The sequence below is a fragment of the Nelusetta ayraudi genome, unplaced genomic scaffold (assembly GCF_046127955.1).
Source record: "Nelusetta ayraudi isolate G7.1 ecotype Tasmania unplaced genomic scaffold, CSIRO-AGI_Nayr_v1 ptg000034l, whole genome shotgun sequence".
Taxonomy (NCBI): domain Eukaryota; kingdom Metazoa; phylum Chordata; class Actinopteri; order Tetraodontiformes; family Monacanthidae; genus Nelusetta; species Nelusetta ayraudi.
Genome location: NW_027466084.1, coordinates 3,179,241 through 3,249,240, shown reverse-complemented (window position 1 = coordinate 3,249,240; position 70,000 = coordinate 3,179,241). Strand labels below are relative to the sequence as shown.

General features: G+C 42.7%; 5 protein-coding genes and 1 long non-coding RNA gene across 16 annotated transcripts in view; 4 read left to right on the top strand and 2 right to left on the bottom strand.

The window, feature by feature from the left end:
• The window catches only part of rgs9a (regulator of G protein signaling 9a), a 13,049-nt gene extending 7,195 nt beyond the window's left edge, over window positions 1-5,854 (top strand). The window contains exons 10-17 of the mRNA XM_076032508.1: window positions 1,136-1,165; window positions 1,345-1,406; window positions 1,525-1,638; window positions 2,474-2,589; window positions 3,547-3,634; window positions 3,714-3,852; window positions 4,822-4,904; window positions 5,243-5,854. Of these exons, the coding sequence (XP_075888623.1) occupies window positions 1,136-1,165; window positions 1,345-1,406; window positions 1,525-1,638; window positions 2,474-2,589; window positions 3,547-3,634; window positions 3,714-3,852; window positions 4,822-4,904; window positions 5,243-5,399 (789 nt within the window). The 3' untranslated portion in view covers window positions 5,400-5,854. The remainder of the gene's footprint in view (window positions 1-1,135; window positions 1,166-1,344; window positions 1,407-1,524; window positions 1,639-2,473; window positions 2,590-3,546; window positions 3,635-3,713; window positions 3,853-4,821; window positions 4,905-5,242) is intronic.
• A 2,324-nt stretch (window positions 5,855-8,178) lies between these two features.
• LOC142892502 (uncharacterized) lies at window positions 8,179-11,887 on the top strand. Its single transcript, XM_076032718.1, has 3 exons — window positions 8,179-8,388; window positions 9,033-9,852; window positions 11,202-11,887. The coding sequence occupies exons 1-3, from the start codon at window positions 8,242-8,244 to the stop codon at window positions 11,885-11,887; spliced, it is 1,653 nt and encodes a 550-aa protein (XP_075888833.1). The 5' UTR covers window positions 8,179-8,241.
• A 6,986-nt stretch (window positions 11,888-18,873) lies between these two features.
• LOC142892181 (uncharacterized) lies at window positions 18,874-20,990 on the bottom strand. The gene is made up of 3 exons (XR_012927379.1): window positions 20,854-20,990; window positions 20,673-20,740; window positions 18,874-19,134 (listed from the first exon to the last, which is right to left on the bottom strand). It is a non-coding gene; the product is annotated as an uncharacterized LOC142892181 (long non-coding RNA).
• A 10,949-nt stretch (window positions 20,991-31,939) lies between these two features.
• LOC142892369 (histone acetyltransferase KAT7-like) lies at window positions 31,940-55,000 on the bottom strand. Of its 11 annotated transcripts, none has more exons than XM_076032490.1 (15): window positions 54,546-55,000; window positions 52,630-52,762; window positions 50,789-51,004; window positions 49,799-50,062; window positions 49,583-49,698; window positions 48,737-48,835; window positions 46,593-46,739; window positions 46,377-46,487; window positions 44,544-44,735; window positions 43,265-43,354; window positions 41,273-41,413; window positions 40,200-40,293; window positions 39,707-39,853; window positions 36,286-36,392; window positions 31,940-35,122 (listed from the first exon to the last, which is right to left on the bottom strand). In XM_076032490.1, exons 1-15 carry the CDS (start codon window positions 54,558-54,560, stop codon window positions 35,024-35,026), a joined length of 1,971 nt encoding a protein of 656 aa, XP_075888605.1. In that variant the 5' UTR covers window positions 54,561-55,000; the 3' UTR covers window positions 31,940-35,023. The 11 variants fall into 11 exon arrangements, with proteins under 11 accessions (XP_075888605.1, XP_075888609.1, XP_075888614.1 ...); XM_076032494.1 differs by having other exon boundaries at window positions 49,616-49,698; window positions 54,546-54,999; XM_076032499.1 differs by having other exon boundaries at window positions 46,641-46,739; window positions 49,616-49,698; window positions 54,546-54,998.
• Window positions 55,001-55,235: 235 nt separating this feature from the next.
• On the top strand, window positions 55,236-65,161 carry aldh16a1 (aldehyde dehydrogenase 16 family, member A1). The gene is made up of 17 exons (XM_076032510.1): window positions 55,236-55,475; window positions 57,216-57,315; window positions 58,061-58,187; window positions 58,289-58,446; window positions 59,014-59,091; window positions 59,591-59,778; window positions 60,226-60,384; window positions 60,672-60,830; window positions 61,143-61,299; window positions 61,455-61,530; window positions 62,018-62,123; window positions 62,316-62,452; window positions 62,598-62,768; window positions 63,714-63,918; window positions 64,034-64,219; window positions 64,575-64,700; window positions 64,809-65,161. Exons 1-17 carry the CDS (start codon window positions 55,386-55,388, stop codon window positions 64,980-64,982), a joined length of 2,397 nt encoding a protein of 798 aa, XP_075888625.1. The 5' UTR covers window positions 55,236-55,385; the 3' UTR covers window positions 64,983-65,161.
• Window positions 65,162-68,778: 3,617 nt separating this feature from the next.
• The window catches only part of fthl27 (ferritin, heavy polypeptide-like 27), a 1,828-nt gene continuing 606 nt past the window's right edge, over window positions 68,779-70,000 (top strand). Inside the window, exons 1-3 of the mRNA XM_076032484.1 lie at window positions 68,779-69,100; window positions 69,627-69,773; window positions 69,876-70,000. The exon at window positions 69,876-70,000 is cut by the window's right edge and continues 1 nt beyond it. Of these exons, the coding sequence (XP_075888599.1) occupies window positions 68,999-69,100; window positions 69,627-69,773; window positions 69,876-70,000 (374 nt within the window). The 5' untranslated portion in view covers window positions 68,779-68,998. The remainder of the gene's footprint in view (window positions 69,101-69,626; window positions 69,774-69,875) is intronic.

The following is a 70,000-nucleotide window of genomic DNA, read 5'->3' as shown; positions in this document are numbered from 1 at the left end:
TGTAAACTAGCGTGTTTGCACAGGCTGCACAAAAGCTAATCTGTTGAGTTTTCCGATATCTTGACAAACACTCAATGTCACGTGTGCACAATTTACACACTCTCCTTCAAAAAGCTAGATTTCCCCCTTCATATTTACTGAGTATTGTCTGATGTCATGGCTCCTCCCTAAGATTTCAGAATAAAAGCACAAACTCAGACGACTGCATATGAAGTGAACATGCATTTTAACATGTAACCTAAAGCCGAGCATGGTAGCAGACTCGTTTAGTTAGTAAAGCAGACCCAGCAACACTGTCATTGCCTGTTTGTTTTATTAATTACTCTCTCCATTCCTTCTTTTTCCTCTCTTTTTCAACAGATCTCTTGTTCTGCTGAAGACGACATTGTAAAACACAAAAACATTCAAGTGTTTAGACAAACTTATCCTCAAAAAGTATAACTCTCTTTAGACGGTCTCTTCAGGATACAGTAGGAGTGAAAAATAGTAAAAATGAATTTTAATTCACCATCAAAGGAGCAACTGTAAAAAAAAAGAAAAAGAAAAAAAGAACTGCACATAATACATTGTGCGTTTAGTGCACACATTTTAATAGTCCATTTGAAATGTGGTCAAGTCTAAATCCAAATTTTTTACGGCTTGAACTACTAGAAGCGCAAAATCAATTGTCCAGGCTAACAGACTGCGCATGTTGTTGCTCTGTGTTTTGTGGGTGATCTAGTAAAATTCCCACACAACAGATAACAGGTGCAAAAGTAGTGGTTTTGCATGGCCTCCCCATTTCTGCATTTTCATTAAGGCAAACACACTCAATGGGATGCACATATTATTTTGTTATATTATGACACAATGCTCAGTCTGCCCACTGAGCTTCATTGCGAGTTTGTGTGTGCTCGCGCATGTTCACACCTATAAAGCTTTGGTTAATAGGAACCTTACTGTTTCCCTCAAGGATCTTGAAGGGACTGTTTCCTTTTTCCGTACTTGTGCTTCAGTAATTGCACTTTTCTGTTTTTGGTCACGCTACTGTACAGTATGTGTAACATCAGATCAGATAAACCCATCCCCTGCATTGTACAATTAATGTGATATAAACTTGCCCACGTTATAACATTTTGTTCCAATCGTCTTGCAGAAATTCTCCTTTGACATCTACAGGCGTAAGGTAAGCGGAACTCTCTCTGACTTTTTTAGCAAGTGTTGACTTTAATGAGGCCATAGGAAGTGATCAGTGCACATTTCTATTCACGTATGAGCACAGATGTAATTGAAAATATTTCACCAAACTTGAATCTGCCTCCCCCCCCCCTCCCCCCTTTCTTTTTTTTTCTTTTTTTACTCTAGAACATGTTTTATCAACAAGCCATTATGAGATCAAAGGTCAAATCTAGCGTGTCGCTTGGAGCGTAAGTTCTTTCGGTTTCTTGACTTTTGGGGATCCTTTCTAACGGTGTAAATGCAAATTTTACAGAAACTCAGAAACCTTGGAATAATCTTCATTATTTCATTACTCTGACTCTGCAGACTGGTCAAGTACATGACAACCTACAAAAACCACGACCCGTTCCTGGCTCCCTGTTTACCCAGCAACCCCTGGCAATCGGACAATGACTCGTACTGGTCTCTGAACATGAGGAGGTAAGATCTGCCTCAGGAATGATTTTATACCCATTTCCGCTTTGTAGCTTCTGGAATTCAAAGGTGACCTCGATCGGAATTTGCAACAAGACAGGCAAATATGAAAAATGCTTACAGTGCCACTGCAGTGCCTCATGGTAGCGTCGGTCTCGAGACTGAGAATCCTGGTTTGATGATCCTAAAACACGTTACACCAACCTGGTGTACATCAACATTGAGAGCAAAATCCTTAAGTGTCCCTCCTGTGTCCGTCCCATTGACTTTAAAGAAGGGCGGCTGCTGCTCAGTTGGTGGAGAGAGTCGTCCAGTGATTGAAGGGTTGTTGGTACGAATCCTAGCTCTTTGGGCTGAACACTGAACCCTAAATTGATCCCACTGAGCCTGGCAGTGCCTTACATGGTGCTGGCTGCATCTCCGTAAAGCGCTTGGCCACCATGAAGGTTGAAGGTGTGCCCTTCGCTTTGCAACCAATTTCGGCGGCCCCTGCTGTCCAAAAAAGTTAAATGCAGATTTTTGACACTTCTGCGGTGGCCTGCTACAAAACCCTGTCCTTTTTTTTTTCCCACACACAATTGGTGTACAGTTCTCCAGTCTGGATAAATGATAGGATAAGACAGGCATCCAACGTGACCCGTATGTGTCAGAATGCATCTGGTACAGCGTCTTCTTCTTGATTCTGCTTTTACCTTTACGATTACATTACAGCTTTAATCTAGCCGATCCTTTTCAGATAGGATATGTGGTGCCATAACCCTTGTAAACACATGTTTTCAAAGCCACAGCTACATCAGAGCAGCGAGGGTGTCAATGACCGACTCATTGTGTTTGTGTGCAGAGTCGATGCTCCCACCAAAATGCGTGTCGAGCGCTGGTCCTTCAGCTTTTTCGAGCTGCTGAGTGACCTGCGAGGCCGAGACGACTTCAAGGTCTTCCTCAAGAAGGAGTTCAGTGGTATGTAGACCTAGCTCATTCAACAATCAATCAACAGGTCATCAAAAAGAAAGATTCTTCAAATACCCTTGATGAAAATTGTTGCATTATCCTTGTGCTTAGCACAGCCTTCCGCACTTGTGACAGATGACAGGTTTTATATGGAAGGCAATGGCTACTCCTACCCTCAATCATTGTGTTTTCCAGAGGTCATGAAATAGCTCAATCCCAGTGTGTCATGGGAACAACTTGTTGTTGGACAATTGTAGATGCATTGCTGTAATCCATCCATCCATCCATCCATCCATCCATCCATCCATCCATTTTATACTACCGCTTCCCCGGCACTCAGGGTCACAGGGGTGCTACAGCCTATCCCAACTGTCATCATACGAACTGTCATCAGTCAATCGCACCTAGGGCCAATTTTGAGTTCACAATTTGCCTCCAATGCATATCTTTGAAACAAAAAAAACCCTCAGAGCTTTGTCATGAAAAGCTGGTACAAACACAACCAGGCTAATCATTGTCCTTTGATGAGTTGGGTAGGTGACCTCACTAAAATCTGTTTGGCCCTGACAATGTTTGTCACCTTTTTTTTTTCTTCCATCGAGTCTTTATTTTCCCAAACTGTCAAAACTGTAGCTGAAGATAAATGTCAACATCAGTTCAGACATCCTTTCAGTTTATAGTGGGAAAAAGTGTCCTTTTGATTAAAATGTAATATTTCCTGTTACCAGGAGAGATTTCAGTCATAATGAGATGACTATTCAGTCACCTTAAGGGAAAAAGGGATCAATATGCCCTCTTGCACCTGTCGGTTTTCATTGCATGCACCTCCTGTCCGGACAATACAAAGCGATTATTGCTTCAAGTTTCATTCACAGCGGTGGATCAGAATGAGATTCACTCAATCGGTGCTGCTAGTTAATCTTTGTTCCATCAAAGTGGTGAAAATGCATTTGTGTGTGTGCAAAGGGGAAAACTTGGCTTTCTGGGAGGCAGCTGAAGAACTCACGTATGGCACAGCATCGTCCATGTCCACAAAAGCAGAGACCATCTTCAAGTAAGACGGGTCCTTTGGACTGTTTTCGTATTTTGTAGCCCACTGAGAACTTATTGATCCAGAGCGTTGATGTTTCCAGGACCTTCCTCGCCCCTGGTGCCCCCCGCTGGATCAACATTGACGGCAGGACAATGGGTCTGACGGTGAAGGGCTTGGACCATCCTCACCGTTACGTGCTGGAAGCAGCCCAAACACACGTCTTCTTGCTCATGAAAAAGGTATTTCTGTCACTAGTTGTAATGAATCCGCCCGACTGGTTGCTTCGTGTCACATGACCTTCACTGAATTAAGTGATTTACTAAAGCTTTGTTTATTGTGAGCAAAAGCATTTCATCAAATCCCTTTCCATTACTTCACATTGCTAAATCCCACATAATTCTGTGCAGTGGGCATTCACAAAAGTTTATTGGTAAAATAGTTTTGAAAAAAGCTTTTTTTTTTTTTTTTTTTTACTGTTATTGGTCCTTTTTGCTTATGTCACATGTTATGATAAGTTAACCAGATAAAATAGTGTAAATCAAACAAACTCAATGCTAATTTACTTCTTTGTTCAATGATTTGCCTTTAACACATCATTTGATGGTATACAGTGCATTGCCCAGTTGATTGACTGCCATTACACAGTGCATTGTGCGACGTTGTCATAAGCATAAGCTTATTTTAAGCCTGTCCTGGGACAGATCAAGCTACCCTTGAGCATTTTTGTAAATACAAATTGAAAATGAAGACAAGCTCACGTCTGATATAACAACTGTTTCAGATAAAGGAAGAAATGGTTAAACAAATCAAATCATCAAACACTTGTAGCCCCAGAAATTGCTTTATAGACCATCTGTTTGAAAACCAGAAACATTTTACACATTCTTATCTCAATATTGGCATAGTTCCAGAACGTAGAAACAACCACAGATACAATCGCCTCTTCATTTATTTTCTGGCCTTTGGTACTTTGAAAATACGGGCATTCAATTATAGCTCTGTACATTATATGCAATGTTATATAATATACCAGATCTTTGAATTTCATGACATGGGATTTCATAAACAGTTGGTCAGTGCATAAAGGTTATTTCAGTGACACATTTGGACCCCGATAGCGTTGCGTCGCAGTGTTGTCGTGATAGCTGATGACGCAGGGAGTTGGGAGTCATTTCAGATTTGAAATTGTTGTGTTTTCTTTGCTACAGGACACTTTCTTCCGCTACCTCAAGTCACCGGTATACAAGGAAATCCAGAAGAAGGCACTGAACCCGGAGGCTCATAACTTCAGGTGTGTGGTTGGAATGGGGAATTTGAGATTGGCCCTTTTTGCCGTACCATGACTTGTCCACAGCTAGATGCTAGGATGCTAGCTATGAACGACAACGGCAGTTTTCAGTAAAAAAAAATTAAAGGGGGGAAAATGGTTAAGTTAAAACACACAATGTTATCCTTGTGGAAGACTTATTCATTTCTCTTTCGTCTTTATACCTGTGTGTACTTGAACTCTGGAGCAACCCACAAGTCATTCTTAACTTCAGTTTCTATTCATGGTTTAATTAAAAAAAAACAAAAAAAAAAACACTTAGTTTCTCTTACCTTCTTCTTTACCTTCTTTTTTGACTATAGCCCAGCCCAGCTGGAGCAAAACGCTCAGAGTCGAGGCCTAGGCATCCATCCCATCCTTCTGTGGAAGCAGGAGGAGGAGGAAAAGGCCAAGGCTGCTGCTGCATCCGCTCCTGTTGATGTCAAGGCCATGATGAGCAAAATAGATAGGAAAAAGTAGAGGTGCACCATAACAACGTGTGTGAGGATGCACTTGTTGCACACACTGTACATAACGATTTAATCTGCACTTCAGTGTTAGGCAGACAAATACTGTGAATCCATTCCCCATGTCTCAGACTCCTCACTCAAATGTAAAGTAACTCCATTGTGGATTAAATTAGCTTCCTTCCCCTCAGAGTTCTACACACAGCACCCCATTTTGATTTATGTCATATCTCTATTCATCCTAGATTTTTGAAAAAATTTATTGCAAATGAAAAACAAAGAAATCATGTGGCCATCGCTTCGCTCATTCACAGCCTTTGCTCAATACTTTTGCAGCAACTTATTTTTCAATTTGAATCATGTTCACAATACTTTTTTGAATATGATTCCTGAAGATTGGTGCACAGTCATTCTAGATCTCACCCTAAAAGTTCAATATAAACACATCGTGGGTGCACTGTAAATGGAGACATACTGTATGCACACGTTTTCTAGTTGAGCCTGTGTTTTCACTTTTCATGCAATAAACGTCATCATTTTCATATCCTACCTTCATGGTGTATATACTAAAGGTACAGTCATTCGTGCTCTGCAAAGTGTGTCGACTATCTGCATCTGTACATATTATTTCTTCATCTGGTACTCTGTATGTCACAAATTGCTAAATCATGTAAGTTTCTAAGTTGTAGTATTATTTCATTACACTACAGATTGATTATATATATTTTCATTTAATGTCATTATTATTTCTTGCCTACATGTAATAAACGTGATAGAAATCCCAAGATCAAGATGGTTTTTTCTGTTTTATATGCAACGCACCATTTTTTTTTTTCTGTTAATTTCGTATTAACTTATAAATTCTGTATTTTCCACTTATTTTGTTTAAGGTTAAATCTCATCAGAATTGTGGTAGCAATTTACTGCTGCTTCTTCGAAAACAAAGAACCAGGTACCTGTTGAAAACCTGTTGAATCTTTTTTTGAATATGTTTTCAGATGCATTTCATGTTTGACCAGTTGGAGTTGCTGCTTCAGGTGGGACTAGTCTACAATTCTATACCATTTGTAATTGTCATGCATAATGTATCTGCACATACGTGTGTGTGTGTAACAGCTTCCCGCAAGGCCTCAAAATACATTCACTTTTAAAATTGCTTGTAAGAGTCTGAATACTAATTGAACACTCTAAATTGTCCGTAGGTGTGCATGTGAGTGTGAATGGTTGTGTTTCTATGTGGCCCTGCGATGAACTGGCGACTTGTCCAGGGTGTCACCCTGCCTTCGCCCTAAGACAGCTGGGTGAGGCTCCAGCAGACCCCCGTGACCCTGAATAGGAATAAGCGGGTATAGAAGATGAATGAATGAATGAATGAGTCTGAATACTATTAATGAAACAATATATTTTTTTGGGGGGGAGTTTTATGATGTACACACAAATGAAATTCTTATAGAGGACAAAGTTTTGCTTAAAATGTGAACAAATACACAGCGAGGCCATACAGAAAAAGATAAACCAAAGAGGAAGAAAAAATAGTGAGTGGGCGTGGGAGGGGTGAGTGAAGCAAGGGGTTTGTGTGCATGTGTCATTCACCAGCGAAGCAACAGTGTGGCTACTGGAGGCAGACACACCAAGCGCGGTGCTACGCCTCCTTTTACACAGTGAGTACACCTTATTTATCTAAACTTGCGCGTACATTTTCTGCTATTGTCTTGAGTTTGGTGTATGTTGACACCAACAGGGTGCAGCTGTAAACGCAAATTATTTGACTTCCTTGTTGGTTCCTTTCAATTGGTGTAATGCGCTACAGATATATGGATTAAAAAAAAATACATATTGGCCACAAATTATGAGGTGCACCTGCACTGTAGCGATTTCCACAGCGCTAATAAAGTTCATCGTAAAGGATTGACAATATCAGCAAAGCCGAAACAGTATAATGTAGCAGCGACAGTAGTTAATTTACTTTAAATGACAGTTGTGAGCTATTGCGTAGTCAGATTTTCAAAATATACGATGTTTCTTCCAGTTTGTTGTTTTGCTTTGTTCTGACTGGGGCAACGCTGCTCCCCCCCACCCCCCACCACCAAACCCACCGCTGTCAATGCTGACATCTGTGTTCACGCGTCATTGGAAATCATTTGTTGTGCGTCACCTCTGGGTCCCGCACACACCTTCTCACCCCACCCCCCCGACCCCAGCCGTGTTCGCCGCTACGGCTTCTGCTCCGCAGCACCATCCTGTGCCACCATGGATCTTTCAGTGGCGGGAGACGCAGGCAGTGGATGCAAGGATGAAAACTGCAGCAGCGCATTCAGCTCCCCAGCGAGTCACTCAGACCACCTCTGCAAGGAGCCCGAACCCCTCTTTGGATTTATTGAATTAGGTGGGTTCAGAAAATATGTTTTTACGTTTTTGTTTTTTTTTGTATTTCTTGCAGGAGGATGAAAGCAGCTCGAGTTTTTATTAAATACATTTTTTTACAGACACAAAAAGATACTGTTTCCCATCCCCTTGCCCTTTACGTGCTATGAGATCAGTGATTGACAGGAAATCTACATTGTCTGTATACAAAAAAATAAGATTGTCATTGTTTATTTTTATTTCCCCCACCTTCATTTGACTGTATATCAAGGACTAATTGGACATTTTTGGAATTACTGAACACAATCCTTCTTTTAGATTCAGAAGCCAAACAAGACATTACAACTCCTTACTAAACATCCACTTCACTGAACTAGCCAAAGAGTACATCATGAAAGCAGAGTTGGGGATTACTTTCTTTCTTATTTTGATGAGAAACCTATTCATATTCCATATTTGCAGTGCTCACGTCTGTGGTTTACATTCTCCTGATGATCTTCGGCCTTTTGGGGAACATGCTAACAATCCTGGTGGTTTGGCTGCGACCCTACATGAGAAGCTCCACGTACCTCTACCTGAGCAGCATGGCTGTTAGCGATATGTTGATACTGCTGCTGCTGCCGCTGGAACTGTACAAGGTACTTGCAAATGCACGAATAGTCCATGTTTGTCCACGCCCTGTCTGTTGTTTCATTCAGTCAAAGGAGTGCAGTCCCAGCAGGATTCACAGGTGACTTTGGACGTGTGAACTGGCTGATGCATTGCTTGCCGGGGTGAAATGCGCTCTAAACCTGCTCTTATTGCCTTCCCTTGAGGGAAATACTCTGCAAAATTAAGTTTTCTTTTGTTACGCCTCAGGCGCTACAGTCTAAATCATATCCTGCTGTAGTGTTCTCAGATCAATCTTCGGTCGTTTCCTTTGCACAGTCGTATTGCAGGTGGAGGCTAAACAAGGATCGTAAAGTCATTTAATGATGGCTTATGCCTAATTGTATGTCCTCCCCATATATTTATAATGTTGTGCTACTGTGGGACTACACTTGAAAAAAATGGTCTTACTTTAGACATGTTGACCAGTGGATTCTTGTCTTTACCAGTTTTTGTACTGGTAAATTATTCTGTGTACTATCATAGTTTGTTGTCATATTCATGGAGTCCATAAACTTAAACATTTATGATTGGTTTATAAATTAGAAATGTAAGCAGAACAACCCAACTCCAGAATCCCAAAACTCTGTTGTCATGAGTATGAAATCAAAATAATACAATCTCTTTCTTTTAGCTGTGGTGGCCCAGCCCATGGCGCTGGGGAGTCCTACCCTGCAAGTTGACAATGTTCCTCTCAGAATGCTGCACCTTTTGCACCATCCTCCACATCACATTCCTTTCCTTGGAGAGGTACCTGGCTGTCTGCTGGCCAATGACGGCCAAGACCCTCGTGACACGGCGGAGGACCAAGACCATCATCGGCTGCCTCTGGCTGGGTGCCGCCGTGAGCGCGGCACCCGTGTGGGTCATGGTTGGAGTGGAGGATGTTGGGATGGAATACTCTGGACTCGGCGGATGGCAGGAGGGCGAAGGGGAAGAAGGATTTTTGATAGAGGGAAGTGGACGGGAAACCTTCCGAGACGGCAGAGCGGAGGAGGGAAACTCCTGGAAAGAAAAGGACGTGAGGGAGTGGACCGATAGCATGAAGGAGTTCAACAACGTTGAGGGCAAAGGGGAGGAAAAACCAGGCGCAGGAGGAAAAGAAGAGTGGAGTGGAGGAGATAAGGGAGACGCCGGAGAAGGAAGGACGGTGGAAGTTGAGGGTGAGCGGCAAAACAAGTTGAAAGAAGATGAAGGGGGAGGAGAAGGTGGAGGGGGCTTTGACTACATGGACGGCGAACACAGAGGAGACTGTGACGCAGGAGAGTGTCGATGGACAAACTACGCCATCACCTCGGGCCTGCTGTCGGCCATGCTCATACTCTCCAACATGTACTTCCTGGTGCCCGTCTGCATCCTGGGCCTGGTCTACAGCCTCATCGGACGGACGCTGTGGTATCGTCCGCATAGCAGCCGCAGGGACCGCAGTCACAGGCACACCGTCAAAATGCTGGGTGAGAAACGTTCACACACGTCAACACCCATTCTTCCAATTCATTAATTTGTTCGGCTCGTCCGGTGGCCCGGAGGGGTCGTTGGTTCAAATCCCGACTTTGACTGTCCGCACGTGGACACGTCCTTGGACAAGACACTGAACCTTATATGGCCTTGCATGTGTGCGCGGATAGCAGTACTTCAGTGAAGTGCTCCTCCGTCCTCATACACACCCGTTAACGTTCGCGATCGATCGATTTTTAATGCAAGTTGTACTTTATTTATTTATTTATTTTTTTTCATTTTGCCACATTACACTGCAATATTTGGTTGTGGTCCAGGAAATGGTTCGAGGCAGTCACAAGTGACTCATATCAGTAGCTTACGAAACCAAACATGTCAGCTCTGGTGAAGATTTAAAGCTTTGACGTTAGCATTGTTGAAAACAGAAAACATACTACTGAGTGGACCAAGAATGAGCTCTTTGTTCAAGAAAGGCTGACAAGGAAATATTGCGTCATTATGACGTCGATGACTGTCTATTGTTGTGGAAAAAATACTAAAGATCAACGAGGAGATGCGAAGGTCTTTTGGATCTTTATTACTGAGCTCAGGGCAAGCACACACACACACACACACACACACACACACACACACACACACACACACACAGCAAGTGTCTGCATGGTCTTGCAAAGAAGGAACAAACTTGTACATCTTATATAGGTTGAACCGTTTACAGAAGTGGCGCTAGAGGGGTATCTGCATCCTCTGGCCACCCAGACACCCGTGGACAGGTCAACAGAACCTTCGTTGCCCTTTAGCCACGGACGACAAAATGGACGTTTGTGATTACATAAACACGTATGATGTACATATAAGGCGGCATGAACGGTAACAGGACAAAGAGTTCATGCAGAGTGCACGCTCACTTCCCCAGGTCAACTGAGAGGGCAAGAAGTCGAAAGTTGAACAGAAACCAGACAGATATGAAAAACGCTACTAGACAAGATATGAAAAAACACTCCAAAAGCACGTGCAGAGAAGTCACAAGGCAGGCTTAAGGCCTTTAGGCACAATTTTCCATTACACTATGACGTTTAATGAGTCTATGGGGATGTGTGTGTGTGTGTGTGTGTGTGTGTGTGTGTGTGTGTGTGTGTGTGTGTGTGTGATTTTTAATTCACTTTTTCAAAATGTCTTGGACAATCACAAGAGCCCAAGTAGACGAGAGAAATCGCATAAAAAAAAATAAAAATAAAAAAAATTGTTGAAAGTTGAAATATCCCTTCAGTAAATCTGAGGTTTCTCTCCCCGTTCCTCACAACAATCCCCGCTTCTTCTTCTCCTCCTCCTCCTCCTTCTCCAGGAGTGATCGTCCTGGCATTCGTCCTGTGCTGGCTGCCCTTCCACGTGGGTCGCACCATTTTCACCCTTTACCATGGCGCTCACGAACAGGCCGTGTTCACAGACATTGACTCGCACTTGGACAGCAACGCTTCGTCTGGCGGAGGCAGCGGCGGCGGCGGCCACGCTTCAGTCCCAGCCGTGGACTTCACATGCTTCAAGCACCCCGCAGACACCGAAAAGACTTTACGCACTCGCGCGGGGGGCGGTGATAAGTTGGCTGACGGGGATCGAGATGCGCGAAATGATACGCACGCCGACACGGACGCAAACCCCGCTCGTGACAGCGCGAGGGTCAGAGCAACACCCACCGCGTCCGGAAGAGCGGCAAGTAGCCCCCGCCGCGCGCCCCCCACCGCGAGCCCCGTCCCAGACGACGTGGTGTCGTCGGACCACCTGCACGACGTGCTCAACGAGACCCAGCCCGACAACGCGTACACGCAGTTCTACTACTTCCTCGTCCAGTATTTCAACCTGGTGTCGTCGGTGTTCTTCTACCTCAGCGCCGCCGTCAACCCGCTGCTCTACAACCTCATGTCCGTGCGCTACAAACACGCCGTGCACAGCCTCATACGCGCACACTCGCACGTGCAGTCGAACCGCCGGCACACATTCACAGCGGCGGGGCAGTCCACCACGGCGGTGTGAGTGGGGGGGGACGGGCCCGCGCTCCCTGGGCTCGCGTGGGCGACTGACTTCCTACTTTGTTGACTGCTGCAAACAAAGTCGGTTTGAGTTGTGTGGGAACAAGTAGTGCAATCGATGGAGGTAAGAATTTCAAAGGGCTTTAGGTGTCGGTCTGTAAATATTTTTGGTGATAGGACAAAAGAAGGGCGACACGGGCGGCGCAGTGGTTAACGCTGGTCGTGGGTTCGATTCCGGGCCTGGGACCTTTCTGTGTGGAGTTTGCATGTTCTCCCTGTGTCTGCGTGGGTTCTCTCCGGGTTCCCCGACTTCCTCCAACAGTCCAAAGACATGCATGTGAGGTCAATTGAACGTTCTAAAATTGTCCGTAGGTGTGCATGGTTGTTTGTCTCTATGTGGCCCTGCGATGACCTGGCGACTTGTCCAGGGTGTCACCCTGCCTTCTCCCTAAGACAGCTGGGTGAGGCTCCAGCAGACCCCCAGGACCCTGGATAGGAATAAGCGGGTATAGAAGATGGATGGATGGATGGATGGATGGACAAAAGAATTTTTTTGTCCTAGCAAAAAAAAAACGATATCCCAAAAAACGATATCCTATACATCAAGAGTGTCAAACTCAAATACACAGTGGGGCCAAAATGTAAAATTTGGACAAAGTTGCGGGCCAACATTGATATTTATTGAAAGAAATCTTCCTCCAGATATAACAGTGAACCTTTTCATATGGACGAGTTCTGCTTCACCCTGATTATGGAACAAGCAAAGCTTACTATACAATACACACTTCATACTGCACACATGCAAAATTAAATTCCAATTTAAAAATACTCATCAGAATAAACAAAATGTAAATAAAAAAAATTGTCTGTCTGCCTCTTTTTTTTTATTTGCAGCCTTCTGATTTAAATTTCTTGGTTCTTTCGTTTTAAGAAGACGCCGGAGTTGACATGGTCGCATAGTGTTGTTAGCTAGCACCTCTTTGCAGGTGGCAGCAGAGCAGGACCAACAGACGAAAAGCCAAATTTTAAATTAAATAATCAGGGTAAGGGGGCAGAGCACTTCTGCTGTAATAATAGATTTATTTTGTATTGTATTGCCAAATATAATAATTACGAGTTTGACACATCTACGCTCCATGGATTCTCAAGCCGTGGTGTCACATTAAGGGTAATATGAGGTCTATTAATTAAGGGTGGACTAAATGACGTCAGTTGCGGCTGCTTAAGCTTTGTAATCCGGCCCGCCAAACTTGAAGAAACTGTATTAATAGTCATAAGTCATAAGTCACAAGTAGCTGTATTTTATACATTTTTTCAGTGTTTTAAGAGTCGGTTCAAGAAAGAGAGTGGGGCTCCAAAGACACATTTTGTTGTAACTTTGCTTTTGTTAATTTTACATTGAGCACGTTTTTTTTTTTTTTAATATACATCCCATATTTATATTTTCTTGTGAGATGGGTCACCAAAACACTCCATCTCCCTCTGTTACATTTTAGAAGTTGCTCTGCCAGTTGTTCCCAGGCTTAAAAGTGAAGGGGATGAGGAAGCATCTGAAAGCATATTTTCTAGACTTAACTGATGCTGTATCCTGTCTTGTGTGTTTTTGCTTTTGTTGTGTTTAGTTTTAGCCATTTTTTTAAATCAATGGATGGATTTTTTTTTCTTTCTTTTTGAAAGAGCACAACCAAAAATTCACAATTTTCAGGCCATAACAGCCTTTTTTTTTTTTTTGAGTACTAAAACTCCATATTCTCATTGTGGTTGAATGAGAACTGGATGTAATACATGTTTCCAGACAGTAGGTGGGGCAATGGACTCAAAGATTCAGGGATGCAGGGACGCGTATGTCGATATATATTTTTTTTGTTGTTTGTTTTTCTTTAATAGAAATTGTAACAAACGCGGACACAACTAAAATTCCTCTTTAATGTTTCCATTTTATTTTCTGGAAAAGCAAACGCATCAGTAAAAGACAAAATAAAAAAAGACCTAACACATTTGTTTAAATCAAGTGACATGAAGGCATTTTGCACAAAAGAAACATTTGTCGCATCGTGTCAGACCATGAGTCTAAAAAAAAAAAAAGTCATAGAAATGTCAAATTGATAAAATTGCAAAAGCAAAACACTGAGATTACGCTCATAGTTGATATATTAACATAATAATACAATGTGGTAATAATATTATCAATAATATCACATTTCTGATCATATCAATGATTTTAACTTGTGATCGTGAGGTTTTTGACAATGAGTCCTTCAAGGCTGCTCATCTCAAGTATTTAAATGGATTTCGTCACATAACCAACAAGACAGCAGTAAAGTAACAGGTGTTCCTTTGAATTGAATTGTCTAAGCTCAGTGTCTGCACTGGTCTGCAACAAAGCTACAGTTCTCACTCCGAAAGACTCAGAGCCATGTGGATTCCCCAAAGTGTTTGCTATCAGTGTTTCTCATTAAGGCGTTGGTGGCTAAAATAATCCGGTTGTAGCACCCGGAGAAGGTAAAACAAAAAACAAAACAAACCAATCACCTCGGTAAAAAAAAAAAAAAAAAGCTGAGCAAATAGTAAGCTTAGCTTTGTTAGGCATCCTGATTCTCCTCTCGCTGTTGTTACAGCTGGACGTGCACCCACGAATCCAATCAGTGCTATCGTGCGGCATCCTTCCATTCTCCACCAGAACCTCGCCGAATTTGACATAAATATGCTCTTTAGATTTTTGATATTCGTCAGAATTGATCGCGTGTAACAAGCTTTAAAAAATGTTTGAAGTACTACGTTATTTATTATAAAGCACACATTTGGTCTTCAGCCACCAGTCGTGACGGGAATACAGCGCAAGGAATAAAATAGGAGGGGTTTTTGACAGATGTTGCAAGTGGAATCACATTCATCACATTCTCTGTTCATTCATCTTGTTAATGTACGTTAGACTCTTACGTTGAGTTTAAATGTCCTCTCTCCACTCTGTGTGTTCATTACCTGGTTTAATATGTAAACACAGTTGTTGTTGTTGTTGTTGTTGTTGTATTTAATTAATCCTATGCAGATACAGGCTATGAGAATCACGTAGCCTGTATCTGCATAAGTTAAATTAAAAAAAAAAAAAAAAGCAAGCCAAAAAACAACAACGGTGTTTATATATTGTTTTAACTTAATGATTTTCTTTTTTATTATTATTATTATTATTTTTTTTTACTGTTGAAATATCACCCCAATTTGTCTCAACAATGTCCAGCTGTGGTTGAAAAGAGAAATGTGTCTAATTACAAGTCACTTTTCTGCCCTCTCTCTCTTTCCATGGTGTAAAAACCAATACTCAGGACAGCTACTGAGCGCAAGCAGGCATTTGTTTCCTGGAAGTGATCCCCAGCCATGATATGAGAGAAGTGCACACATCTCACTCTTGACACAACTTAAATAAACACAACAACAACAACAACAACAACAAAAAATGGAGTCGATTGAACATGTACAAGGGGTCCATGTCTTTTCGTCCTCCATCCCTTTCAGACGCTTTCAAACCACGAGAGCACCGTCCCGCACGGAGCCATTCTGAAATGGATCTGCTCGCATGACTCCAGTTAAAGTGCCCTCCTGCTACACACTGTGTAAGACGTGCGTGCAACGAGCGCCGGCAAGCAAAGAGTTTGGTTGGACAAACGATTGATTGGTCTAATTATGAGAAGTAGGAAGGCTTCCAGCAGCTTGCATTCGCTAAAATGCTTCCAAACAGCAGAAATGTAACATCGTAGTCAAGTGAATACACACAAGAGCGCTTCAATGCTCGGCCGAACTTTAACAACGCAGTTACGCAATTGCATAAGACTGCAGCTCTCGTAATGACCAAGTGAGAGAGGCCAAAACTGGAATCATTTGGGTTATTTATTATTTTTGAAAAGGTTACGTGTGTAATATTTGGAGATTTTAAAGAAGAAACAGCAACATCAGGTGGTTGCAGCGTCTTTCACTCTCCTCCCTCCCTCTCCCGAGCTTGCCAGTGAACTTCGGTGGCTTGCGAGCACAAACCTGGATACCTCGTCCACCTTCTTCTATGTTGGTATTTTTTTTTTTTTGAAGACGCAAACGTTCACCCTAATTACACTCTAATCAGGCAGCTGGATTGTCCACACCAGGCTCCATTAGAAATATGGTGGTGCAAGATGGCAGCTAACTGGCAGCAAGACCCTCATTGACCTATGTATATCCTTATGTAAAAATAAGAACTGTTCTATTGGTAGGAAAGGCAAATTACTTTTACTGTACTGTGTACATTTTTATTAATGTGTTTATGGGTCGTATGTCAGCCTTTTGCCAACATAAAAATCATAAATCAAGCCAAATATTACACACTGGACCTTTAACTCTGCAGGTTTAATAACTCGAAACACAACAGGAAGTTGATTCACTGCTATCCCTGTGACCACCTGTGAGCAACTAACGTGGCTGCAGTGAACACATTACATGCAGTGAAACTGCTTGTAGTTTGCGGTTCACCTGAAACATTGAAATGTACCTTTTCTAGACCAACTGGCTCTTTCAAATTAATAACAGGAAGACAAGCAATTGTGTTCCATTTCTTCTGATGCCTAACCCACAAGCAACGACTGCATTTTAGTGACAAAAGCGGGCTTCTCCTTTAAAATGAAGAGTAAACATTTCACCAAATTCATAAAAAAAAAAAAAAAGAAGAAACAACAACGACAAACCCCAGCGCATTTGAAATGCGCAGCTAAGACACAGCTCCACTTGTGAATTTCATTTGTTGTCCTGCTTTTGATGTGACAGGATACAAATCGCTATATGCTAGATTCACAATGCTCCTGATATTTTCATGTAGATGGGGAAAAGGACGATCAAATAGAAAGCATAGAAAGCTGCAGCACCTACCTCTGGATATGGCCAAAGTCCACTTACTTTTCACAGAATCGAAAATCTTGTTTTCAATGCATTTTATATTTGACTTTTGATACGTTTTGAAAACAAAATGTAGAAATTGACTTTTTTTTGTCTTGTGTTTACTCGCCTCTTCTCCCTTTGAAAACTAATGACTGTGCCGTACTGGACAAGCACTGAGCGATCAGGGTAGAATTTGGATTTTTTTGGCCTTGTTGGCAACGTAATAAGGCAAAAAAGGGGGCGCGAGATATTCCGTTCTTCACTGTCCTGCCCTGCGGGAAGGTTTGTTTTTCACCGGCGCCCCTCTGACACGGCGCTCTGTGGGGGTTTTAACGGCTCATTGTTGCTGCATTAAACATCAGCGTCCGTGTGGAGTCGCTCAAAATCTCCAAAAAGTTACCTTGCACAAGAATCATGGCTTCTCATTACAGACAGAGAAAGAAGAAAGTCAGCAACAAATCTGCTTGAACGGTCCACCCATCCGTTTACATTACTGCACTCAGGGTTGCAGGGTGCCTGAGTAATATTTTTTCAATTAATTACGTTCATATTCAGGACGTACTTTCTGCGTGATTCACCCTGCGCTGTTTTTGATTCGCGGAGAGAAGCACAAACAGACGCACCTTTATTTTCCCCTCCAACCTAATGTGTCTTTGTGGGTTCCACAGGCTCAATTTTAACTTCATTACACACATCGATGCCGAGAAATAGCATCCTGAATGCTTTACATTTCCTTGCAAGTAATTGCCGTTCACTTCCTGTTTGCGGAGGGGAAATAAATAGCGCCGGGCATCACGGCTGGCCTGGGCGCAAAAAAAAAGAAAGAAAGAAAGATAAATGCTAATGCTGGTCTCATTAGGCAAACACACCAGCGGAGGAAGCAGAAACCGCGCTGGTGAACTTGGGCTTTGGCCTGTTGGCTTGTTTGTAGTGGAAAATTTCACTGTCTCCCTTTTGTCGCAAGAATGGGATCTGATGAAGGGGAGGTGGAAGGGACACCGGCCTGGTCAGGCAGACAAAGGACGACTTGAGCCGCGGTGAAGAATTTGTAAGAGCGGTGATCAAATGGCCTCTTGTAGCAGCGGAACTCTGGATCCCCATTGTTCCTGTGAGGTCAATAACAGCTCGTCGGTCACAGTGACCTTCTCCAGAATTCAAGGTTGCATCAGCGCCGCTTTATAATGTAACTTTTTTATTTTTTTAATACAGTGATTTGATACAGGTTATAATCCAAGTCAGTGCTTTCCGACCACTGTGTGCTGCGGCACAGTGGTGACAGATAATGTCAGGCGCTGGGAAAAAAAAAAAAAAAAAAAAAAATCGAATTTCACTTATTTGGTCTAAAAAGAAATTATTCATAATCAAAATGCTCTCAACTGTTACTTTGTCTTTTTTAAACTAAAGTAATTAGTAATTGATTGCTTCTGAAACAAAGTAGTCAAAGAAGTAATTAGATTACTTTTTAAGGAGTAATCAGTAATCAGTAGTTGGTGGAAATTGCTTTCCAAGTTAAAACAAGTATAGAAATATAAGATATAAGAAATATAAAATATATAAGAAGAGCATATATATGTAATATATGTATAAGCATGATAAAAAATGGAAAAAGGGGCTTTGTGAGCATTTAGCATTTAAACAGGTTTCTGGGTTTCACACTGAGTGAGTATAAAGACAGTAAAGAGACTGACTATATTGTCACGATTAGGCTAAAAAGTGTCATTATATGATATTTTTGGTTAGTGGGGTGCCATTGGATTTTTTTCAATGTAATAAAAATGCGCCGTGGCTCGATAAAGGTCGGAAAACGCTGAGCTAAGTTACTGTCAGCGGGCCAGAACAAGAACTGAGAAATGAGATACGTAGGCCATATGCATTGAGGATGTGTATGTGTGCGTGTGTGCGTGTGTGTGAGAGAGAGAGAGAGAGATGCAGACTCAGACGTAGGATCCCCACAGATCATTGTGTGATCAAACAGGACTTTAGCAGAAAAAAAACTCCACAAGATTTAACCATGATATTAAAGCAGTCAACGAGAATACAGGTGCATACAGGTAAGCCAAATATGCAACACGCATGAGTTGACGCTTGCCAGTCTTCTGATTGTCATTGGCTATAGTGGGACTTCCATCAGAGGCAGCCCAACACAAATCCAATATGTAAATCAAGGGGGAAAAGCCAGAAATCGACCTGAGGGATCCAACAGTTTGTTGGTGTTTCTCGTCAGGTGTGTCGCCTCCCTTCCCGCTCCCTGATGAGAGGACGGACAGCTGGAGCGATGGCCCTTATTTTGCTTGGCCCAAACGGCTCCCTCGGCGCCAAGCTGGAGCGAAGGCCGTAGCTTCATCACCGTCACTGAAAAATGCATAAGCGGAGACAACGAGAGAGGATGAACGCAAATGTCAGGTGACACAAAGGTCAAATTAACATGTTTGGGGAATATGTTAATTGTATAGAGGATTTTCTAATCCAGATATTTGTACTGTATGTCTCTGTCTTTGCCGAATAGATGTAAGAGGAATGAATGAGTAGACGTTCATTGATTATTCGTCACCACTTCTCCGTCTTTGCTCAGGGTCACGAGGCGGCTGCAACCTTTTCCCCAGTTTGTCTTGGGCCGACGGCAGCGTTGCATCGTGGTCGCAAGTCTATCACACTTCACACTCACTCTCGCACGGACAATTTACAGTAGCCAATTAACTTAACGAGCCTGTCTGTGGAATCAGGGGGGGCTTCTCCCGACCTCCTCCTGCGGCACTCAAAAACGGCGGATGAATAATCCAGAGGAGCCTTCACTGCAGCGGAGAAACGTTTAAACGACAAAATTTGTGCTCTTGTTTGTTGAAGTTGTGTTTAAATAAGAGTATTTTATTTTAAACCATAAAGTGGGCAACAACCTTTTTTTTTTTTTTGCTCTTCTCTGCTGAGGCAACTGAGCACAAGAGGAAGGCAGTTTGCACCATATCACCGGCAACAAATGGCATCATCATCATTTCACCTTGCGAGATGAAGGGAAACTAAGAGAGAGACTCACACGCCTCATACCGGCCTGTTATTGGGTTTTTGGTTGTTTTTTTTTTAGAGTTTGAATGGGAAACATGGATTCTGTTATAATATGTAGTCTTGATGATTTAAGACAATAAATCAAACAGTCGCTAATCCTGGAAAATTTGTACTGACAGCAATGAACAATGAAACAGAGCAAGGTTTTTAACACCTTTTAGCACTTGGCATTTGGAACCCTCTCATATCATATCATATTTTACGAAACCCGTTGCACCTGGTAAAGGACCAGCAACATGAGCCTTTTTCAAACATTCGTCACTGGACGAATGACAGACTGTATTTTGTCGCTGCTTTCTATATTCAGGATGGTGCTAGTGTCTGGCAAAAAGGTGCTAGTGTCTGCTTACATTTTGCTAGTGCCTGGCAAAATGTAAGCAATGTAAACACATTGCTTACATTTAACTGCCACGCATTTCACTGGCTTGTACAATTCTTGATGTGTAATGGAGTAATTATAGCAATAATGAGCATAATACATGACCTTTTCTAGCAGTTTGCTTTTCGGCGTGGAGACGGAGCACAATGTACCATTTCAACTACAAAAAGTTATTCACGTCCGTATTAAAATACATTCCATTCATAGACCGACTCAGTTCGCTTGTCACAACCTGCAGCGAGATTAATCTCTGACTTTCCATAGTTAATCGCGATTAATCACATTTTGATTTGCATTTGCATGATTTATGTTCATATTTATGTAAATTCTTATTGGAGCGTGTAATTGGGAACCAAATAAACGCAAAGAAAGGATATATATACATCCACCCACATATGAGAAAGCAAAGCGTGAAAAACTTTTACCACTTACACATGAAACTGGTACTTACTCGATTGCGTCTGCCAAGCTAGCTACATGTGGAAGTCAGAGCAAGTCTTTGTGGATGAGGTGCTTGTTCTAATGAGGCATATTTGCATAGAAGAGGGTGTCAAAAAAAAATCAATTAAAATATATTCAAATGGGTCTGGTGAAGCTACCTGCGCCTCATCACATTCTCCACCACTTTTCACCATTCCATGGGCTCTAAGGATTGGACGTTTGGCTATGTGTGGCCATTTGCACTAGTTTTCTGCTGCAAAAGCCTTGCAATCACTTTGTGCATCTGGTCCTATTAGTCAAAGTGTATCTTGGTCCACCGTCTGAAGACAGGGGGGGGATTAAAAAGCCTTTACTGTCGGAATACGTCATGTTTTCAAAAAAACAATAAAACAACGTGTACAGTAATAAACAGTTCTAAGGAAAGATACCAGTCAAGTGTTCAGTCCAGACAACAGAGAAACTGCATGTCCTAAGATTTGCTGGAAGATGGTTTCACAATTATCCACATAAAAAAACAAACAAAGACAGTCCCTCTGGGTCCTGAATTCAAAAACTTTTTTTTTTTTTTTAAATTGTTTAAATATGGATCAAGTCCATTTTTTTTTTATACTGAATGTTGTTCTTGTTACTCTCTTTTATTTGAAAAAAAAGGACAAATAAATTGATTCATATAACTGTGAGAACAGAGTCCAGCCCGTTTCGTTCCATATCTGGCACAATTGCACTAATTAACAATTCAACACTGACAATCCATCTGGTGTCTTTGCATCAGCGATTTGTTTTAGGACCCGATGGACAGATAATATTGACTTTTAATGCAGCTGGAAAGACAACAAAAATATCACAAAGGCAGAAGAACCAGTTTAACATGCTCATTGGTCATTGGTATTTGTGCAAGCCAGCTTCAAAGAGTCTATACACATTACATTCTATACAAATATACACATAATACACAATAAAATAGATATCAAAATCGACATATTTCCATAACTCACACATGCTCAGACAGAGTGTTACAGCTTATTGTGCATTTACCTTACCTCGTGACGTGAGATATGAGACACCTGTATGAGCATGTCTGAGCTCCTCTTGAGTGTTTTAAAGCATCTAATCTTTCTGTAATCACAGACTAAAATGGGGTCACACTCACTTTAATTATTCATTTCTCATGCCTTGCATAACAGAATGTTGCTCATCTTTGATTCTCAATAGTTCTTGATTGACAAAAGAGAGTAATTGTGGGTAGCGATTTTTTTTTTTTTTTGTGAAGATACAGAAATTGCATAAAGTGAGATGGAATTTGAGTGTAATAGTCTCTAATGGGTGGTTCTCTGTGTTAATCAATCAATCAATCACAGCGTTTCAATGCGATCATAGAGAAAACCAACTGACCTCTCCAGAGCAATGGTGGCCAGGAAAAATTCGACATTGGGAAGAAACCTCGAGCAGACCCCCTGACTCTGGACAACGACCAACAGCTTTGAAAAGGAAATACAAAAAATAAAGAGATACAGAGATTCAGAGTGGTGGCATAATTTCTGTCATGCTCCTATGACTAAACGCACAGTTTCACACCTTCGTCCTGGCGTGTCATGTGCCCGCTAGCACGTCATCAAATTGGGCTTTTTAAAGAAATTTCTGTCGCTCAACTGCCGCTGTGACGTCTTTCTGGAGTGGTCAAGCATCAAGAGAGACAATAACCAATTCGTATTGTAGCGGTCAGTTGGACTTCATTCTCTTGTGTTCTGTTCTGCTCTGTGTTTACTCGACATTAATGGAGTTGGTGAGTGTTGTCTAGTGAAGGCAACACACCTGTGATTGGCTGAGGTCAGGTGTGGATGTGCGAGACTGCAGAAGTGAGTGAGAGCACTGAGACCAACTCCTCAGAATCCAAGATGGCGGGCCGTTCATTTCAATGACGTTGCTCACCCAGTGCCGGTCCCGAAAAAGTTTTTGACTTCCGCATTGATGGGTCAATAGAGCATGCGGAGTAGTGTCACTTTCTATCGTGCGTCTGTGCGTCTTTTGCCAATCAAAACAGTGCTGGAGAACATCACTTACAGGCCAATCGTAACGAGCTGAGAAAGAGCCCACGGGATTCTATTGCTGCAGTACCTCGAGTGGCCACTGGAAAAAAAAAAACTCGGCGTGCCCCCATATTGCCAGTCCGGTATCCAGTTCTTATAATAAATACATCAATGGTTGAGACACGCAAAGAAACTGTCTGACGTCTCCACGGCGTGCGTCAGGAGGGGATGTTGCAATGTGCATATTGCCACCAAGTGGTCAGGGGTGTGAACTGCAACCTGTCAAAATGGCCGAGGGCGTTCAGATTTTTCCGTCACTGTTAAAAAAAAAAAAAACAGTCAATGAGGGAGTATGTATATACATAAATACATATATAGATATACATATTTATAATTTAGATACACACACACATAAACTGTATACATATAGATATCGATATCGATATTGTATATCATGGATTACTGTTAAAGTTCCTTTCCGTAAAGAAAATATCCTGTTATCAGGTGAAATTTTTAGAGCCCCACAAACCCTGACAGCAGGAGGAAGCATGTATGAAAATGGATGGATGGATGGAAGTACATACATTTAACTTTTCATTATTATCAATGAAGGAAAGTTAAAAGGTGAAATCTAACTGGCAAAATCATTTATAGCGTGACCTCGTTACAGCAATAGCTCAGCATCAAAGGCGACGCAGTGTGTCGTCGATGACCTCGACACCTGAGTGACCTTGCAGGTGCAGGATGTTCTCAGAGACACTGCTGCTATGCTGATTGTCTACGGCATAAACGTGTCACGCCTCCAGGCGGACTCACACAAACCGAAACCGTGAATAAGATCCACCGCTGACGCTGGGATACCTGGCCTCGAGAAAGCGGCACGGGTCGTAAAGAGGAGACTGAGAGCCTGCACCCACAGCAGCGCCACCACGTCCAGGTTATTTGTGACGTTGAAGGACCAAATCCCGCAGTTCCTGCTGTGAATTAAAGCTCCACCTGCGGGAAAGAGCTTCATTGAGTCAATAACTTGCCCCCTCGCACTCTTCATTTTAGTGCTGCAGTACTCGAGATTTGACCTTGGTCTCAAGACCACTTTTTAAGGGACTCGGTCTCGGACTCTGAGGCTTTTCCACTGGGCCTTGTCTCGGTCTCGGACTGGGCGGACTCTGGATTTTTGATGAAGAGACTCGCTCGAGACTCAGCCAGCGCTGCAATGACACGATAATAACAGAAAAGAATCCAGCCGCTGCCTTGTTTTGCTCTGTTTGTGACACCCATGTGACACACCCCCTTATTCCTAGTCAATTTATGTTTTCATTTTATTTTATGTTTTGAAATAGCTGGCAAAGCAGCAAAATGTTAAAAAAAAAAAAAATATTGACAGATACCTTGCTGAAAATAAATGTTGCTGTTCTATTTATGTAGAAGCAAACTTGTTTGTTTGTTACCTTTATTTAATCCCGTTAATGCACCGAGGCAAGCCTCATCTTCAGTGCAGACGAGAGTACAAAGCAAAACAAAAATGAACATACAGATCAACACAATAAAATACAGTAAAAAAAAAATACACTAACGGAGATGATCAGAGAAAGCACGTACAATTGGAAGACAGGAAAGTAGTAATTCATGATTTAAAATGAGAGAATGGGATGAGTGAGTTTAACTTGAGCGTTAGCTGAAGAGGATTCCAAATGTATGGAGCGTAACCAGAGTAGCCAGACCTACCAAGCTCAGACCGGATTATGGGATTTTTCAGTACCAACCAGCAACTAGAGCGGGTGCTGCATGTATTAGTGGACTGGGCACATAAAGAAAGAGACGTAGATGGGAAGTTTGCCGATATAAGGGCCTTATGGATGAATAAAAACATTTGGAAGTCACGTCTTTGAGTTCAGGAGGGCTTGAGGGTCATTTTTTTCTGTTTGGTTCTGATTTATCTGCAATATATTCAGTTTTGTCTCGGTCTCGAACCCCAAAAGTCTTGGTCTGGTCTCCATCCCAACACTCTCTCGTTGGTGCGGTCTTTACTACAACACCACTTCATGTAATTCTCGGCCAATCACCTTGTTGACCTGAAGATCGCGGTTGGGGAACAACAGGACGACCTAGACCAACAAAACCCATCTGTTACTCTGTGGGAAAAGGCTCAGGTGGCCGCAGATACGGCGATGTGCGTCCACGCTGTCCGTGCGTGTCACGTCTGAGCCAGGATATATTCACTTTAATCACGGCTCGTGGGTGAGGCGAGGGCGGGAGGTGGTGGGGGGGTGGGCGGGGGGTGAGCAAACAGAGGCGCTATAAGAGCGAGCAGGGACTCTTGGTGAGGAACCACTGCGCAGGAGAAGCAGAAGAAGGAGGAGGAGAAAGAGAAGAAGAAGAAGAAGAAGAAGAAGAAGAAGAAGAAGAAGAAGAAGAAGAAGAAGAAGAAGAGAAAGAAGTGGCTTCGCACCCGCAGGCTGCTGCATGCGTCCGCCTCGCGGGGCTTCTCCCGACCTCCTGCTGCGGCCACTTTCACGCTTCTAGACGCGACGATGGAGGTTCTCAAGTTCGCGGCGGTGCTTCTGCTGGCGCTGCTCGTTCACGTGTGCGGCGCGCTGGGCATCTCCAGCGACGAGGAGGACGGAGAGGTGTGGATGATGGAGAACTGGCAGGTAACCAGCAAAAAAAACAAACAAAAAAAAAACCCAAAACAAAACAAAAAAGACGCGCAGTCAAAGTTGTGTTCGTGATTTGTGTTTTGTTTTTTCAGTACGAAAACGGAGACGGCAGATCCAATAAATGTATGAATTGAGAGACGTATTTCAAACATGAGTGAGAAATACAAGTATAAAAAAAATAATATATCTATATAATATATACATAATATATAACTCTTAAATCGGTCAAGAACTATAGAAATAATATCAGCATAACTTGTTTGAAAAGGAGTATGTAGCAAGAAGCTTTTGCTTATGAAATCCTAAACTTTATCCAAATCATGATCATAGTAGTCAATTTACGTTATAACATTATTATTATTATTATTATTATTATTATTATTATTATTATTATTATTATTATTATTATCGTTGTTGTTGTTGTTGTTGTTGTTTTCAATCAAATCAAGTCACTGCGTAAAGAGGATCGCTTTTCCCCGTCTGCGTCTTCTTGAGGCGATCTCACTTCAGCACCGCGGACAGCGATCAGCCGCTCTGAACTCCGGAGTTCAGCTCTGAACGCAACAACATAGCAGAGGGGACCACGACAGTTCTCACACGTCATTATAAAACGTTGTAGCAGTTTAACATACTGCTATGTTATCTCTGTTAATATTATACGTTGTAATTAAATATACCTCCAGTCAACCGGGGATATCTATACCGACACCTTGTAAATTATTGACAGATTCCAGTATCTTTCGGGGGGCGGAAGAGGAGACTGACTGTAAATACCCACTGTTTGCTTTACCTGGAAACAAGCAGAAACATCAGATATCAGAAGGAAGAACACAGAAGGGGAGCTCGGGCACAATTAACTCCCCACAGCTCTGCAGCTGATGACTTTGTGAACGTGCGAGCAATTCGCTTTAGAGATGTTTGCAAGATGTGTAAAAGAAGAGGAAAGAACGAGTCTGTTGGTGTGCACCTGCAGGGTTATCCACTGGATAAAGGCATCGGCATCCGGCTGGCCGACCTCATCAAACGTTCCAAAGCACAGCAGTTCCACGGCCTGATGGGGAGGAGCTCAGGTGAAGCCAGCAAGCACACTCACCTGCACTTCATGGCATTCATGCACATCAGCTGCTTCCTTTAAACAGATAAATAAGTTATACTCTTTGCTCGTTAGTTATTGTTCCTGTTCGCATGTCTCTCTTATTGCAGGAGCATCTCAGACTGTACGAGTGGGAAGGAAAAGTGAGTCAATGACATCATCAGGCAACATCTTTTTTTCAGATTGTAACAGTAGAAAATGTTTTATTTAGTTGTATGGTAAATCTGAATGATATATTTGCTCTCACCTTTCTTTAGGAAATAAAGGTGAAATGTTTGTTGGACTGATGGGCAGAAGGAGTTTAGATACAGGTAAAAAAATAAATAAACAAAGTAAATGTAATTTATATATTTAAAAAAAAAAACACCTATCAATTCATTTTTTTAAGACCCTTTGATTTTCTGCTCTGCCAACTCCTGAATCCCACACATTGCTCTTCCACTTTTGACTATTTTCCAGAAATGGAGGACGATTGGAACTCCGGTGCATACTGAAGAAAAAGAAATCCAATGTAGCGACCACAATAAAAGCCCAAATTTGAACTTTCTGCAGTTGTCCTGAAGTGTTGTCCATCGACAGGACGCGCAGTGTTTCACCGTCTGAGCAGAACATTCTGGTTTGCAATGATCTCAAACATACTTTCATCCGCTGACATAGTTGCCTAAAATCACTTTAAAAAAAAATAAAAATGGATGTAATCAATAATGTTTGGCTACGCTTAAAAATGTGTGTTAGGTGTGAGTTTGTTTAGTCTCTGAACAGGTTTTATTTATTTCATTTTAACCCATTAAAGCCGAAAACAGTGTGTGTTTCAATGAACTGATGCCTCCGTCGGGTGTTGATGCTGTTGAATAGAACATTATGACAGTGATGAACTCACGTGGGATAAAATAATCATGCTAAAGTAAGTGTATCATATCGTCTCTTGCCAGCAACCTGTCGCAGAAGAAAGAATAAAAGTGTCCAAATTTGTCTTTGCAATGAATAAATGGAATGCACATTTATTAGGATTTGTCAAAACTAAACTAAACTAAAAAAAACTAAACCAAACTAAGCTAAAGCCTTGTAACCTAAAAAAAAAAAAAAAAAAAAAAGGGAGGAAAATAAAACTGGAACAATGACCTCTCACCTTTCTTGAGGAAATAAAGGTGAAATGTTTGAGAGAAAAAAGACCACTGCTAAAACTGCAAGAGTTTATTTGATGAACCACCAGGCATAAAGGGAAGGGCTTAATTCTAAGCATCCCATAGTTTCCATTCTTCCCAATGGCCATTGAAAGAGGGGTTACGAGCTTGTGAACAGTGTCAGCGAGTAATCTATTACTAAGTAATCCACGACTGTAATTAAACTACTTTTTTTTTTGTAACAGAGTAATGTAACGGGATTACTCTGGCAAAAATGCTACTTATATCATAATTACTTCATCAAGTAACGATTCCATTACTTTTCTGAAATATTTTGCAAGCTGAAAATGTCTTATTGTCCCCAAAAATGCCTGAAATTTAGAAAAACAACCATAAACAACGAGATTGATGATGCGGCCGTGCATGCAACGTCCTTGATATGCAACGACGCACCAAAACAAGCATGGCGGCAGCGAAAGAAAAAACAATTGCATTTGAGAGCTGGAAATGCAAACAATATTTTGAGATCATCTCGTCTGAATCAAAGAATACCGTGGTTTGTTGTACGTTATGTGCAGGAAACGAGACGTCCTCAACGGTTACTTTATCTTTTTTAAACTAAAGTAATTAGTCACTGATTACTTATGAAACAAAATAGTCTAAAAAAAAAGTAGTTAGATTACTTTCAAAGAGTAATCAGTAATCAGTAGTTGAATTACTTTTATGGCGTAATCCCAACAACATTACTTATGAAATAACAAACTTCTTCTCTGAATTAATTGATGAGTGTAATAAATTGAGAACGGGGATTTTATTAATTATGTTATTATTTTATTCATTACAGTGAGGTACGCTGTGTTTCAGTCTGAGGGGGTTGCTGACTTCTGGGTTTTCCTTCAGTCAGTGATTCGAATGAAGTCGCTGGCTTAAAGAAGGAAAAATCAGCAATGGCGACACAAATCTCTGTCAAACAATGCGGTCGCTATGTGTTATGTGCATGTCACAGACAAACTTTTATTCTGCACAGTTCTGAGGAATGACTCACTCCTTGGTAATTGTTGTTCTATGTTCTTTCCTTAATGCCTGCAATTCCAGTGAGGTCATGGTCATCTCAGGCAACCAAACGGGTCTTATTTAGGCATCTGCAGCAAAGAATAATCAAATAAGTACGGAAATGAATGGAACGGAAATGACTATGATAACATAAAAAAAAAAGTATAACCTATGAATGACACACAGACACAGAAAAAGATTCCAATAGATGAAAAGAAACATGGTGAAGAGAATAGAAAAGCCTTGATAAGAAGTTGGGGAGGGGGGGGGGGCGTCTGGAAACAGGTAACAAAAGAAGAAAGAAGACGACAGACTGGAAACCATCAGGGCAAAATGAGCATGCACGATCGCAGTCACACACACACACACACACACACAGACACACACACACTGTCTCCTTGATTAAGAGCGTGAATTTCACTTGAATGCCTGAATTTCAAACAGATATCTCAAAATGGGACAGGACCTTAAAAGCAACCCTGTGTGTGCTGTGCTGTGCTGTGTCGTGAAGAAATCAGCACTCGATGACAAATCAGCGGCCGGCTGTGCATTTCACACCTATAGGCCATCAGTGACGTCATATTTAGTCCACCTTAAATGAATACCTCTCATAGCACCCTCAATATGACACTGAGGTTCGAGAATCACACTAACACATTACATCACCAAGACATCATTGAGACAAAGTAACTCAGGCCACTGGTCCTGTGAGAACTTAAAAATACAAAGATCTTTAAGAGATTTGTCAAAGTTTTAAAAAGTCAGCCAACGGCAACGGAGAGAGCTTAAACTCTTGTCCAACAAACCGCGCATTGTCACTGTTTCAAATGAGACATCGACGAAACAAACAATTGAACTATGAAATTACTAAACAGCTCCACCACTGCGCCACCGTAATTCACAATCTTTCAATTGCAGATGATTTGGCTACTGAATCCTCATCTTCTCCTTCAGCCGTTGTGGCTTCGCCATGATGGCAACCGGATCTCCAGGTCGAGTTCCGCCCGAGAGATTCTCAGGGCTTCTCATTCAATCACAGGATGCGTACGTGTCAAGTTCAGTGTAAAGTCAGCTATGCTGGCCTCGGCATTGCAGGCCAGATATCTGATTGGCTCATGTCGCGGTTTGACGGTGTTCACTGACACTGAACATTAGTAATGTACAGCATTGGAAGCGGTGCAAACAAGTGGATATTATGTGACGGTGAAATAACAACTACAGAGAATAACTTTATTATTGTATTGATGGGGAAATGTACAATTATAAGAATGTTTAGGGCAGCAGAGCGAAGACCTCGCTGGCCCTCACGACCTGCCGCTGTGAGAACTTTGCTTCAAATGGAAGAAAACCAGGCTGCATGGTGGTGCAGCGGTTAGCACTGTCGCCTCGCAGGTCGTGGGTTCAATTCCGGGCCTGGGACCTTTCTGTGTGGAGTGTGACCAAACCCCGCCTCCCCGGTAGCCACACGGGACGGTCTAGCCTTCGGCGTATTTCCTCGTTGCGTCACCGCCGTTCCCTCCTGCTGGCCAACCCCGGAAGTGACGTTTTTATAGCATCAAGCTGACCATTGGTTCGCCATCTAACGATGCCGTTCGATATTCAAATAAATAAAAACCCGATGTTAAAACTGAATATTTTATGTGAAATTTCAATACTTAAATTTATACGGAGTGTCTTTGCCAGTACGTGCCGCTAATTTCAGCTGACTTCCCAGGATCCCACGATGCTTTGCAGCAGCACGCAAAGCATCATGGGATACATAAGTACGCGAAGGACAGTAGCGGTGCATCCTTGGAATCGGCTAAAACAAGGGCGCATTTCCGAGTGCGCATTTTGAGCGTCCTAAGCACCCTCGGGAATTGGGACAAGCCTTCGCGCAGTGCGATGACGCAACATCCTGTCAAAATGTGTACTTTAAGGATGCAGACCCTGAATTGAGACACAGCACCTGAGTGTAGGAAGAAGAAGCACCCACTGACTCCTCCCACCATGTTACTGGATTACAAACCAACAAACGAAGCAGGAGACAAAACAGTTTCGCCATTTGCTTTTATTGAGTGGGTGAGGGGTGGCGGCGGTGGGGCGGGGTGGTCGGAGAAGCGAGTACAAAAGCACGACAGGGGCTACATGGGGCTACTCGCGTGTCTGCTCTCGCTGCTGCTGGGCTTTGAATAGGACTCAAAACCATTCAAACAGAATCTGGACCTGTTGCCTCTGGTGACGCTATTGAGACGTTGTGATTAGCAAGAAGCTATGAAGGGCAACACACCACAATGAGGCATCATGGAGAGGATAATACTAATGAACCATCAAGTAAATACGAACTGACTGACAGCCTGGCTGGCTGGCTGGCTGACTTTCCAAGACTTTTCAGACTCATCTTTAATAACAATTAAATGTAACAGAATCCTAATATTGTTCCTTTCCTCCCCCCTGTCGACGTCCCGAGTGGAGCAAACAATTGTTTTCTGCTGCTTCATGAGTTGTTTTGGGAAATGTTCCAATGGGGAAAGACTCATTTCAGTTGTATTATTTCTTTAACCTTTAGAAAAAATAAGTGCACTTTACTCTTAGAGCCCAACTAATCCATTGCTGGGCTGATAATATTGCCGTGAACAGCCAATAGCGATGCCCCCGCTGGTACACACCAAATTAGCCAAGGTGGCGCACACGTCTTTCTGTGCTCATTCGTCACTGACTTCAACATCATACAACGTAGAATTTGAAAAAAAAAATGCAGAATTTGAAAATAAATAAATAATCATAATCAGAATTTGAAAAAGAAAAAACGAAATTATAGATGTAAATGTATCAATGTCCCTTTGAGTCACAGATAGCACAATAAATGAGACAAAATATGACAGCTAGCCACACAAATTGTCTTTCTTCTAAACTACACACCGGTGAAATGATTCTAGCAAGGCATGATGGGACATGTGAGGACACTAAAATAACAAAGAATAAATTAGAGACCGCTTATAACACAGAAGGATCTCAGGCCCGGACCTCGAAAGGTCGGCTTGGACTCTCCCGCGAGGGAGTGAGTTTGTGTGACGACAACTTCTTTCAGTAGCGCGTTACCAGAGAGACACACAGCGGTTTATTGGAAGTAAGTTGCTGAAATTATAAAAAAAAAACAAAAAAAAAACATGGCCTGCAGGCAAGTGACACGACACCTAGAAAAGTTCATGAAGGACCCAAGTGGAGACACACACACAAAAAGAAAATAACAACCACATACTACAACTAATAATAATAATAATAATAATAATAATAATAATAATAATAATGCATTAGCGCAAATAAAAAAAAAAAGACACAAATGGACAGATGGGGCGTTTTATAAAAATGATGAAACACAATGTTAAGGCAACCAACATGTTTCGAAAGGAGGAATGCAAATATGACTCTGATGACGAAGGAAAAAACATTTTTGACACAATTTTTGCAGAAGAATAAAAACTCAGGTCAACTGAGACAAAACATCAACATTGTTGTTGGCCAGACGCCTCTGATTTTCTTCAATTTTGGTCGGTACGTCTTATTGTTTGAAATTAGCAACAAAAAAAAAAAAAATTGGAAAAAATTGGGGGGAAATAAGTAGTGGAAAACACTACTTTTTTTTTTTCCCCATTTTTTTTTTTGCAATTAGCTTGCAGTGGCGCTGCCGTCGTACTCTCAACAAACAGGCGCCGATTTCCCCAAAGAAAACCCTTGGTAGGACAAATCTACATTTCAACTCTGCTCGCAATTCACATCGTGGTAAAACTGATTTGTCCATTAAAAAAAAATAATAAGTGGAGAACAGAAGCACGAGGCAAAATTAATTTTTTTCTCTCTTTGGAATGCAACGAGAAAACACCAAATGACCTTTTGACCTTTTTTTTCCGTATCGTCTCTGTCGAAGTGATTCTCCCTCCCTGTACTCTTTCACCAACCTCTCTCACACACACACACACACACACACACACACACACACACACACACACACACACACACACACACACACACACATCCGCATCAGATTCATAGATGGACGTCTACATTCAGGAAGCCGGTCCTATAATAGACTTTTCTATAACGGGCTTCTCCTTATTTTATTTTTTTTAAATTCTACGCATTTGACATATTAGACATAAATAGCTTTCGGGGTTTTCGTATATCTAAAAAAACACACTCTTACACATTAAAATAATAATAAAAAAAAAACAGAATAAAAAGAGTTGAAATGGGACTTTTCCGTTTAGGTTCCGTACAGTGACAAAGTGAAATCAGTGTTTTTCAACCTTTTTTGAGCCACGGTACATCTTTTACATTGAAGAAAATCCCATGGCACACCACCAAGCAAAGATATTATAAAATGACACCTTTTTTTGTGTAATAATGACAATATAGTCTCTTAATGCGTTTATACTCAGTGTGAAACCTTTTTCGACGCTCACGCAGCTGAGGAGGAAGGCCAGGCTATCGTTCCTTTGAAAGCACAGTCGCTCCACAATGCAACATTAGTAGGTGTCTTTTGGACCAATTAAAGGTTAAGTGTATAATAATATTTGGAGAATTTGAGAGGAAACGGCAACATCAAGTGGTTACATTTTAGATTGCAGTGCTCTCTCCCTCTCTCTCCTGCCCCCTCCCAAGCTTGCCAGCGAAGTATGGCGGTGCAAGACGGCAGCTAGAGCCCCGATCTATGCATGTTCTTATATATATGTCTGCGAACCGTCCCAAGTGTAGGAAAACCAAATGATTTTTTTTTTTTTTTTTTTTGGAAGGGCACACCTGACATTATCTCACGGTGCACTGGTGCGCCACGGCACAGCGGTTGAAAAACACTGCGTTTAGAGGTAGAGAAAGTAAAACAACAAAAAAATGAGAACTTCTACCCAAAAAGGAGGAGGAGCTGAACGTGAGCTCACAGCTGAAAGTTTTTCATCCCATCAAACCCACCGACAGTCGACAACATGAGACGGCTGCTAACAGAAAAGAAAAAAAAACAAAACAGGAAGCTCCACAAAGTGGCCAATGGCAGCTAGAGCTGTGTGTGTGTGTGTGTGTGTGTGTGTGTGTGTGTGTGTGTATGTTTGTTTGTGACAGTGACTTACAGCTTTACACTGGGTTGCAGCAGCTACCGCCATGTCTCATTCACTCAGATCATTTCCACACTCAATTCAGACTTTTTCTCCCCTGTTTTTTGGGGGAAGTTTTGCAACTTTTGCAAGATTTTTATTTATTTTTTTATCCCGTCGAACGACTCGCCCCGTGAGTCACGCCGTCCGAATCAGCCCCCGTCCACTCCCCCAGTGAGTCAAGGGTGCCGTCCGCCTGCGTTTCGTCAACAGGTTCGATAGCGGCCGCAGGAGATTGGATTAGCAGGTGCGCCTGCAGCTCCCTGGCGACGCACGACTGCTTTTCACGTTGCAAACGAGCGGGCGGAGGACCTGCAGCGTCTGTAGAGACGCTCAACGACTATGACACGGCTTAGAGAAGGCAAAACCTTCTGCTTTGTTTTTTTTTTTTTCCCCACATGAATCCCTATTCAACAGTACTCAGTGGAATGTTATTAAGTTGAAGTGAAGTTTACCTTTGAACTAAAATCCCTTTATTTGCTCAAGTATGCCAGCCAGCAAACTACTGACTGTATTCTATAAGGCCACACAACAATGAGGTTGTAAAGGAGGGAAGCTTTCAAACCGTCACATCTCCACAAGACTTGTGAATTAAACGCGAAATAAATGAATATATCAAAAATAAACAACGTAACGTAATTAGCCATCTGGTTCGTTTTTTGATTTTTCTTTTTAAATATTATGTGGAATGTGACTTTTTTTGTCTTTTAAGAATAATTTTGTCTTTTGATAATAATAATAATAATAATAATCCTGTCTGATTTTAAAAAGGCAGTTTTACATACAAGTGAGCTGGTGACACACTGTGATTTACATGGACGGGCGAAACACAAAGGCCGGACAGCAGAACCTGGAGTGGATTATTTCCTAAAGGTCAACAGAACTCTTTAGAAATGAGGCGACCAGAAATCATGTTCTGCATCAATGTTGTGATTCGTGTAAAAAAATTAAATTTAAAAATTTTGCAGAGAGTCAGATAATATTGGAGCGAAACTTACAGAAACATGACAGTGACGGCTGAACCCTGACAAGTGAAACTAACTAACCAAAGCGTTTTGTACAGGAGTGTGTGTGTGTGTGTGTGTGTGTGTGTGTGTGTATGTGTTGGGGGGGGGGGGGGGGGGGGGGTTGGTTTAGGGTCAGGGTGGGTCAACAAGCCAGCATGTGGGGGTCTGTCCGAGGGTGTTCAGTGTGTTGGATCTGGGGGTATGTGTGTGTGTGTGTGCGTGTGTGTGTGTGTGTGTGGGAGGGTTGATGGGGAGGGAGGGGGCGGGGACTCCTCTATGTTCCTTTGGGCGGAGACCATTTTAAGGCTGTCGGGTCGATGGACTTGGCGTGACCGCGTTTGGTCTCCTTGGCCTTCCAGTCGTCAATAAGGTCCTGGAGGACAGGAAAAAGAACACACACACACACACACACACACACACACACACACACACACACACACACACACACACACACACACACACACACACACACACACAATGTTTAACACTCAAAAGTTCAATGACCACCAACAGGTAACATGTTAGTTCCAGCTACAACGGTGCCGCTAGCATGTTGACATCGGTGGAATTCAGCTGTTGCAGTTTCGTGGTCTGTGTGGACTTAAAGGTCCAGTGTGTAAAATTTGGCTTGATTTCTGATTGCTAATAAAAGCTTAGTATACTGCCCATAAGTACACGTGAAGGGTGAAGGCTGGCGTCCTCAAATAAACCAGCAAAGAAGAAGGTGGACAAGGTATCCAGGTTTGTGCTCACAGGCAACTGTAGTTCACTGGCGAGCTCAGGAGGGGGGGGGGGGGAGAGTTAAAGAGCACTGCAATCTAAAATGTCATCACTTGATGTCGCCGTTTGTCGCCTTAAAGCTGTGCGGCTTATTCTTATTCAGCGATAAACAATTTTGCGACTTAAGTGATCGTTTCGCACTGTTATATTTTCTTTGCTCGAACAGTGTTTTGCTCCAAGTCAAGTGCACTGTTCAGGTGTCTTGTCAAAGATCATTGTAAAGACATCACAGTAAATCATATGGATCCGGGACACTGAGGTCATGTCAACAAATGTCAAGGGAGTTTTGTTTTAAATGCATTGAGAAATTTTCATCATAGACCAGGAGTGGGCAAACTTTTTTGACTGCTGGGCCACAATGGGTTCCAAAATTTTCCAGAGGGGCCGGAGCAGGAGCAGATGGATGGAGCGTGTTGGTGACCCAACTTATCGGGAAAAAAAAATATTATGGGATATGTAGAAAACCTGTGCTTTAATGTCAATTGAAAATGAACCAAAGCAAAGTTACAACAAAATGTTTGTCTTTGAAGCCGCACAGTATTCAGCTCTTTATTGAAACGACTCTTAAAACACAGAAGAAATGGATGAAACACAGCTATTTTGTGACTCACTGACTATTAATATCATTTCTTCAAGTTCGGCAGGCCGGATTGAAAAGCTTAACGGGCCGCAAATGGCCCCCGGGCCACAGTTTGCCCACGCCCGCCATTTATGGCAGCACAAATTTCGACAGTGTACCGTTCACTTGCGTCCTACCTGTCTTTTCAGCACCAGGTGCTTCCCCTTCCAGTACTTGAGCATCTGGAGGGACTGCAGCGTGCTGACGATGTCCACTGGGTTCACCGCCGTCTCCTGGCTGATCTCTGTACGGCCGGGAAAAGGGGGAAGAGCGGGAACTCAGGGCGAGCAGATCGGAACCGAACCGTCCAGCAGGAGCTGCTCTCTAAGTATTCTAACCGGGGACTTGATCTTTGTTTTTGTTTGTTTTTTATATCTGACAAGATATTTTGATGTTTTAAAACTTGTAACTAATTCCACTACCTTTATTCTTTACTCGAGACCGAGCTGGAGAGATCAATACAAAGCAGCGTTTCTCAAATGGTGGATCGAGACCAACTTTTGGGCTGTGAAGTTTTGATTGGGTCTCGGTCTCGTGGGCGGGGATTTTAAAAATGTATATACAGTTATGAAGAAAATGTAGGGCAGGACGCACAATTGAATTCAATCATTTCTTTACTAGACATAATAGAAAGTGGGCTTGAGTTTTTCATTTTTGTGGAATAAATTTCAGTGCTGTGGAATAAATTTGGGTCACAACTGCATGATGAGGAAAAAAATAAATAAATAAGTGGGTCCTGAGACTCCACCAGTTATGGAACCACTGATGTACAGTATTACTGTGCATATTCTCATTGTCTTTCCACACAAAGTGGGGGAAAAAAAAGCATTACATTTATTCTACATGGCAAGCCTAAGACATGCACAATGTATTTATGTCACTCCAAAACCATCAATTCATTCTTTTTTTTAATCAGTTGATGTTGCAGGTTATGGCTGATGCCAAATATTTCATTTCAAATACAATCCTGTCCTGTACCCTTAATATTGTGTATGCATGATTCAAAACTGCCACCACAGTCCAGTAAACGTGAGGCTACATACAGCAAGTTAGGTTCATTCTGTCAGGAATTAATATAGACAATGGCTAACTGGTCTTTTCCTTACAGGATTGTAATGAGCTATGTGTTCATTCATCCTATAGAACAGTTCACAATTGTTGACAGTTTAGATGGATTTCAAATGGAAATTCCCAGTGAGGCCCCCCGGCTGCTGCAGCAGCACAATCCGGACGGGGGGGCGTGCCAAAAATCAGATGTGAATAATTATAAATTACAATCACACCCTTCCATATTATGAACAGTGAGTAAAAGTTCCCCCGCCACAATGCCGCTATTATGATTCTGATTTCTTCTGGCTGGCTGAGGCTGAGCGGTCAAGTCATGGCAGCACAGCGTGAACACATTTTGAATGCGGACGTGACAAAAGCTGTTCAGAGCGAACTTCCTAAAAATTGAAAATTACACAGAAATCTCCATTACGAAAAAAAAAAAATACACCCTACATTCCCACAAAAAGAGCACAAAGAGTGTCTGTGACAGGAGGGAACAGCGAGTTATTTCTCACTATTCCACGATTCTACTGTGGTCTGGCCTTCTTATTTATTGTGGCCTCTTGTCCCATGAGAGAAAAGACTCTTGCAAGTTAGTTATGACTGCAAAGCATCTAAAAGCAAGCACTTTAAAAAAAAAATGATAATAGTAATTTTACAGCGTCAGGAAAATGTCCATGTGTCTGATCATTCTGGTGTCTTGTTTTTGAGAACAATGAGCCCATTTTAATTTTGAAGATTTATAAATTCAACAATGGTTTGATAGCTTGCAATTTGTTCACATGTGAAGGAAATATTTCAAGTGAGTGGAGATTTATACTTGGTCTGGGAAATAATTTATTTAATTTTTTTGTTATGTATATATATGATGCCATTTTACAGCTGATTCAAATTGGGATTTCTTCCAAATCCAGTTTGCTACACTTCCATCTTTTGCTGCTTAGTACAAAGCAGCAAAAGTCTCGGATTTGCTTTAGATGTCTTCGGCAATTTCTAATTTTCGCTCCAATGTAAACTAAAGTTTGCGAGTGTCTTTCGTTCATGTCCCTCTAATGTGAAAGCCAATCAGCAGCGATCTAATTATTGGCACACAGATGCTAAGATTTACTTTGTTGTATATCGGAATTTGGCACCATAAGATGATTCATTTGTCAATATTCAAGCAGTTCTGTACCCCGAGATATTTGAAAAATTTGAAGTCCTACAAGGAAAACTAAATGTTTGGACCACTGGACACAAGCCAGTTCTTTTTTTATGTTTAAACCATCACTGAATTAATTATCAGCTCATCTGCAAATTCAGCATTAAACACAATGTGACTGAATCTGTCATCTGCAAAAGAAATTAGGGCCACAAGAAGAGAAAAAGTATTACAGGAGGGAGATTTTTATTTAAGTTTTCATTTCGAGTTTTTAAGTTGAAATTTCGTGGAAAAAAATGACATTTTGTGAAAAAGGTCAACGTAAAAAAAAGAAGACTACATTTAAAGATTAAAGTTGACGTAAGAAAGACGAAATTTTGTGAATAAAGTCGAAATTTCGTGAAGAAAGTCGAAATTTCGTGAAGAAAGTCAACATTATGAAGGATGGAATTTCGTGAATGAAGTGGAAAATTCATGAATAAAGTCGACGTTACAAAATAATCAGGAAACTGGCGAAAATGGAAGTACTCCACTAGACTTGCGCGCAGGGCCTCTTGACTTTATTTTCGACATTTTGACTTACTTCACATTGACGTTAATAGCACAATTTCGATTTTATTTACGAAATTTCGCCTTTTTTACGTCAACTTTATTTTTGAAATCTTGATTTCAATCTCGAAATTTCAACTTCTCTTCTTGTGGCCCTAATTTCTTTTGCAGATGACAGATTCACAGTCACATTGTGTTTGATGCTGAATTTGCAGATGAGCTGATAATTAATTCAGTGATGGTTTAAACATAAAAAAGAACTGGCTTGTGTGGCTTGTATGTTATATCTGACTTTTTTCTCTTCTTGTGGCCCTAATCCTCTTCTGTAGACGTCACTATCACCTGCATCTTGTCCTTATTTTTTAAACCTCCACCTTTTTCCTCAGTTTGTGACTGCACGCAGAGACAGAAACTCATCACTTCTCCCATGAATCAGTGGATGAAAGGATCAGTTCTCATTTGAGCGTGACGTCACAGCTTGCACTGCCGTATTATTGGCAGAAGTCGGAGTCTGCCTGCACTGTGGCTGCACTGTGGCTTTATAAAACGATTAGCATTTGACCGAAGCAATATTTTGTTAGATTAACTCTTGCCCTCGAAAAATGTTGCATCTTATCCATATATTTCTTCCAATGAAAGTCTATATAATGTTGCACTGTATATTCCTAATCTTTATGCCATGTCCACATACAGCAGCGAGTTTATGTTAGTGCCGTAACAGTGAAACAAGGCTAACGCTACCTGATGTGTTTAGTCCTAAAAGTTGATTATATATATATTTTTTGGGAGATTCAACACTCAAATACTGGCTGTGTTACCTTTGATGGAGATCTCCTTGCCCTGAAAGTTGTTCAGGTAGCGCAGCAGCACCTCCTTCCAGTAACTCCGGTAGCTGATGAGGCCCAGGTCAGACAGGGGGCGCTCCGGAGAGCCCACCTTCTCCTCCACCTTCGACAGCAGGTAACCTTGGGTGAGGGGTTTGGGGGGAAGTGGCGGGGTCGGACAGAGGTTTTCGTTGGTGACGCTCTAACACCAAGTCTCGCCTCGGGTAAGAAAAGCAGGAGAATTCTCGCTGCTAACTTAAAAAACAAAAACAAAAACAAAAAAAAAACTGCAGGCTTTTTTTTTTTCTTCCCCCCAAGAGGAGCAACAGTTTCAGACAGCAGCGAAAGTTTGGTGTTATTCTGCAGCGCAAAACCCCTTTAGGCCAGCATGAAGGTCACAAGGCGCAATAGAAACACACTCAAGAACACGTGCAGTGGTTTGTGCGTGTGTGTGTGTGTGTGTGTGTGTGTGTGTGTGTGCACTCACTGAAGTCTATTAGCATCTTTCCGTAACCCTGCCTCATGTACTGTGGCATGGTGAGGATGCAGGACACGTTGTAGTTCAGGAAGGAATTTTTCTCCTGATGATGAAGAGCGTGGAGAAAAATGGCATTAGTCGGTCGGTGAGGTCTTTTGCTCCGAGTTGTTCAGAGTTAAGTCCGGTTGTTGTTCAAAGCAGGACAGACTTGAGTTTATGCAAAACAATCCATCAGTTATCAATAGTAATAATCATGTCCATCGATAATGAGTTTTTTTTTCTTCGCAAAAAGCATTTGTAGAGTTTCAGGACAGAAAGTTGCGGCCTGCTCCGAAACAAAAATGAAAAAGCTCAGCTTGAAAAATAACAAATATGGACTGACACTGATATGTTAAAGAAATATGTTAAGGAATTAATGAGTTAAGAGTAAGGCTGGGTACAACTTCAGTACATTTGTAGCACTGATGGAAATGCTCATATCCTATTGAATGTGGAAACACGAATCGTCTTTCAGAGTGAAAATGAAGTCTTTAAGTGGCTGCTCCACTTCATTAAGGTGAATCAAACTAAATCAAACATACAGCATTTGTGTCCAGGATGTCGCGGTAATAGAACAAAGTTGACTTCCCGGTGAGGGTCCGGAATTCCGGATGTGAATCACCAGAGAAATGGTCAAGAAAAGTTTTGTGCTGTAATTGCAATGTATTTTTTATCATTGTTCAAATTGGTTTTAAAACATTCAAGTATGAAAAAAAAAAGAAAAAAAAAGAAGAAAGTATCATTCTGGAACCGGTATCGAAACCAAGGTTTTATTGAAATTTAGAATTGTGTCAAAGCATTTTGAATGAAGCCCAGGTCCTGGTTATCAAGATTCCATCCTGCCTGGTCAGCCTTTAACATTTCACCGCAGGCATTTGAAACTAATTCTGGTGTATTCAAGTCAAAGCGGCCAGTCAGTTGCAATAAGAACCACTTTTCTCCAGATTGCAACAGCATGCCCGGTCGTTGCCCAGCGGTAGTTCTATTTCAACGAGTCAAAATGAAAGCGGTTGGCGGTTGGGACGACGTGTCTCCCAGGTTACCTTGGAGAAGTAGCCGACCAGGTGGCAGCCCGTGTTGTCGGCTTCCGTCATCACGTAGAAGAGGAACGGTTCCACGTCGTAGTACAGAGTCTTGTGGTCCAGGAAGAGCTTGGCCAGCAGACACAAGTTCTGACAGTAAATCTATAGTGGGTTGGCGGGGTAGTGGGGTAGACAGGTGGGATAGGTGGATGCTTTATTGATCTCCGGGAGACATTTATGTTTACAGCAGCTTGACAAGGGAGAACTACTGTGATAAAAGGCAGCAATGTGCTAAACGAGAATTTAAAGCAGTGGCTCTGAACTGGTGGAGTCTCAGGACCCGCAAGTTTTTTTTTCCTGATAATGAAGTCGTGGCCCAAAATCATTTCACAAAAATAAAAACGCTGTCATGTCATGTCTAGTCAAAAAAAATGATTGAAATGATTGAATTGAATTGTGTCAAAACAAATATTCAACATTCTCTGCCTCTCTGTCTCTCTCTATCTGTCTGTACACACACACACACACACACACACACACACACACACACACACACACACACACACACACACACACACACACACACACACACACACACAAATATACAGTACATTAAAATTTAAAGCCTTTAATTGACTACTAAAGGATTTGCAACAAAGTATTAAAAAGTAAAAAGTAGATTTATGATTGTTAATTAGTCCCATTACTTTTGGTCACTTAAAAAGTGAGAGGCACACACACAAACTGTTGTAATTCCTCCACCGTTCACCTGATTCGAATGAGTCCCCTCAACTTAAAGCTGAAAGTCTGCAGTTAAAGCACATCTTGTTTGTTTCCTTTCAACCGACCCACCAGTTGAGAAGCACTGGTTTAAAGACAGATTAAAGTACAGCATGAAATAAAAACAGAAATAAATGGAAAATGGGCAGATTGGATTGGTGCATCGTGGGAAATGAGAGAACTTACTACTATTGAAGAGATGTGCAAGGCAGAGAAGACGGGTTACATTGTGAAGGAGGCAGACAAGGAGACGATTAGAGGGTGCAAGCCTTTGGGTCGAAAGCTGATGTTCAACAATGATGAGAACATTTGGGACCCTTTTGAGCAATTATGACAATAAACTAGGGCTGTCAAACTATGTTTGTTTTTTTTGTTGTTTTTTTTAAAATTGCGATTAATCGCAGAACGTTCATAGTTAACTGCGGTTAATCGGCGGATCGAATTGCACGTGTAAAATTCTGCCATACTGCATTTCAAGGCAGTTTTAACTGCTTCCGCTTCCGGTGTGAACCAGGCCTGACGTTTGAAATGCGATAAAAAAAACAAAACAAAAAAAACATGGATCATGGTCATGGATTGTATTCGATTAATCGCGATTAAACGCGTTAACGCTGACAGCCCGACAGTAAACGAGAGCGCAAAGACGATCCTGACGAGGTGTGACGCTCACCACTGCTCAGATCTCACTGCCCCTGCCTCCACTGCAGACACGCGTTGTCCTACCTGCGTGTTCAGAAGTATATGCTCTCCTTAATTGCCTAATTTCACAGCACTAACCCTGATGGGTATTTCTTCAAGCTCACTGAACTCGCTTGATGATCTTCTCTTGTGATGGAGGACGTAGGCGGCTCCTTGAGAGGCGGCGTGTTATCTTTCGCCGCAAAAATTGATACGATAAACAAGGACGAGACGGGATTCCAACGCGTTTTATGAACGTTTTTTTTTGTTTGTTTTTTTTCCCCACTCGCCCCGCTTGGAGGCACCGAGCGCGTCTGATGTAATGAAAGTCATATAATTTCCTCCCAACACACTTTCGCTGGTCATTAAATATGCATTTCGCAAGCAGTCTCGGATTTGAAGTCGTGAAAACAAATCAAAATGCCGTTTAAAAAACGAAAGAGAAGATGTGGTGAATTTGACTCCAGTGTTGTTTAAGCGTTGCTTAAAACGTTCGCAGCAGCTTGCGACGCTTTCGGGGGTGAGGAGCACTGGGTGGCGCTCCTCCGCGTTTACCTTGTTCTTCTTCCCGTCCACCTCAAACACGGAGATGTTGCCCTTCCTGTAGATCTCATCCCCCGGCGGGTGCTTCCACACGCACTTTGCCTTGATGCAACACAGAGAGCAGGGGGTTGCAGGGTTTAGACAAACAAAAAAAATAAAAAAAATCAATTGGCATTTAGTTGGAAACTATCGGCACTCGGGTCAATTCCGGTTCGGGGGGGGGGGGGGGGGGGGGGGTTTAAAAGGACCTTTCGGTAATAAAGCGTCGCCCCCACGAGACCGAGATTATTAAGAGAAGAGGTCAATCACTAAAGGTCCAGTGTGTAGAATTTGGCTTGCTTTAGGATTTTTAGATTGGCGAATGCTTAACATGTGGCCCATATATACATGAATAAAAGTGGAGACTGGCAGTACAATGAGAGTCATTTGGTTTTCCTACCCTTGAGAACGGTTCTCATGTGCATATATGTAAGATAAGGGTCCTGCTGCCATCTTGCATTGCCCACCTGACAGTGGCCTGAATGCGAATTGCCCTGTAGGGGGCTACCTGAAAGTTTTACCCACTGGACCTTTGAAGCACCAATGCAAGAGACTGTTAAAATTAAAGATGGATTCTCAGCTTGAAGCGCAGCGAATTCCCACTGAAACATAAACATGAATTTATTCTTCCTGTTTGACTCTTCTTTTTGAATTGATTTGAAAGCATTGCAGTTTATACACAACCGCGTTCCTCTTTAAAGGTCACGTTCTCCCTGTTGTCAGCCACGAGCAAAGACAAGCGTGCCTGGACATTCGCAGTATATTTTCAGCCAAGTGCCTCCGCAAAGCGACAGCGTTCCTTGTTTCACGACCAGACGCTTTGAAAGCGTCTCGCTGGCACCTTCAGCCGTTTCCATTTTTGTGAAAATGAGTCAGGGGGAAATAAAAACGCTCATCAAAGGAGAGAAAAAAAAGGAAGAATAAATTAAACGCCTTCTTTGTTAGCGAAGCATAACGATACGTCGTCAAGACAAATCAAAGGACAAGTGAGTCTTCACAGACGAGCCCACAGACGAGCGCGACTGCTGCAGGTGGCCTCAAGCGGCACTGCGCAGTTTATTTTTTTTATATATATATATATATGTATATATATAGAAATGTCTGTACAATAAATCAGATCCGACGACAAAGTTGGCTTTGAGTAGCTGCTGCTGACTGTTGCCGTGGAATCACAACTTAGCGGTGGGTTTAAATGCATTTAGGCAGTAAATCAGGTTTGGATGAATCATTTATCACAGGGCGGCGGCCGCACCATGTGTCTGCGCAGGATGGTCTGGCTCTTCATGTACTTCAGGCAGAACTCGCACATGTACAGCCTCCCCAGGCGGGCGTACTCCTCCGGGTAGGGCGAGTGGTACCACGTGTCCAGCTCGTAGCGGCCAAACACGATGGTCTTGATCATGTTGCTGCCCTCCGACACCTGGCCGGACAGACGCAGCTTCTCCTGTACGTCCAAACGTAAAAAAAAAAAAAAAAAAGGGGGAAGAGAGGAGACATCAACAAGACTTCAAATTAACGTGAGGAAGGAAAAAAAACAACAACAACAAAAAAAACAAGGACTGCGCTCAAGGAAAACTCATTACGTACAAATAAATGTCGTAAAAATGTATGGACAGAAATGATCGAGAACGTGAAGAGGGGAAAAAACAGGATAAAGAGTGGACGGTAGAAAATAGGAAATAGGATTTTAAAAACCAAATGGCGTAAATCCTTACTTGCAACTGCAAAGAAAGGCAAACTAAAATTTGAGAGGGCTCCATAGGCCTTATGATGATTAATTAAAAGTGATTCAGTGTTATAAAATATAATACTATAAAAACAAAATACTAAAATTGCTGTATTTCTTAATTTTTCAGTGTTTAAAGACCAAACCCAACTCCTGTTGCGCCACCTCGGTGACCGCTGGAGCAGTGAGTGCTGATCCCCCGATGTAGATACAACAGGTGCGGCTGAGCCGCCGCGTCAGCGCTGGGCAGACAATGTGGAGTGATGAGGTAATTAGAGGCCGCTGCAAGCGGGGAGATGTTCTCCCCTCCGCATTGTTCTGTTGTCCCGTCCTGAGGTGTGATCAGCTGAGTATCACATCAGGCTCCTTTTTAACAGGTGACCCCATCGCTGACCAGGATTATCTTCTCTTCTTCTTTTTTGTTGTTGTCATTACTCTTGGTCATTATGTCTTTAAATCGTATTGATCACCTCTTTGAGGGGACCTAGTTTTAGATATTTGCATATGGAAGCATTTATTTCGACTAGATGGTTTGGTGAAGACACAGCTTGCCTCACCCCCACCTGCAGTTGCAGCTTGTATTCTTTCCCTCAGCAGGGAGATTTTCAAGTCACTGTAAAACTATTATTTTGTCCTTTTAAAAGGAACAAATGGTGAACTAAAGAAAGTTTACTGACCGCTTTTGGCAGAATTATTTTATTGTGTATTTTTCTCAGGAATTGTTTTGGAGATAAATGCAACTGTTTTTACAACAGAAAACGGGAACTTTGCCCTGTGCCCAAAAACGGTTGGTTTGGCCCGCCAGGAGGAGGACAGGTGCAGCTCATCTAAAGGGAGTCTGCCTAGAGTGAAAGGGGAGAGAGGCACAATGCTCTGGGGAGCTCTGCCTGAGATGACTTTGGGGGAATGAAGTCGTTTGTGGGCCTGAAGTAAAACGGAAAGTTTCCCACATTGAGTGTTTTTGTTTTGTTTTGTTTTGTTTTTTTTATACTTCTGGGGTCATTTCTGTTCAAAGGCGTTGTTTTTTTTTCTCTCCCTCGAAGCAAGAAAATAAATATTTTTTTTGAAGCAGAAACCTCCTCGTCTCTGTCCATTTACAGATGGAGTTAGGAGTAGGAGTCAAATAGTGACCAAATGCATCTTTTAAAAAGAAAAGAAAAAAGAAAAAAAAAGAATGTAATTATAGTATAATATCTCCATTATATTGGGAGGAGTTGCAAGCCTGACTGATAACACAAAGAACCTTGTGGCGCCGAGCCCGCCCGCCCGCCGAACCAACAGAGAGGAGGAAGAGGAACCGGGCAGAGAGGAGGAGCAGAAGGAAGAGAGCAGAAGATGATGATGAGTTTTCTCTCTTACAAGGTCCTCCGAGGCACGTGCCTGCGCTTTCCTGAACAGCTCCAGGTCGTAGTCACTGGTGATGTTCTCCAGCAGCGGCTCCCGGCTCGCTCCGTGGCTTTGGCGGTGGTCCTGGCGTCAGAGGTTTGGGGGGGCAGGGGGGGAGGGGGGGGGGGAGGTGGGGTGAGCGAGGAGAGAGAAGATGGCAGCGCGGGAAATGTACTTTTTTTTTTTTACTTGAAGACGGGAGGCCATCGGAAGCCCGTGAAGATCTGGCGCCCTCACAATGTGCTTTTCCTTCTGCTCCTTGTTGAGGGTGGAGTTCCGCTTCTTCCTGAGCTCCGTCACCTTCTCCTTGTAGCGCAGCTGGCGCTCCGACTGTGCCTGAGACCACAGAGATGCACGTCGCACCTGCATTTTTAACACTTGCACAGCAGCCACAATGTTGCCGCGCTCATCTGAACTGAGAGCGAGTTGCTGTTTCACTATTTAGGCTGTGGGTGTCGCTGTTGTATATCTATCTGTCTGTGGTTCAGGTGTGTATATAAGAAGCTATGTCGCCAGTGTTGGCGAGTAATCCATTACCAAGTAATCCACTACTGTAATTAAACTACTTTTTAAGTAACAGAGTAATGTAACGGGATTACTCTTGCCAAAATGCTAATTATATCATAATTACTTTGTCAAGTAACTATTCCATTACTTTTCTGAAATATTGTGCAAGCTAAAAATGCCTTGTTATCCACAAAATGTCTGAAATTTTGAAAAAAAAAACAACTGAAAACAATGATGTTGGAGATTAGCTGGAAATGCAAACATTATTTTGAGTTCATCTCGTTCCAAATGAAAGCATATTGTGGTTGGTTGTACGTTATGTGCAGGAAACAGGACCTTCTCCACCGTTACTTTATCTTTTTTTTTAAACTAAAGTAATTAGTAATTGATTACTTATGAAACAAAAGTAGTTCAAAATGTAATTAGATTACTTTTTTTAAAGGAGTAATCAGTAGTTGGATTACTTTTATCGAGTAATCCCAACAACACTGTATTGTAAAACGGTTTTTGACCGCTGTGACAAACAAATGCAAAGTGTTTGCATTTGTTTGTTCGGAATGTTGGTGGACAACGTTGGACGATGTGCGTCACAAGAAGAGCGGTCAAACATCTCAGTAGCAAAGCATTTGGCATCGCTCCTACAACTGGAACATTAGAAATGCAAAAGAAATAGACCAGAAAGTTGACATGCCCAAGATGATAATGGCTACGTACATTTATACTACTGCATAAATGTACGCAGGGCCACATGAGTCGCTCGCAGGCCTGTTCTAAAAAAAAAAAAAAAAATAGCACGACTCGGTCTAAAAATGTAATTCTACGCCACTGCTGTTCTTTCGTAATCACACCTGCACTGATATTGATTCAAAAATGACAATACCTTAAAAACAAGATCGTTGAAAATGTATTTATTACGCGTCAAGTCGAGAGACGTTTAGGTGGACATTTAAAAACTATTCAAAAGTGCGTTCAAGAAAAGAGACGAATGTGATTTTGTTATAAATGCGCATTTACGCGCGCAGACGTGTGGGAACGTGTGCAGCACAGTTCATGATCGGTTAGAAGGCTTTGTCAGTGGCAAATAGTGAAAATGGGACGTAGTTCCTATTAAACGTTGTTGAAGTGAGTGTGTGGAAATTTGAACAATTGCGGAGAAATGGAAATGAAGCGTTGAATATACAGATATTATCTGTATCCAAGCGTGTTAAATCATTGTTGATAATGAGTTGAGTTATTAAAGTGATCGGCGCCTTCAAACAGATGAGTACCATTAATAATTACATATAAGGTAAAGTGTTTTTTCAGGACTGGCTGATGCACGTATGATGCAGCTGCCATCAAGTAGCTCTCAAGGCTCAAAAAGGTTGCTGACCCCGGGTCTCGTGTGTCAGACACAATAAATCACACCATCCAACACAAACGCATTACATCCCCGTGATAACGCACAGAGACAGAGTTTGTACTTCACGCCTAAAGAGACATTACAACTTGGGATCGCTACTTTAGATCAACGGTATAATTCTGCCTCGATGGTTAAAAATCATCAACATCAAACCGGGTGCCCCTTTTCACACTCACTGCAGCCTGCGGCCACGACACAATGGCGGCATGACCTCTGACCTGAGCTCACACTGCTCCAGGAGGAATACAGCAGCGTGTGGGATCTCCTCTCCCTTACACATTATTATTTACTCTTGCGTTTGTGTTCTGCCTCGTCTCGAGCGCCAGCCGTCATTTGACAGACATTCCCCCACCCACCCACCCACACACGCCCACATCCCCATCCCGACCCCCAGCCACAGCCCCGGACCCCCGTGTCCACCTACCCGTGCGCTGACCTGGCTTCTTGTGGAATGTCTGTTCTCGTCCTGGCGTTGCGGCACCGTCCTCTCCTCGGGCTGTTTGTCGCGCGTCGATACCTTTCCCTGACAGACAGCCAGCACGTTAAGCAAAGAAACCACTGCAGAGCAGAAAGCTCACAAACCGAAGGTGAGATTTTGCAGATTGACAAGCTCAATTTGGGCCCGTTGTTCTACAACGGCTGGAGAAAGCCACTGAAATATTCGGAAGTAGAAACTAAATGAAGACTGGAAATAATTTCACCGCTGCTTTTCGCTCAGCGCCTTCAATGGACGATTCGTCATGAACTCGTTTTCGGTGGAAAAGGTGGGGAAAAATCTACTACTGTCACTCTCCTGTTACCTGTTCCTCAAAAAAGACCATTCAAGAAGCAGGTGTTCACCATGTTTTTGAGAATAAACTAGGGGTGAAAGCTGCAGGCAGCTGTTGTGTGGACTGAATGGGCGGCAACAAAGAGCTAAACTGACGATGTTGAAATGCCGGGATTCTGCAGTCCTCTCAATGCTAAAATAAAACCTGATAATAATGATAGATTGATAAGGATTCAAAATTGGATACAAAGATGAAATCTGTGATGTGATTTTTAAAAAAATAGGCTGTGCAGCAATTTTTAAAAAGAAAAGAAAGGAAAGACCTATGAACTCGTTCATTTTTGGAAACCGCAAACTCAAAATTTTCAATTACGCACTGAAGTTCAGTTCATTTTAAATCCTGTGAACTTTCCCCAACATTGATATTCAGTATATAAATAGCAAATGAACAATAGAGGGATTTTGGCATAGCAGACACAAAGCAAACCAGTGCTCGCTCACAATTCTCATGTCTGGCGCGTGCGTTCTGTCTACCTTGCATTCATCGGCAGACAGGTTGTGGTACAGAGGGCACCCTGATATGGAGAAATGTCTCTCGTGCCTTCCTGTGAGGTGGCCTGGCGGTAAATAAAAACAGCAGGAGTGACAATGGAGAAGGCTGAGTGAGTCGGGTCACTTGGATCCGATGAGAAACGTTTGAGCGCTTGCGCCCCTCACCCAGCGAGTTGCACCCCGGCGTGGGACACTTCATGTTGAAGTTGTAGCTCTCGTGGAAGCGTCGACGCTTGGGCCGGTGGGAGAGGTCGTGGGCCGCGGCCTCTTTGAGGGACAGCTCTTTGGCCAGCCGCTCGTCCTCCTCCTGCGAGACTACCAGCTCGTTGGCCGGGCTGGAGACGTCGATGTCGGACTCTGACGACGGGGCGTTGCCTGTCGGTGTGCGGGGAGGGGTCTCGTCTCGGTCGGCGCCGTGCTTGGCCTCCGCTGAGGGAGAAGGAGGACATGTTTTTCAAACGGTTAAGACTTTTCTGATTCACTTTGAAACATTTCTGGTGTTTCGGTCTTCTCCAATTTGCATGTCTCTTAAGAATTTTGAAAAGCGGAAATCTTTTCTCGTATAATGTATGGCATAGGTGTCAAAATGCAGCCTGCGGGGCAATACAAAATCACTACAAGGGCTGGCCTGCTGGTATTATACAGCTCATGAACCGCTAATACTACAAATCCCAGAATGCTCTGCTGGTATTCTGGCGCATCAATCAGGACTTATAGAAGGATATTATTATTTTTATTTTGAAATGTATTATTAGATTGTGCAAAAAGCTTTCTGTCGAAATTTAAAGCGGAAGGCTTCAAATAAATAAATAAATAAAAAATCATTTGAATATTATTTATTTTGATTCGCTTTTTTATTTGAAATATGATTTCGCATGTGCGCAATATGAAGTTATTTATTGTATGGTATTAAGCTTTGCTTGTTGCATATTCAGGTTAAAGCAAAACTTGTTAGGGTCCATATAAAAAGGTTCGCTGTTACATCTGGAGAAGATTTTTTTTTTTTTTTTTTTCAATAAATATCATAAATCTATTAATGTTGGCCAGTTAGTGTATTTGAGTTTGTCACCCCGGACATACGGGGATCTCCTAAAACGCACTGAAAACACGTGGTCTCTCTCTCTCTCTCTCTCTCTCTCTCTCTCTCTCTCTCACCATTCGCCTCTGTGTCTGAGCCTGATGACCTGCTCTGGCGGAGCGGGTATTTTTTGGCTGCGGAGTTTATCGCCCCCTGCTGGCTCCGTGTCACCCTGCGCCCGGACGAGAAGACCGACGCTGCCACCGCCGACGCTTTCGCCGCCGCTGATGACTCAAAGGTTTCGTTCCGAACTACCGGCGCAGGAGAGCTGCTCCGTATTGAGTTGCAGTTGTCTGCAGGGAAAGGAAGAAGAGTCATTAGAAGGACAAAAACAAAAAAAAAAAAAAAAACAAAGTCGTTTTACTGGAAAATTGCTTCTCGAGTGCATTGAAATCTGAGCATGTGAAAAAAGACGCTGCTGTCTTAATTCAGTTACAAAAAAGTACAAATCACGATGCCATTTTTGTAAAAGAAAAGTTACACTATTCCCTGAAGGTTTTAGGCAATCCAGAAGACGTGATGCTCGCACTAAATCAACGAGGACGTTGAAACCAAGATAGTTACGTGCAGGAAAACCGCCTTTAGCTGCTAAGCAAAATACGAATCCCTCCACAGCAAAAGAAAGGCGTGCATAGTAGTCCAGCTCTTTTAGAAGGAAGCAGTGACCTCAGAGTGTGATGTTCCCCACGTTCCCCGAGCTGTGCGCACTGCAAACAGAGACTCTATCTTGTCACGGTGACAAAAAGCAGAGGAAACAGTGTCAAGCCTGTCTCTCGGTGCTGTAAATCCCCCTCTGGCAGCCGCAGCAGAAGGAGGTCACGCAGGGGGTGGGAGCTGAGTTTATGTGTATGTGTATGTGTGTGTGTGTGATGATGATGGTGGTGGTGGTGGGGGTGGGGGGGGGAGGTCAGCCTGTAGGACTGCATTCATGCTTAGGGGTGGGGGATTCCCACGTGGAAGAGCACACAGCTGAACCAATAAAGTGTGTGTGTGTGTGTGGGGGGGGGGGGGGCTGTGAAGAGCAGCATTAACACACTTATTGCATTGGGGAAGAAAATTGATTAAATGAAAATATAACGCTATTGAATCAAAGATTCAAAATTTCTTTACATTCCAGCAATGCAAGGAATAAAGTTTTTGTTTTGTGTTGTTGTTTTTTTGTTTTGTTTTTTAAAAAAAGACAATTTTAAAAAGTGGCAAATCATAGTTAAATATAAGTTTTATACATTTACGAAATCACCAGTTAAAAGGATTTCTTAACAAAGTGGCAAGTACAGCTAAGGGTGTTTGAAGTGTTAGGCACTACTAACACTTCACTTAGTAGTGCCGAACACTTCAACTAATTGCAAACATTGCAATGAATTAGTTGCAATCTTTGCAACTAAATGCAAACATTGCAACTAGCCAATTAATATAATGTAACTAGTTGCAAACAATAGAATGCAAAAAAATATATAGTAATATCAACAATCATAGTAATGGTAACATCAGTGGAATGACAATAGAAATTGTAGTAATGGTGATTATAGTGGAATAGTGCAGTGTATTATAAACATCATAATCAACATAGTATAATTAGTGACATGATTTGAAATGTAACGCATTGACGTTAGAATGCAAGAACCCCTGGACATATCTGCTTTAGCCATTCAAGGCTAAAAAAAAATCAAATGTGTCGTGTTAACGTTGTCACACGATGTACTTCGCCTTTAAAGACGAACAGCAGGGCTGCTACGGCGGCTGTCAGGCGCGCGCACACACATACACACACAGAAGGTTTTGCGCCTTGTCATGTTGTTTTTTCACTTTATGTCCTGTTGTGGGGGAGATTCTTTAGTACATTGTTTTGTCTTTTCAAAAATAAAAAAAAGAAAGAAAGAAAGAAAGAAAGAAAAGGGGAAAAGATGCTAAAGCTAACCTTGCGAGCTCTGGCTGAGGCGGAGTGACGCGCGAGTAAGGCGAGCGCTGCTGCGCCTGCGCGAACCCTCGTGCCCCTCGGTGTGCTCGAAATCCGAATCCTCCGTCCCGTCCGAGCTGCTGCCGGTCGTCCTCTGGGAAAGAGAGGAGGGGGAGAAAGAAACACGGTTAAACAATACATTACGGTCCATTACGGTGGACAGTCACCGCTCTGATGCCTGTGTGTGTATGTGTTTCGTTATTTTGTTTTTTGTTTTTTTGTTTTTACCAGTGGATAATTCAACATAGATCCCATACTAAAAAGATGATCATCACCGTCTGATTCCCTTCGGTCGAATCGTCAACAAATAAGCAGAAGCACCGGCTGATGATGACATTACCGATTATTCGCACAGCGGAATAGCACCGCCGATCTAGTTAAAGCAGATGACAAGCGCCTTCCAGATCCCCCCATACATCTAACATCTAACAGTTGGAATATGGGCTGCGATCGGAGCGAACCCCGTTCCTTCCTCCCCATAAATTCGGCTTCAAACATGAAAAAAACAATAATAATAATAATAATAATTCCGGTGATGGCCGAGCACGGTCGAGCAATTTAATAATGTCCCCTTCTTCCATCCACAGTCGAGCCAGGCTGCTTGCTTACCGCCCCGAAATGAATGGGGGGTGATGCTCAGGCAATATGAGGTTTCTTCCAGCCCCTCCAGAGACCGTCAACTCCTGCTGGATGGGTGGGGGTGGGGTTGGGGGACTGGAGAAGCTAAAGAGCCAGCTATTTGCTACGAACACATCACGCATATTGAAGGGGGGAATGCTACCGCTGAATATGCAGCCCAGATGGGACGATATGGTCTTAAAAACGAACTTGCACCCTCGGCCTTAATTCGGCAGCTTTACATATTTATTTTAATCTCAATGACCGTACTGTTATCCTCGATTCGTACTGAAATCAATAGCAATTAGGAGATGCAGATGATTCAAAAGTACATTTAAATACACTGTTCTTAAGAATAATTAGTATCTAAATAAGTAAATAGAGGCTGTGGCAGAAATGATGTTGCAATGATTTAATTGATATTTATACAGTGCATTACACTATGCCGATAACAGTGTTTTGTGAGTAACGTTCGTATAAAAAATAGTTGAACTGAAAAACACACGTTAAGAAAGAAGCGGCTATATAAAGCTACTGCTACAAAAACGATATCTAAACAGCCGATGAAACTCACATTTTTTTCCCCCCACAGTTTGACACTTCCGAAACAACAATTTGAATACTTCAATAATACACGCCCAATCGTGTTGGAGAAGGGCGGAGCTTATGGAACGCCTGGCCAATGCACGCACCGCCTGTCCGGATTCTGTCCAATCGCAGCGTTGTTTTGGTGCTGATGCGTCGCGTCGCCTCGCACTCACACTCCCTCTCTCTCTCTCACACACACACACACACACACACTCAGAAGAATAGTCGATTTCTCTGGCATTAGCAGCCGTTGCTGACTTGAGCCGAGGACAATTATCCTTATGAGGCACAAACCGCACCAACAAGTTGACTCTCATTCCTGATATGTACCCCGGAAACAAATCAATCAACGACAACTTTCAGTGAACAGCAACACGGTCGCAACCTAGCGACCAAACATCAGCTAGCATGTGCGTTAGCACAACACAAAACATGGGCTCAGAGATATAAAGCGTTCATACATACTCATGTTACACACAAATGTGCGTTTATTTTTGTTTATTTGCAGCAAAGCACTAACACAGCTGCTAGCATAGTCTTCTTTTTATATAGCTAATTTCCATAGCTCCCCATCAGCGTTGGCTAATATTAGGAATGACGTGATGTTGTGTGCATGATCTGCAGTTTGCGCTAACGGCTGAATCGGAATCAAACAACCGCCGCTCTCTTACCTTTCTACGGGGCATTTTTTTTTAAACGAGCGATCTGTCGAGACGGGCAGGTTTAAAATCCGTTCCCATGAGACGGCGTATCTCCAGACGTTGGGGTGGGAAAATGAAGAGCAACAAATTTGCTTTTCATGGGAGCCAACTCAGCTAAAAAGGGCACCAGTTTCGCTGCACTTCCTCGAAGAGTACAGCGCAAACTCGCTGGATATTGTGGTCCGTTGGCCATATGGCTCCGTGTGGAACTGCCAGCGTCGATGGCGCCCTTGAAACAAACATTCAAGCGACTTTTCAATTAGACCCTGACCTCCTGTGAGGTGACCGAGTGTAGTCGAATGGATGTAAATGGAAGTGTTTTAATTGTCAGAATGAACGATGCATTTCAATGGGGGTTGCGACATTTCTGGAGCATTTAGATCTTCAGTGGAGTCGACAGTGTTCACGGATCGTTTAGGAAAGACAACGTGAAACCACCGGGAAAGGATAATATATATATATTTTTTACACTGTTGTACGTTACCTTCTTTTTCTCAACTGACACGACGCCGGAAGTGGCGACATGACAATCCTCTCGCTTTCTTGACTCGCCTCTCTCCACTGCGCAAGTCTCGAGCTCTGGTTGGCTGGGTTCGGCTGGGAGGGAACGAGCTAGCGCTTTGCGTTTGACGTGAAGTTGAAGTCGCTTGCTTGACTGTCTGGCATTTCCCCCCCCTTTCCCCCCCATCGTCTGTCTAAAACACAGCTTTACAACCTTCCGCAACCCTTTGTTTTGTGTTAGTTTCATTAGAAACGGCGGGCAATCGATCAGTCGGGGCATCCCATTTTCCATCTGCACGCGCAACTATTATGGCCGGAAGCACCCAGAAGACAGTCCACGAGATTTTTCAGAGCATGGAGCACGGACCAGTTGCAAGCCCTTCCTACGCCACTGCACAGGTAGAGCCGGCGACTCTGACTGTCGCAGATTGACAACAGAGGAAGTGATCGTATAAAGAGAAAAAGAAAGAGAACTTAAACATTGTGTTTTCTGCGCTTTGGCAAACATTAACTGGCTCACCGGAACGAGTCTTTCCTGCAGGGTTACTCTCCAGCCATGTGAAGTTCATTAACTGTAATCGAACTGTAACTCACAAGGCAAACATGTGACAACGGACTAAATGTAAAGGACGATATGCTTTTGACACCCGTCTGACCTCTCTCTCTCTCTCTCTCTCTCTCTCTCTCTCTCTCTCTCTCTCTCTCTCTCTCTCGCTTTTAAATGTTTCTGTCGTTTTTGATGTAAATGAGACCTTGGCTGTTTCTAAGGATCAAATGTGATTCTAGCACAGTCACATGATCGCACAGCCGCGCGCCTCTCTGTTGCAAAGACTTTTTTTTTTGGGGGGGGGGGGGGGTGGAATCGCAGGGTATTATTTCATTTAACGTTATCCATCACCCGGTGATGAGCGAAGCTTTAACTTGAACTATGTTGTAAGCTAAGGGAGACAGCAGTCCCCTCTGCACTTTGATCCTTTCGTAAATAGTTGACACGCTGTTTGGCTCTGGTCGCTTTTTTTCTTCTTCTTTTTTTTTCTTTTTTTCTTTTTTTTAAGTCACCGTTCACCAGAAGCAGCGTTTCCTCCTCATCAGTCAATCAATTGGTTGATGTGAGGAATTTCAACAAGACGTTGTCGTTTTGGAGACTTTTATTTTTTTTAAATAACAGCAGGATCGTTAAACAGTCACATTATTCCTGCAGGGGAAACAACTTCATAAATGAACTACACTCTCCAACAACAACGACGTACAAATCACAAATTAGATTAGATTACATTGGATTAGATTTAAATTTATTGATCCCAAATTGGGAAACTACACTGTTGCAGCAGTCAAAAAACAATACAAAAAATGAAAATAGAAGGATAAAAATAAACCATACAGTAGTTTCAGTTTACAGTTAAAAAGTGGTTAAACTATACAATAGTAACAAGATATACAATAAAATATAAGAAATCAAATCGATTTTTTTACAACAAGCCAGGGGCAGATGTGCAAAGATTGGTGCTTCCTTATTTTTTCCAGCTGTTCTGCTACTGAAGGAACCTGAATAGCGTTGTGTTGTTTTCAAATTACTTAGTTCTCTCTATTGCAGCGTTAGTAAAAAAGCTTCAGCGTAATGAGCAACTGGTATTAGCGCGCAAAACCATTCACGAATGCATATATTACATATTGCATTTATTGTATAAACATGCATGTATGCACATCCATTCAGATGTTCTGACCTGAAGAGTAATTTTCCCAGCTTCCAAGTGACCTATCATTCGACCTTGCAGTGTGACAGCTGTGACCCTCAGAGCCTCATACATTTCGGAAAAAAAACACGTTATTCAGTCTAAACTGTGCGTGTGTCCCAGTCGGGAAAGTCGCATACCAGCACAGGAACCATGCCAAGAGTTCCATGAAATGAAGTGCAAACTTGAAGCACGGATGACCGTATCCAGCTCCTCTTCGCTGAAAGAATGAAAGTGCAAGAATGCCCCTTTTTTTCTGGCAAAGACAAATCTGCTCATTTTTTATTTTCGTTTAAAACTGTGTTTTGTTTTGTTTTGTTTTGTTTTGTTTTGTTTTGTTTTTGCGAAATATCTGCGTGTCTTTCCTGAACGCAACACGATTCTTCTTCCCGTCTTCTCCTACCAGGCATGGCTCGATCACCATTCCCGCTGTCTGGGCCTGTTCATCGACGGCAGGTTTGTTTGTCCAGCAGAGAGAAAGAGTTGCTCCCTGACGGACTCTAAAGGTTAGTGCGTGTGGAACGCGTGGACGGCCGCCACAGGCTGCGACGAGAACTGACAGCCCAGTCAGTCCATTTTGGTTCAGTAAATTATTTAGAGCCTTTTGTTTTTGCTGCTTTGTTCATGTGTGGACGAGCCTACACCATTTCGGTCAATATAATTTTGTTGTCGTTGTGTCCTTTGTTATCTGTTCATTTGTATACATACAATTATGAACGAATAAACTGAAACTGGAACTGAACTGAAACTTAAATGCATCTAATCAGAGATAGATTTAAACATCTAAATAGTTCATTGAAAAAAAAGCTAAATTAGTTCATTTGTGTTTGAAGCGGATGCAGATTTTGTCCCCCACTAAGGTAACACAGAACAGTCAAGTTGTGCCGTTTCTTTTAAAAAAGGTGTGAGCAAAAAATGATACGTTGAGTTTGCTGACGCCAATAGAGTACAGTTAGATACATCTGATAACATTTGCAGTGCTAGGAAAGAAAACCTGTGAACGCAGTCAAGCCAGAGCAAAGTCTCAAAAAGTGTCATTGATCTGACACCAACAAAATAATTGATGATAATTACTTTTACGCATGAGGTTTTTGAATTTTATGCACGGTCCATGATAGAAAAAAGTGACACGTAATCGCAGTAGTAGCATTGTTAAACAAACATCGTCAGTGTGTTGTTTCCTGAAGACAGTTATCTATTATTAGACGACTAAAAAAATTTGTATACATTTTTTTTACATTTTTTTTGCAGGTGTCTCTGTGTCCAGCACAGTGTGCGCCGCGGACGAAGACATTTCCCAGTGCGCCTCCTCGGCTGCCAGCGGCTTCAAGGCGTGGAGTGCCCTGACCTGCCAGCAGAGGGCCAAAGTGCTGCTCAGGTCCAGACGCGCTCACTCACCTCCAGTGCCCGCTGGAATCATCGCTGTTACCTACTCTCTCCACCACCGGGCTCACAGCGCTGTCCCTCCTCCGCTTGCAGGCTGGTGGGCGTCATCGGGCAGCACGGTCAGTGTTGGTCCGAGCTGTGTGAGCTGTGCGGGGCCTCCTGCTCCACGTCCACCCTGGTCCGACTGCTGCAGTACTACAGCAGCTGGGCTCAGCTCAGGGACGTGCTCGTGGCCAACTGGACGCCGCAGGGTGAGGTTATTGGGGGAGCGGTTTGCTTTGTTGCATGTAAATAATCCCCCACGACATACATATACAGAGTCAGCCACAATAATGTACAGACAAATATTTCGACACCAAATTTAATCAGACATGAGATTAACACGAGTGACCTTTTGGCCTCTAAAAGTACAAACTTAAACTTTATTTATTTATATGGCACTTGTCATACCATGAGCATCTCAAAGTGCCTCACAACAAAGAAAAAAAACCAAACAACAGAGAGAAAGAAAGAAAATTAAAAACTACTACTGTATGTGCACTACTGCTATGTGCTATATTCATGTGCATAATGCCATCTGTTGGGAAAACATGGTACACGGCCATTGCCATTTGATCTAACTTCCAAAACTGTATCTGTATATGTATAAAAGTACTTATACATATGAAATATTTATATATATATATATATATATATGTATATATATATATATAGTTTTTCTTTTTCTGATGTGTGTATGCATTATTTTTTATTTTAGACTGTGAATATATATTTTATTGCTTAATGTTCTTTTTTTTTTTTAATTCCTTTTCCTCCAGGTGTGGTTGCTGTAGCCGTGTCCAATGACTGCTCTCTGTATTCCCTCCTGCTCAAAGTCATACCAGCGCTGGCCATGGGTACGATGCGCACAAACATGATTGCTTCCCTTGTTTGAAACCATCATCAAACCTTTAAACATGACGCAGCTCTTCCGTATTTTTTAAAGGTAGAGACAAAATGTCTGCATTGTGCAGGTTTAAAGCGAAGGTGTTAAACACAAAGTGTGTGGTACCACAACTAGGGATGCAAAATATGGGTGGTACGCATGACGCGTCCTATCAACTGGTGTGATGGAGGTGTGAGCCTGTGAGAAAAAACAGATGTCTGCGATAAAAGAAGAAGGTGAACCGGATCAGTTCAAAAAACACGCTGCTGGCTGTGTTTCATAAGAGCGTTGAAAGGCAGAGGAACATGCTAAACATTCACCGCAGAATCAACCTGACTTGATGATGATGATCTTTGAAGCTATCTTCAAATTGCATTTAATCATTTAAATAACAGAAGTTAAGATTTTTTTTTTAATGATCATTATTTTTTTTTATTTCGTAAAAGTCACATCTTCCGTTCGTTCCTCAGGCAACTCCGTGGTCGTGGTCCCCGGTCGGAACAGTGGACCTCCTGCTCTGCTGCTGGCCCAGCTATTTACTGCAGCGGGACTCCCCGCCGGTGCCCTCAGTGTCCTGACGGGAAGTGACATGTCGCTCGCTGCCAAAGTTGCCCAGAATCCCAACATCAGCTACATCACATACGGAGGCGACAAGGTGGTAGGTCTGGAAATTCCAGTTTCACCCAAAAACAACCTGAGGGCCCCGTTGGCCAGATTCAGATTCAGATTCAGATTCTAGACCAGAACCACATTGGGCTCTAAAATTTGACAGTGGGGCCGGAGCAGGAGCAGGTGGATGGAGTGTTTTGGGGACACACCTCATAGGAGGCAAACATACTGTACATCATGGGATATGTAGTTTAATGTCAATTGAAAATGAGTGTCTTTGAAGCCCCTCAGTATTTAGCTCTTTATTGAAATGACTCTTAAAACACTGAGAAAATGCATGTAATACAACTATTTTATGACTTCCTTTCTATTAATATCACTTCTTCAAGTTTGACGGGCCGGATTAAAAAGCCTTGCGGGCCTGATAAGGCCCCCCCCCCCGGGCCGTAGCTTGCCCACGCCTGGTCTCGAGACTCTGTTTTCTCCTCTGGTGCAGGACGGGGCGGCGCTGTGTGAGGCCACGGCCGGCCTGGGAGTTCCCGTGTCTGTGTCGGCCTGCGTCGGAGCCACGTGCCCGTTCGTCGTCTTTGAGTCGGCCGACATTGACAGCGCCGTGGACGCAGCGCTGGCAGCGGCCTTCAAGAAGAACAGAGAGGCGAGTCGCAGGGACAAGGATCAATGTGTCACGTGTCTGTTATAAAAGAAAAAGCAGAAGTTTATATGTATATGGGTTAAACTATGAGGAGTTTATAAAGAGATGGGAACTTCAGAAAAGTTTTTATATCTTCCCATTCTCTTTTCAAACCGTATAAATGTTTTTGTATGTTATTTATTTTTATTCGGATGTTCTGTATTCTAATTTTTATATGCTTGTTCGAAATAAACAAATAAATCAAATTGAAAAAATACTACTAATAATTCTCTCTCTACCGCCCCCTACAGGTCAACTGGGTGATGTTCGTGCAGGAAAGCGTGCACGACAGCGTCGTGGCTCGCCTCAAGAATCGCATGGAAGGGTTGAAGTGTGTGGCCCTGCCCAGCGATCAGCACAGGGCCGCGGTGGAGGCTGCAGTACTGGAAGCTGAGCAGCAGGGGGCCACGGTTAGTGATGAAAATGCAGCAAAAATAGCTGCGCGTGCAGCGTAAAAGAACTACAGGAATTTAGTCCATGGCATTATCGAAATGGAAACAGAAAGAATGTCCATTGGTTTGTGCGCCTGTGATGCAATCAACCCTTTTGAAACACTGTCAAATATTAAATGTTAGCTTGTGTAGCATTGTGTAGCATTGTGTAAAATTTGAAGGGTGTCGGAAAACTTTTTTTTTTTTTTTTTCCCCCGCTATTGTACACGGGGGGTAAATTCTTCTTTTCTTTTACAAACCTGACTTACACGTCGTCTCTTTGGCTCCCAGTTAATCCAGTCCTGTGCGGCCCCCTCCTCTGGTGCCCAGTACCCCCCCACGGTGCTCGGCAAAGCAGCTCCCTCCTCTCCGTTTGTGGTGAATCCCTCACCTGGACCACTGCTGCCCCTCATGACCTTCAGAACCAACGCAGAAGCGGTGACCATGGGTGAGAGGAAACCTCTGTCTGAGAGAGAGTTTTATTTTTAAACCACTCGGTTAATCTGACCATCTTTTCATTGTCACATTGTGTCATGAAGGTTGTTGTCCTGTGTGTACAGCTGCAGGTTGAGGCTCTTTTTTTCTTCGTCTTCTTCTTTGCAGCAAACCACTCACCTCATGGCCACGCAGCCTCCGTCTGGACTGAAGATCTCACCCTGGCTCTGGAAACAGCGAAGAGGTGCGTTGGGCAGCTCGTTCAATCAAGGGAAGTGGATGCAGTGCTGTTTCTGCTAGCCGCTGATAATGTGCTCACCCGAGATTGATGATTTGAGCGACTGATGAGTAGGGATGGGCGATGTGTTATCGTTTGCGTTATGTCGTCAAAAAAAATAAATAAATAAAAATCTTGTCAAAGTCATCTCGCGATAATGATAATGATGACGCGAAGCACTCGCAGCCGGCAGCTCACACATGCAGCACAATAGCAAGCACTGCGGAAGGCGGGGCTGTTAGCGTCGTGCTGGTTCGAAAATGTGCGGTTTCAAAAAAATCTAAAAGGAGGGCATTGAATTGTTTCATAGTTTCAGATCAAATTTTTAGTCCATATCGCCCATCCCTACTGATGAGTGTGTGTGTGTAATTACACTGTATTAATAATACATTACCCAAGACTCGGCTGAATCCATCCCAACGTTTCCTGTTCTGTTTTGTTTCTTTCTCTCCAGCCTGCTCGTCGGCTCAGTGTGGGTGAATTCGCACTCTGTGTCCGATCCCTGCATGCCAGTCACTGGCCACAAAGACAGCGGGAGCTGCACCGATGGAGGGCAGGAGGTGGGTTTCGCGCAGATTTAAGCAATGAAAACAAAACAAAACGAACAAAAAAAAAAACAACGTAAAGCGTCCCATTGATGGATGAACACTCCTGGATATCCGTTTGAATTTTGGCCACTACTAATTTGGCATAAGTCCGTAATAGTAGTCGTAGTAGCATCTGCTGATAATCCTCACTTTGCTTTCCTCCAGGGTCTCTACCAGTTCCTCCGCCCACCTTCCTCCCCCTCACCTCCTCTGCTTCGCTCCTCTCCTGTCTCTCTCGACTACTCAAAGTTTGGAACTGCGGCGTCTCCAGCCGTCATTCCTGATGATCCAGACTCGGCCTCGTAAGTCAGGATGCTCCTTTTCTCCCTCTCTCTCTGCCTCTCTCTCTCTCGCTCTCCAGTGATGCTTTGAAGACTCTCAACATCATTCTCTCGTTTGCTTTACCGATAGCAAACCTTTAATCACCCATTCCTGCTCTTCCCTCAGTGCCCCGAAGTCCTTTTCCCAGTTCGTTGGCGGTAAATCCGGGAAGTCCGTTTCTGGCCGCAGTGTGGCTGTGCGGGCGCCAGGGGGCGGCAGTGTGCTGGCATATTGTCCAGACGGTGGGCGGAAGGACGTCCGAAATGCCGTGGAAGCTGCTGTCAAAGTCCAGGCTGGGTGAGACAGCGCGGATTTTTTATTTTTTATATATTTTTTTTTATGTACTTGAGTACTTTTTAACTAGATGTGTTTTTTCTGCTGCTGTTGTGGTAAAAAAAAAACAAAAAAAAACAGGCTTGTAAAAAGTTGTGCAAACACAGTTGACTGTGTTATAAAGTGGAATTGAAGTCAGTGTAAATCGGGTACCACAACAACAATAATGACGAGTCCTTTTCCATAGCATAACACTTCACACGCTGTAAAGTATAATAATTCGGGAGCTTATGTCTAATTGGTATAAAGAAGTAGGGAGAGGGATTTCATGCCTGCAGGAGGTGGCAATACATAGAAAGCACTTTAACAGCCCGGCACTCCGACTGCAATAAGAGCAAAAAACAAGACAATAAATGTCATCATAACAGTGTATTTCTTTTTACGGCCTTCAGCTGACTCTCTTCTTGTCCTAGTTATTAAACTTTATTGAGCCCTGTTCATGCTAAACACAAGTTAATCATTTTATGCAATTAACCCGGGCCAGCTTTTGACTGTCGGGACTATTTGGACGAGACGCGTGTCTGCGAAACGGCAATGAACTGTTTCGCAAACCCGGTTGGCGTGTTTGTCTACAGTCAGTCAAAGTCCCTTAACACCAGTTTGCTGAGTCACAGCAGCTACACAATCAACTCACATTTATGAAGTAGAAGGGACTTGTTCACATTTATACAGAAACTGCCATCCCAGGGGGGGAAAACAGCGCACAGTATCACATTATAATGTGAAACTATCATATTTTTATTTCATGATCTCTTCAAGATTCTGAACTACCTGTATGTTGTTTAAGGATAAAGAAAATGTTACCTGGCAAAGACATCAAGTAATTGTGTGCGACTGTCACATATTGAGGTATTTTAACAATAATAATGACTTTGTTATTATTATTATTATTATTAAAACCTTCTGCAGCTGGACGAAGAAGACTCCCTCTGCACGTGCCCAGTCGCTCTACTCGCTGGCCAAGGGCCTGGAGGCCAAGATGCGGGACGTGGCTGCGTCCATCAGCAGTCAGACTGGCGTTTCACTGGACGAGGCCACAAAGGAGACGGAGCTCAGCGTTGGCCGACTCAGCGACTGGGCTGCTTACTGCGACAAAATCAAAGGAGGGAATCTGGTGAGCAGACGTCTCCTTTGCGAGGAACACAAGAGGCCGTTTCCAGTTGAGGAAGCTGTTCCAACTTCTATCTGGAAGTTTCCTCTTTGTCATGCTTTGTCTCCCTGTTCTGCAGCCGATGCCACGGTCCGGCTCTGGTTTGTCCCTGCCTGAAGCTCTGGGAGTCGTGGGGGTTGTCCTCCCCGACAGCAGCCCCCTCCTCTCCTTGGTGACAGTTCTTGGGGCGGCCGTCGCCACCGGGAACGCCGTCGTCATGGTCCCAAGTCAGAAGTATCCGCTGCCGGCACTGACGTTTATTCAGGTTTCAGGAATTAAATTTACACATGAACCGGCTGTTTACTGTTAAATTTGTATCTGTTGTGTATGAATTTGTGTCTTTTTTAAGTTTAATTTTGTAATTTTAAATGTAACTAGCATGTTTTTCCAATGTAAGAAGTAGAAAGTACAGATATCTGTGTACAAATGTAGGGAGTAAAAATAAAAAGTCATCAGAAAAAGAAATACTAACGTAGAGTTTTCAAGGATCTGTACTTTACTTAAGTACATTAACAAAGTATTTGCACTTTGTTACATCCCACCTCTGGTTCTATTTGCATGTATGTATTTATTTATTTATTTTAACCAGTGAATTGCTGAACCTTTCGTCTTCTCTTCAGGTTCTCCAGTCTGCAGACCTGCCCGCAGGTTTGGTGAGTATCATCTCCGGAAGCAAAGACCAGCTGACTTCGGCCTTGGCTACTCACAGTGTCATCAAGGCCATCTGGTACTGGGGCAGCGCCGAGGTGAGTGAGGGGGCCCTCCGCCCCAAACTCTGGCTCTACAAGTCCCTCAGAGAGAGAGAGAGAGAGAGAGAAGCTCTGTCTGATATCTTTGATTGTCTTCTGCCTCAGGGTTGCCAGTACCTGCAGCACACCTGCACCAGCCCCATGAAAACCCTCTCGCTGTTCCGCCAAAGGGATGGGCAGGGGGCCGGCCAAGGAAACGACTGGACTCATCCGGGGATTTTGGAAGAAATGTGGAGAAACGCCGTGCAGTGGAAGACCGTCTGGATTCCCACTGCATGAGAGTTCAGGGATTGGAGAAAGATAAACGGGGGGGGGGGGAGAGTGGGAAATTTTAACGTTAAGAATCTGACTGTGATTTTGAGGATGTAGACTTGAGTGGGAGGAGAATTAACAATGGGAAGGACGGTGAGATTATGCTTAATAAAGGCAGAAAAGAGTCAGTGAAGCCGTTGTTCCTTAAGTGTGTGAGACACACAAGCGTGTCCCCCTCTGTCAAACTCTTAAGCTGACGTCTGATTCTTAGCCAGTTAGTGCCAGACATTTTCTAACTCAACATTCCTAATCACACCAATAGTCACGTGTTTCAAAATGGAATTGCCCTCAGTGAAGGGACCGCAGTGGCGAAACGTGACCTGTCACAAACCTCGAACCTCGAAAAACGTAAACCGTCGCGAACTGACGCAGCTGCTCAGCGATGCCGAGATCCCTCCATATGCAATTCAGCAGGTTAGGTTAATATCCCACCTATTGCCTTACTTTCTCTTTAAATAGTGTACATGTAATAACGGTTAGGCTCAGCGACAGCTGCTCAGTGGGCAAACACTGTTTATAGCCGTTTGTGGGCGGCTTCTGCAGGCGCCTTGAAGAAAGGCATTTTTTTTTTTTGTCAACATACATGCAATTCAACTGTTAAGGGCATTTGAACCATAACACTGGCTGATGAATTTTTAACACACGGATATGCAAAGCTGGGATAAATAGTTCCTGCAACAGCATCAAATACTCTGACGTCCAAATCTTCTTGCTTTCGTTTTTTTGTTTTGTTTTGTTTTCCAGAACTCATTCAAGGTGTATTTTGGAGAAGGCGAAGGAAAAAAAAAAATAGTAAATGTGATGTGCAGTTGGTTTTGACTGAATAAAGAATAAACTGTATCAACTTGGTTGCATTTAACGAGAAACGACGACTCTTTTCCACTGCTTAACAAAGGAGCACACCAACAGAGAAAGGGCCTTTTCGAACGCGATTGGATTCCATTTTACAAAGGCATGAAGTTGTTCCTGTGAATAAGGCCATCTGTTAACAGCACCTCTAAAGTTGCTATTTGTTTCATTTAATAATTGGTTTTCATAACAGAAATGACAGCTGTTTACCGGGGGACGTGCGTATTATGTATTTCATGATTAACAGCCATTCTGAAATCAAGAGCAAGAAGACTGACGAAACATGTCAAGGAAATAACAACCTAAAAAATACACGTTTGTGATAAAAGGATACTGAAATATCATTGCTTCAACAGTTGATTCTGTTCGGACTGTGTGTTAAATTTCCATATACACTGTCTCCAATGCTTGTAACGTCTTCAATTTGAAACTACATGGTTGTTGGTTGGTCTGTCAGCACGCTATTGAATTCAGTCACACTGTAAATTATTACAGCTGCAAACATTCCAGAAACTACATTCTCTTTTTTTCAGTTTCACATCCTTTTGTATGTATCCCCCCCACAAAACAACTCTGTGAAGTCTTGGTTTTCCTAATAAACGCAATTCTTCAATTAGTTTCAAAATAGTCCTCTCTATTTATTTTTTGGGGAACTCAAGATGACATTCTGCCCCAGAACAGAAGTCATGGTCTCATCTGCTCTAAGGTGCACGGGATCATACTTTTGCTGCTGGCAAAGACTAGTAACTAGTGGGCAAATGGACCCAAAGTAACAATCACAAATGTGTGTCATTCAACTTGGCTTGCACAGCTCATTTAACCAGAGACATTTAAGTGATGCTCACTCTCACTTGTTCACGATCATGCCTTTGTGCCGCTTGTTTGCAAAAAATATTGACCATGTGTTTCATGTTAATGTTACTTTATAACTAATTAAACATTTTCTTTCTTTTTTTTTCTGTGTGTGTGTGAGCAATTTCAGTTATCAAGGTGTGGAATAGCTGTAGCATCTGCCTGACCCCGAGAGCTTTCAGGTTGAACTTGAGTGTCAAAGCAGGCTAATTAGGGGCAATCATCAACTGCACAAGCACATCTGTTAAAATTAATCTTTTACTTGCTTTGGCAATAACGTCAGTCATGCTGAAGACTTGGAAAGTAAGACGCTGTCCACGTTTGATTCCGTTTGTGTCCTTTTCACAATGGAGGTAAAAGGTTGATAGAAAAGGTTCTGCTTCCTTTTTCTGTTTCTCCTTTTAAACAGCAGTTTCAGGACTGGTTCTAGCCAGCACAGTCTTGAGGTGAACCCTTAGTCACATAGACTTTAGTCACACAGACTTTGCTCTCAACACCCCTCTCCCCTCCCCTCCCCCCATGTTCTGCTTTGCTAAAAAAAACTGAACAAAGCAGCGGGATTGTTGGCTTGGAAACCAGAATGATGAGTCACAACAATGACAGAGCAAAATCTTCAGAAACACCTGGTGCCCTTTCATGTATGTGACGGTGCAAAAAAACAAGAAATACATTTAAAAAAAAAAAAATAAGGTACCTGATCCCAAAAATCTCCTCCAATAAACATTTCAATGAGACCAGAAATGATAAAAAAAATAACATTTAAGTGTCAAGGGATTTAGGGATCAGAGATGAGGAATCAAACAAAACTACACACATTTGGGTCATTTTGTTATTAGTTTTTGTGAACTGAGGTACAACAGCAGATGGATCATTCCTGGTCATAAAACTGCACAATGTCCTTTTTTCAAGGCCGATAATGAGAAAACCTGTGCAATAACCTGAATTTCTTGTGAGGTGGTTATATACCACATTTTAACCTATACCAAAGAGGTTGGCTATACTAGTGTAAAACTGCTGACTCGACACATTACGGGCTGCTTGGTTACGACCGACATGATCACAATTCACAGCAGAATACTCAAGGTTTTAAGGAGGACAACCTCACGACTCATATCAAAACCTTTCATTCAACTATAAAAATGTGGATAACATTACGATTTGAGCATCTTCGAATGAAAAATCACATTCATTTAATTGAAAGGTTCATGGCGGGTTAGGAAAGATTATTTTTTAAAACTGGCTACAATACGAGTCTTGGTCTTGAGAACTTGTGGTTTTACGTGACTTTGTAAAAGTAGAGAAGTTGTGTTCCGAGCGGATAAAAACAGACCCGGTGAGATCTTTCAGAAACGATGGGACTTTAAGGAAGTTCCCAGATGGCCGTGTCTTGTCACGTGCTGTGGCAGTGAGTAATGCAATGAAAGCCATGTATGCAGAAAACATGTTATCAGCATTTTTCAGAGGTGAACCAACTTCAGATCTATATAACAGTTGGCCTGAAATATGTCCCTACTATCATCTGTTTAGTTATACAAGTAACGTATGATCCAGTTAACTTTATGTAAAAAAGAAATTTTACTGAACATTGTAATCAAAGTTTAAATAGTTTTCTTTGCGCTGACGTGATGTTGTTCAGTATTACATATAAGAGGCAGAAAGAGAACTGTTGTGTATTCTCCCACAGAGGAAAAATTATATTTATTAAGTATTACATGTACACGAAGGAGACTACATTTCGAGCAAATGGCTCTCCGTCAGGTCAAAGGCTAGTTTAGCATTACAGATTAAAAAACAAAACAAACGCACACGTATATTAAACATATATCAAACTATTTTCTAAATTCTATTTTTTTACATTTAACGCATTAAAAGCTCGACGCTGAAGTGCTGAGTCACGGCAGAACGTTCTTTTTTTCTAGAAATGTTGCTACATCATACTTGTGTCATCGCCATGGTCACGTGTTACCAAGACGCCCTGCAATTGGCGTAGCGGGCGAAGGGGGACGTCGAACAGGTCACGTGGTCCGCCTGCGCGGTATAAATTCGGGTCGTCTCGCCCCTGTCATCTCAACCTCCGGGGAAGAAACGTCAAAGGAGTTCTTGCTTCAACAGTGTTTGAACGGAACTTCTTGTTTTTCTTCTCTTTTCTCTCGCCATTCAGGACACAGATAAAATAACTAACTACCTCTCAACACTTACATACTACGGACCAAGTCGCCGCGAAGCTCTATTTTTTTGTACCGTTTTGTTAAGAAAAGCCTTAAAGAAAACGCCAGCCCAAAATGGAGTCCCAAGTGCGCCAGAACTACCACCGCGACTGCGAGGCCGCCATCAACCGGATGGTCAACATGGAGATGTTCGCCTCCTACACTTACACTTCCATGGTAAGAAAAGACAGCTGTGCAGTGTTTCTTTTGTTCGCCGTCGATGAAATTTTTGTTGTTATGCTTGCTTTTTTAGCTTCAAAATGTGCTATGTGCACAGGCAATGTAATGTGTGTACGGAAGAGAATAAGGGCCGCAAGAAGAGGGGGGTGTTTTTGTTTTCAATTTTCCATTTTCAGAATAAAGTCGAAATTGAGTGTTGGTGAATAAAAAATCTTTAAATTAAAAAAAAGAATAGAAAAAAATACGTTAAGATGTAAAAAAAAAAAAAAAAAAAGTCAACCGGTGTTGTTTTACTCCGCTTCAACGTGAAACACCATCACTTTAAAGCTTGCTGAGAAAATGCAACCTCATGCTTACGCTGCATGCGTTTCTCTCCGCCCAGTGGTTATCAGTGCCTTGAACCTGTTACTCATCAGTGCCTGACCTCACGTTCGACTGCATAACAAGTTGTTTGCCACATGTCGTTGCCTCATAATTATGGATGCCCTCTCCTAATGTTTTTCTTTTTCTCCCTCCCTTCCAGGCTTTCTACTTCTCCCGGGATGACGTGGCCCTCAACGGCTTCTCCCATTTCTTCAAGGAGAACAGCGACGAGGAGCGGGAGCACGCTGAGAAACTGCTGTCCTTCCAGAACAAGAGAGGCGGACGCGTTGTCCTGCATGATGTCAAGGTGGGTTAGGGCGGGGGTTAAAACCTGGGCCCGGGGAGGCCTCGGCGCACCCGTCCTGCCTGGTGCCCCCTCCATGTACTAACGTGACCACCTTGCGCTTAGAAACCCGAGCGTGACGAGTGGGGGAGCGGACTGGAAGCCATGCAGTGTGCGCTGGCCCTGGAGAAGAACGTGAACCAGGCCCTTCTGGACCTGCACAAGCTGGCTTCCGAGCACGTAGACCCCCA

Excerpts from the sequence above, each read along its gene's own strand:
- LOC142892502 (XM_076032718.1), top strand. The coding sequence starts at position 8,242 with ATGATCTTCGGCCTTTTGGGGAACATGCTAACAATCCTGGTGGTTTGG. Across the intron at positions 8,389-9,032 it reads TGCCGCTGGAACTGTACAAG|CTGTGGTGGCCCAGCCCATG; the intron begins GTACTTGCAAAT and ends TCTTTCTTTTAG. Across the intron at positions 9,853-11,201 it reads GCACACCGTCAAAATGCTGG|GAGTGATCGTCCTGGCATTC; the intron begins GTGAGAAACGTT and ends CTCCTTCTCCAG.
- LOC142892369 (XM_076032489.1), bottom strand. The coding sequence starts at position 52,923 with ATGGGATCTATGTTGAATTATCCACTG. Across the intron at positions 51,005-52,629 it reads CCTCAGCCAGAGCTCGCAAG|ACAACTGCAACTCAATACGG; the intron begins GTTAGCTTTAGC and ends CTTTCCCTGCAG. Across the intron at positions 46,488-46,592 it reads CGATGGCCTCCCGTCTTCAA|GACCACCGCCAAAGCCACGG; the intron begins GTAAAAAAAAAA and ends CTCTGACGCCAG.
- aldh16a1 (XM_076032510.1), top strand. The coding sequence starts at position 55,386 with ATGGCCGGAAGCACCCAGAAGACAGTCCACGAGATTTTTCAGAGCATG. Across the intron at positions 58,188-58,288 it reads AGGGCCAAAGTGCTGCTCAG|GCTGGTGGGCGTCATCGGGC; the intron begins GTCCAGACGCGC and ends CTCCGCTTGCAG. Across the intron at positions 59,092-59,590 it reads CATACCAGCGCTGGCCATGG|GCAACTCCGTGGTCGTGGTC; the intron begins GTACGATGCGCA and ends TTCGTTCCTCAG.